The sequence below is a fragment of the Misgurnus anguillicaudatus genome, chromosome 19 (genome assembly GCF_027580225.2).
Source record: "Misgurnus anguillicaudatus chromosome 19, ASM2758022v2, whole genome shotgun sequence".
NCBI classification, from domain to species: Eukaryota; Metazoa; Chordata; class Actinopteri; order Cypriniformes; family Cobitidae; genus Misgurnus; species Misgurnus anguillicaudatus.
In genome coordinates, this window is record NC_073355.2 from 41,088,091 (window position 1) to 41,160,179 (window position 72,089).

General features: G+C 37.4%; 2 protein-coding genes across 2 annotated transcripts; both read left to right on the plus strand.

Moving 5' to 3' along the window:
• The first annotated feature begins 1,964 nt into the window (after positions 1-1,964).
• On the plus strand, positions 1,965-27,542 carry LOC141351151 (choline transporter-like protein 2). The gene is made up of 22 exons (XM_073857653.1): positions 1,965-2,119; positions 11,495-11,543; positions 11,962-12,035; positions 12,345-12,423; positions 12,537-12,619; positions 14,246-14,358; positions 14,463-14,531; positions 14,639-14,754; positions 14,993-15,076; positions 15,190-15,302; positions 15,415-15,546; positions 18,308-18,407; positions 18,566-18,658; positions 19,382-19,466; positions 21,224-21,486; positions 21,588-21,682; positions 21,790-21,893; positions 23,260-23,333; positions 24,700-24,762; positions 24,923-25,019; positions 25,887-25,971; positions 26,517-27,542. Exons 1-22 carry the CDS (start codon positions 2,086-2,088, stop codon positions 26,699-26,701), a joined length of 2,190 nt encoding a protein of 729 aa, XP_073713754.1. The 5' UTR covers positions 1,965-2,085; the 3' UTR covers positions 26,702-27,542.
• Positions 27,543-39,858: 12,316 nt separating this feature from the next.
• Positions 39,859-52,888, plus strand: LOC141351152 (ral guanine nucleotide dissociation stimulator-like 1). The gene is made up of 15 exons (XM_073857654.1): positions 39,859-40,684; positions 41,876-41,920; positions 42,140-42,309; positions 43,188-43,555; positions 44,609-44,712; positions 45,785-45,869; positions 46,316-46,384; positions 46,490-46,576; positions 46,798-46,830; positions 47,046-47,167; positions 48,528-48,623; positions 48,727-48,850; positions 50,345-50,608; positions 50,786-50,900; positions 51,668-52,888. Exons 1-15 carry the CDS (start codon positions 40,407-40,409, stop codon positions 51,817-51,819), a joined length of 2,112 nt encoding a protein of 703 aa, XP_073713755.1. The 5' UTR covers positions 39,859-40,406; the 3' UTR covers positions 51,820-52,888.
• Positions 52,889-72,089: the final 19,201 nt, after the last annotated feature.

Here is a 72,089-nt window from a genome sequence, read left to right on the forward strand (position 1 = left end):
GAGGGTGAAAAAGTAAAAATATTTTATTGGATGTGCCTTTCGTTTACACAGCGACAGCGTTTTGGGGGCTTAAAAACGCAAAAAAGTGAAACCACCCTGCAGAGTGGAAATCTTAAAAACGATCTACCGTCACGTTCTCGTCTAAAGAGTAAAAACGCAAAAGTCTGCTCACGGTGGCTCTCGTCGCGTACACGTATGCGCCAGTTCAGGAAATAATAAAAATGTTGGATTATTTCCATACGTCTGACCTTCAAGTTGCCATAGCAGCTCTGATAAATATACAAGAGTCTTTCCAGCAGTTGTACGAAATATTCACATCTAGTATTACTGATCAGAGAAAGCGTATTAATTACCTCACACTAACTGTTGAAGCGCCAATTCGTCGGAGGCAAACCAGACGGCTTAAGACGAGACCTGGGAGAACCAGGAAGAAGGTTGTATGCAGGTACACGGACTTGGTCTTGTTGTGTGTCAGTGCTTCACATTGCCACCTAGCCGCCTGGAGTGCATACTACATCGAATATCAAACACTTTTGCATCACCATATGCACGCAGATTCCCCCTTAAAACGCTTGTATAAACGCAGAATACAAAGTGATAACGCAACACCACTTTTGCATTTTCTTTTCAGATTGTTTCCATGTAGACATAGCCTGACAGGTCACACTTACAGAAAAAAAACGGAAATTAATCGGTCAAGAAAATTGCAATCGGTGCATCTCTACACAACGTGTTTTTTGTTGTTGTTTTTTTTCATCCTAAAATAGAAATCAGGTCTGGGCCAAACTTGTGTTCCTGTAGCTCACGTGGGAAAAAACTAGGGCTGCACGATTTGGGTAATTTTTCCTATTGCTGTTATTGATGCTAATATTGCGGTGTGCGGTTGCGATTATAATAAATGATATCATGAGTCAACTTGATGGGTTTTAAGGAAAATCCACACACAGTTTAGTGATAATGCTAAAATGTGTATTTGTAAAACTAGAAATGTTTTCGTATTGCCACGTGATGTAGCAACTGCTCAGTGTCAGTAATCCTAAATCCAAAATACCGCCATACAACAGGCGTAGAGTTTTTTTTCAGCTACCAGATCACTGTCAATCTCCTCTGCATCCATCTTTGCTCTGGTATTTCCGCGCTGCACACACACAAGTGACGACACACACGTGCATGCCACACGTGCACTTTTTTGTTAGTTTTTCTTTCTTTTTTAAACAGCAAGGACAATCATCAAACTGTTGTCAGAAAGTTTGTGTTAACAAGTCCACACGTTTATTTATTTAATATAATTGCAACATTTTGCTGTCATATAATCGCACAGGCTGACATCGCGATTGCGATGCGATTAATTTAGAGAAACTTCCCTAATATAAGTGCACACAGTTTCTAATATAAGTGCACACTAATGGTACATTCACACGGGGCGTCAGCGTTAACGCTATTCGTTTACTTTAAATGGGTGACGTAATGCGTCGGCAAACTAAATTGTTGAGCCGTCGGCGTCATGTCACTGGCATTGCTCGCGGCAGAAGTTGAAAGTTTCTCAACTTTCAAGCGCCAATGCAGGCGTCAACAATCAGACCGCCTCATGCAAATAACCTAGTGCAGAGCCAGCCTATTATGTCGATGCAAGACCTGAGAACAGAGGAGCATGTGTGATTGGCTGTGGGCCACGCTTCAGACACGTTCTCCGTCAAACGTTAATGCTTACGCCCCATGTGAATGTACCATAAGTGTCGTCACGCCCATCTTTTAGCCCCCTGTAAAGACACACAACCAACACCCCATATCATCACACATAGACAGCAGTACAAGAATACACAAAAGTACAACTCAAAGTTTAGAGTGCTCAGAAAATAAAGCTGCGTCTTTGTTTGAAACGGGGCAGAACTGATTATTTAGTGATTTGCATGCATTCATCTAACCTGCAAACTGAAGACCTGTTTGATACTGGTTTGACCAGTTTTCTACAGCAGCCAGTTTTATTCCTGGGACCAGGAAGTGATAGTTAGTGAGCTGTGCGATTCACTTTCACACAGAAGGAACATCAGATTATCAGATAAACGCAATATAACTGAAATCAGGATGCCTGAGGAGGAAGATGCTTACAAAAAGACCGGTAATGTTGACTTGATTGTGTGCACGCCTGTTTGTTTGTTTTCATTCTTTTTGGTAGTGTGGGAAACTCCTTACCAAGCCTTTAACAAAACTGAAGCTGCTTATAAAGACTAGTTACATGTACATTTGATTTATTTATTACTTTTACATGGGTAATAGGATTGATTTAGTGATTAGTGCCATATTTTTGATTTGCATTCAGCCTTATTTAATGAAATGACATGGGTTTATGTTAGAAATTACGTGTGAGTGTGATTTTTACTATACATATACCAACTTTGGGTACATTTAAAACTAATGCTTGTGCTTTGCTTTCGTCTCATGAAACTGATCTTTAAACTGGCTTTTTGTATGCATGACAATACACTGTGGTGCCTGTGAACTAGAGCACTCAGTCTTTGAAAGACTCCCTTTAGTGGGTGTGGATGTTTACAACAAACTGAGATGGCACACAGCAGAAAATCCTGTGTCATTAAGTTCCCATGAAGCAGTTGAGGTTGCATATGTTTTAGAGATCAACTGCAACTTTCTATGAGGAAAGAAATTAATGTAAAAGTGAAGGCAAGCAAAATTTTGATGGCAAGACGAATAATATTGTCACACCTTGCTGTTTTTATATGAATGAGACGAGAGTATGTATTATTATGTTGATCACCTCAAATTAAATAAAATTTTAAAATACACATTAAAATGCATTAGCTTTGATTTTCATGATTGTTTTCACACCTAAGCAGAGCAAATTTTCAATATGTTGTAATTGTCTGGTTACTGTAAGTTAACCACACAAATGTGGTTAAAAATAACTCTGGGGAGGCAACATCTCCCAATTTTCCAACAACAGGTTTCCAGTGGTTGAAAGTAAGAGATTTCCACATCTGGTTTCGGTTTAGATCTGTTAAGAAACTTTATGGAAGAATAGTTGCTCCATATTGTAGTAGGACGTGCACTTTAAGTTTGAGTTTCATTGCATTAGACAAGAAAATCAAATGACTTTAAATATATTTTCAAACTTCACTTCTCTGAGCATTGTGAGTCACTAGTGAATGTGTTAGTCATATCCCTCACTGTTTCCAGTAACCAAAGTACTGTTATGAAACCACTCGTATCCATTCCCTTCAAACTTAAGGTGCCCATATTATGAAAAATACACTTTTTCTGGGTTTTGGGGTGTTCTTTTGTGTCTCTGGTGCTTCACCACGCTTACAAACTTGAAAAAATCCATCCATGCTGTTTTGAGTGAGATAAAGGTTTCTGAGAGGCTGTTTACACTTGGCATTAACATGCGTTTTCATCGATCGGATCACAAGTGGACGACGTTAATGCCAGGTGAAAACGGTGTTCAAAACGTTTTGAGCTCGTCCCTTTTCGACCACTTTCAACCACCTGCAGAGGTAGTCGAAAACCCTTTCGATTGGATTGCTTTTGTAGGGTAAACGCTAGTGGCACGGTTCACAAAACCCTCGGTTCGGTTCGTATCACGGTTCTATGGTCACGGTTCTCGGTTCAGTACGGTTCTTGTTGTTATTTTTTTAACACTCAGAAATGTATTATCTTATTAATGTATTAATTATCCATAATTTAGGATACAGTATTAAAAAAAGATATATCATGAAATCATGCACAAACTGAATTTGACTTTAAGCACATTATTGGGAACATCCCTTAGGAAAGCCAGGCGAGATTTTGACACAGCGAGAGGGAAGACATTGATGATTTCAACATGCTTTTCATTTATTTGGCAAAAAAGAGAATGTGTATTGCCATCTACATGAACTTTGTGTGCATTTTTAGCACACAAAGATAAAAATGCCAACTTCAGTGTAGCTTTAAGATTTATCACTGAGAGGCTGCTTAAATACTGCAGAGAGAATATGTGAACGAGAGAGAAACATAACGTTTACACGTGTTATATTTAAATCCGTCTCTTGTCCACTTTTGACCATTTCTGTCTTGATTACTTTAAGGGGCAGTTTATGAAATAAGATCGCGCAACTTTCACACGCTAGCAAAATGAAACTACGTGGAAATCAGCCGCTTTCGTTTTATCAACGAAAGGCTAAAAATAGCGCTGAATACGAAAAGACGTAAAACAGTGTTCATTACCTCAGATTAGATAAATGGTCGGAGAGAAGGCTGTCGCGTGTGGCTGTATCTATTGTTTTATTTCCGCTTTCATCATAGGTAACATGAAATAAAAATGTTTCCACACACCAAACTTATACGACGCTGGCGCATCCTACAACTGCGGGAAGACTTCTTTTTCTCTCCCTCTTGCCATTTCTACACGTAACATGACCGGCAGCACTCACTCTCCACACCAGTCACCTCTTCTTTCGCGCTACTCGCGAAAGGGAAACACGCTATCTGAGGTCACATACAGGGCACGAGGCTACATACACTGCGCATGCCATGAACCGTTGAACCGTACGACACACACGCGCTCCGAACCGAGACAAGCGAACCGAACGGTTCTGATTTTTTTCATGAACCGTGCCACCCCTAGTAAACGCACATGTGGTTGAATGTGTTGGAACAGCCACACACCACTGCCTTCTCTCCACCTTTTTATCTAGTCTGAGATACTGAACACAATGTTTTACATCTTTTCTGACTTCTGGCGCGAACGCTGTACAGCGCTATTTTAAGCCTTTCATTGATAAAACTAAAGCAGCTGATCTCCACTTAGTTTCGTTTTATGAGCGTGTGAAAGTTGCGCGACTCTTTCATCAATTGCGCTGAAAATTCAGAGAATGCTCTAACATATACATGTACAAAACACTGTGCAGCATGTTTACTTGCTAAACAAGCAGCGAACTCCGACATAATATTAGTTTGCGTCCATATAAACTCATAATTACTCCCGCTCGGGTTTGAATGACAGCAGAGAGACTCGCCTACCGTCTCGAGAGACCACCACCTCACAGTATTCAGCACAGAAGCTGTAGAAAGTGAACAAAAGAGACGGATTTAAATACCAGGTGTAAACGTGATGTGTCTCTCTCGTCCACTTGTGATCCGATCGACGAAAACACTTCTTAATACCAAGTGTAAACAGTCCTCTGCCTTGAGTCTTGGATGTTTACATGCATACACATTCGTTGTTCTTATTATTTATCCTTATGTTAGCATATAAAATGCAGTTTCCACACTGGGAAATAAAACGTCACACAAAGATCGTTCTGTCTATAAATACTTTCCATGAAGTCATTGGAGGAACGAGCAAGTCAAATAACGTCACGTTTTTTGATAGCGCTGTTTTGAAATTATGTATTATACTCCCACCTACTTTTAAAACAAAGTTTTAACGCGTGTTAATGTGTTTAACAGAACCTAAACTGTAATCTCATGAACAGAGTTACGACGCAAATAGTCCTCAGATTGTATATTATATTACAAGACGTTCATGCGTAATCTGATGTAAACAACAGACTACATTTCTATATTTCATGGATTATACGCATTTGTGGACAAAAATGTTCATTGGATGTTAGGGGTGTCAACAATAATCGATCCGGCAATGCATCGCAATGTGCGCATGCACGATTCAGCATCGATGAGGCAAAGTGCCATAATCGATTATGTCACTGTTTATTTTCTGGCATCGAGAGGACATTAAAGTTGTGAAGTTTCAATTACTTCCGAGGGCATAACAACAACAATCAAGATGGCTAAGGCAGAGAGAGATGACCGCGATAGACGGGTAAATAAAAACACTTTTCCATGGAAAGTGGACATATGGGCACATTTCGGATTCTATGAAGTTAATGTGGAAACTAGACAAGACTTACGCTGTGTGTAAAATTCTCATCTCGGGTATATAATTGTCATTGTCTTAAAGCTGCTAAGCTTCCGTTTTTGTTGAGAATAGTTGCACTTGACTTTACTACTTGACTGATTAAAAATGTGCCTTGTTGTGTACAGTAGCATTCTGATGCATCGCAAAAGCATCGTAGAATCGAATTTAATTGAATGGTTACCTGGTGAATCGTAATTGAATTGAATTGTGAGGGCAGTGCCAATGCACACCCCTATTGGATGTATTCTATTAGACGCTTTTCATAGGTTATTCACACATCTGAAACAGACTTGATTCGAATCATTATATCAACACAAAGGTAAGAAGTCCCGTTTATATTCTACATGTTGTCATCTGGACTTCTATCACAAAATTCTACATTCAGGATGCTAGAGCATCTGTATCTAAAAACAGAGACCATATGCTAAACCCTTAGACCTTTTAACCTGATAAGGAACACTGTGCCGTACATGGTACACCCCCTCTCGTGCACTTGAGGCTGCATTACGCCATTGTAACTTTGAAGCATTAAATCTTCAAAATATACGGTCATGCGGCACATCGTTTTAAAGCTTAGACTTTCGGATTTCCATTAAGCGCGCACACAAAGCATAATATGATTTTTAGCAGTCATAAAACTGTAATCTAGTTGTTAGTTACCTGAACCGGGTGGCGCCGATTTAGGATATTTACTTACCTTCAAAATCTTCCCTTTATCCGCTTGGGTGAAATTGTCCAAAACAAATTGTTCATAAATCCCCAAAAGTCCAAGGAAATGGAATATCCAAGCCTTTTAATCCAAAACGATTTGTTCATCTCACAATCTTGACGTTTCTGACCGAATTACGATATAAATAGTGTATACAATTAGTTCACTAACGGACATTCGTTCGATTCTCACTTTTCATTCACGATTTATAATTAATATATTTGGATGTCACGTTTATTGTGCAACATCTGAGGAACAAATACGCCCCCTTGTGGATACAAGTTCCATAAGGGGCTACACCATGTATAGTAATGTTAATATTAGTAATGTTTGTAGACAGTAGGCTATATAGATATTGTTAGCAGCGTTAAAAAACTGACATCATCCCAACCATGAATTGGTGCGCGTCGAGGGGGGGAACTTGTGTGTGTGTGTGTGTGTGTGCGCGCGTGTGTTTTAGCAGTCATTTGCCATTGAGAACGAGGTGGCTAACTGCTATGCTAGTTAGTTTGCAGCGTGGTTTCTCCTGCAAAGCCAGTAACCAGCCACGGTACTTCTCGAAAGTTATAAGAAATATATGAACTGCTTTATTTTACAATTCTACATGAACTAACTAACTATATAAGTAATAGTGTTTTGCCAAACTAAAATTGTTTTGCCAAACTAACCAAGACCAGCCCTTACCGACCCGTCTTTTCCGACGAGCCTACCCAGGTCTCTATCAATTTCCCAAGATACGGCGGACCTCCCGCTAACTTCTAGCAATTAGCATGCTGTCCACAAGCAGTATACATCCCCCGCCGGGTCTAAATTTCTGTAATTTGCGAAAATAATGCGTTTGAATATGTTTTATAAACAGGAATATGTTAGCCTTGCCTAGGGCAAAATGAGTGTATTATTGAGAGTGCTACATCACATCACAATTTGCACTCGAAGCCAATCATTATGTGTAATGAGTTTCTTCTCCTGGAGTGCACTTATACTTTTTTGCTTGATTTGTCTGTTGGCATAATAATACATAAACCATTAATAATTATATATAATAATATACAGTATATTGTCTGTACTGCTCGTACAATACCATTGGGAGTGCACACATGAATTTAGTAGTGGGTGTGGCCAAAGGAGCAGCAGCTCATAAATATGTAATGACCACATCAAAAAGGCACAATCTGAAATGCACTGAAACAGAGGCTTCTAGAGATGGGTAAGAATCTTTTCGAGGGTAACAAGCTATTTTGAATAACAACTTCTGAAACATATTTTATTGAACTCATGCACCTATTTAACTTGTGGATAAGCAGGCATAATATGGACACTAAGCATATATTGTTTTTGGGCAAATGTATTTTTGTAAAATGTTTGGCTTGAAAAGTATTCCATTGACCTTTTGTATTGTAATGTAATACAATCTTTTGTTATGAAATTGATATATTTTGATATATTGGGTGAATTTTTCTCCCAAAAATTCTGTCATAATTTACTCACAAACCTTTCATGAACCCCTTTCACTTCCACAGTATTCTTTTTTTCGTACTGTGGAAGTTAATGGGGTCCACGAATGTTTTTTTTTACAAACATTTCTCAAAATATCTTCCTAAGTGTTCATCAGAACAACAAAATTTATACAGGTAACAACATGAGAGTGAGTAAATGTTGACAGAATTTTCATTTTTGGGTGAACTATGTCTTAAGTGTGGCTTAAGTGAATAAATACCTTTGGTGCCACTGTTTATTTAACTTGATCTGGTTGACTCATGCTATTTGATATGTTAATAATATGTAAGACTTGTCACCCTTCAGGTTAGGTTTGTTAAAATCTAAATTAGATACGATGCGTAACACGATACAGTGGATGGGATGCGAATAGAATAACATATAATTTTGAGAAAGCTGTCATCAAGAACACCATCATTTGCAAACTTTAGCAAGTACTTCCTGTCACTCTTGAAGTTTAGAGATAAGAAGCTATCTAGTGGTCAGGATGTAAACTGAAAATGAAACGACTACCACAAAAAAAAAAAAACATCAATACTGCCTTTTTGAGAATTGATACAGAATCATCAAACAGAAATATCCCAATATGCACGTGTATTTAAATTTTCTTGCACTTGTTATCTTAATATGAAGAGTTTCGTTGCAAAACAAGATAACCACCTTTTTTTATATTGTTCAGAAATCTCGTTTTTTGGTTGTGCATTCCAATTAATTTCAATGCAACTGCAGTTGGTTTGTTTTGATTTAAACCTTCATAACTTAAAAAATTCAGCTAAGTAGCACCATAAAACAAAACAATAACATGATAACATAATAATAAACATGTTTTGACAAAAATGTAAAAAAATTGATTTATCTCGTTTTGCAACGAAACTCTTCATATGAGCATTATATTGAAAGTGATGTTTGTTGTGTAAAGCACAGCTACGCTAACATGAGCTCCTCGTAACACGGATGTTTTCTTTAATGATTAAACATGCTATGAGTCAAAGAAAACCCAATTTGTGCCAGGTTTGTGTTCATGCCCGCCCCAAGTTTAATTATTTTCTAATTTGTTGTGGATATGGCAGTATGATCTGGTCACATAGTTTGTGTTGCTAGATGGTTTGGTTTGTAAAGTATGTGAGATGAATTATTAGCAGGGTTTGTATGCAGATGCTTCTGTCAATCACTGGACTGGAATGTCAGTTTCCATAAAAGCCTTGGAGTAGATGAATGATTCACAGATAAACACTGCGTAGATTACAGTATAGTTCAGCTACAATCGTGTTTGATAAAAGCCTAAACAGAATATTCATAAAATGTAACATGTTTTTATAATAAAATATGTGATCCTGCCTATGAAAACCCTGCTGAAGTCATTTTTTGGGATTTGCTGTGTATACTACATAAAATCATCTTACATGCCAAAAAGAACATTATATGAAAATATAACCTTTATGTCTTTAATATGGGAGTACTTCGATTTGGCACAGTAACACCATCCCTCTCCCATTATGAGAGTGAGAAGGGGAGCGGACTTTTCAGGGGAGTCGAAGTGCTCCCAGAGGTGCTGTTGCGCCATAAAATGTGGTTCCTCTTTTGAATCCGCTTGGAAGAGCGCTACGTTTTGTTTTGTACCACCAAACTTGCTCGTATAACTGCTCGTCTTGAATAGGAAAAACGTTGATGTGTTTGGTCATTTCTAACTTTATCTCTAAATGGTACCATTGAATGAATGGGGCTAAGCTAAATGCTATCGAAGCGTCGCAGTGCGCTCCAGCGCTTACGTGCACGCACACAGATGATAGAGGGATGTATCAACAATTCTTAGTTAAGGTAATAACATATTTTAATATTGAAAATGAGTAGACTATTCATTTAACAAAGATTACAATCAATGAATGAAATCAAACTTTAAAGGGACAATCCATTTTTTTTAAAAATGGGCTCATTTTCAAGCTCCTCTAGAGTTAAACATTAGATTTTTACCGTTTTGGAATCCAATCAGCCGATCTCCGGGTCTGGTGGTACCACTTTTAGCATAGCTTAGCATAATCCATTGAATCTGATTAGACCATTAGCATCTCACTCAAAAATGACTGGGCACTGCGTTATACCATTGTTTTACGCATATTATGCACAGTGCCTTTTGGAAAGTAACCAAGGGGACTATTTTCGGACACGGCGTAATATCATTGCGCCTGCTGCAGCCATGGTACGGCAGCAAAGTCCTTGATTATTACGCCATAATGAGAGTATAGTTCCTAGCCATGTTTGCCTAGAAAATCGCAACTTTTACTTTTCAGTCGGTTTTAGTACACGATGTAACTACAGAATTGTCAAGTTTTAAATAGGAAAAATATCGAAACTCTTTGGTTATTTTTGAGCGTGATGCTAATTGTCTAATCAGATTCAATGGATTATGCTAAGCTATGCTAAAAGTGGTACCACCAGACCCGGAGATCGGGTTAAAGGATTCCAAAACGGTAAAAATCAAATGTTTCACTCTAGGGGAGCTGGAAAATGAGCATTTTTCAAAAAAAGTGGAGTGTCCCTTTAAAGGAATAGTCTACTCATTTTCAGCATCAAAATATGTTGTTGCCTTGACTGGGAGTTGTTGATGCATCCCTCTGTCATCTGTGTGCGTGCACGTAAGTGCTGGAGCGCGCTGCGACGCTTCGATAGCATTTAGCTTAGCCCCATTCATTCAATGGTACCATTTAGAGATAAAGTTAGAAGTGACCAAACACATCAACGTTTTTCCTATTTAAGACGAGTAGCTATACGAGCAAGCTTGGTGGTACAAAACAAAACGTAGCGCCCTTCCAAGCGGATTCAAAAGAGGAACTACACCCTATGGCGCAACAGCACTCCTGGGAGCACTTCGACTCGCCTGAAAAGTCCGCTCCCCTTCTCCCTCTCATAATGGGAGAGGGAGGGTGTTACTGCGCCGAGTCCAAGTACTCCCAAAAGTGCTATTACACCATAAAATATAGTTCCTCTTTTAAATCCGCTTAGAAAAGCGCTATGTTTTATTTTGTACCACCAAACTTGCTCGTATAACTACTCGTCTTAAATAGGAAAAACGTTGATATGTTTGATCACTTCTAACTTTATCTCTGATTGGTACCATTGAATGAATGGGGCTAAGCTAAATGCTATCGAAGTGTCGCAGCGCGCTCCAGCGCTTACGTGCACGCACACAGATGATAGAGGGATGTATCAACAATTCTTAGTTAAGGTAATAAGATAGTTTAATATTGAAAATGAGTAGACTATTCCTTTAATTCCACAGACAGGATCACATATTTGCAGGTATTTGGGCTGCTATCTTTGGTGTATTGAATGCTTTTATGGATTATATTCAGTTTGGCTTTATCTTGTTCTTGCAGGTGAGGCCAAAAAATACGACCCCACCTTCAAAGGGCCTATCCATAACAGGTAGGAAAAAACTTTTGAAAAACAAACATCCAACCCTAAGTATTAAATTCGATAAATGCACAAATGTCTTAAAATAACCACCAGAGCAATGTTTGAGCAATGTCTGTGGAATAATTGTTTGAATTATTTCCGCTTTGCGTCGTGCTGCATTACTACCTTGGGTGGCCCATCGTCAATTATTTCTTACGTAACATGTAACTACTTTTCAAGACTGCTTGTGTCAGACATTGTTTAAATAATAGAGATGCCTCGAAAAAAACATTTAGAGAAATACAGTTTCATTTCAGTAGTCAGTAGACACCCACAGTCTGACTTTCAGTGGTTGTCTAACATATGTGTTAAAACTATTGTGGTGCTGCTGTGGTTGTTTTCTGCATCACATGTTTGATCTTTGTTACAATGTGTTTCTGCACCACAGAGGATGTACAGACATCATTTGCTGCATCTTGTTCTTGGTGGCCATAGGGGGTTACCTTGCAGTGGGAATTGTGGGTAAGTCAGTCTGTTTGTCTACTGTGAAAAATGCAACGTTTGATAACGGATGTGGGACTGCATGAAACGTGAAAGACTTTTACATATTTGGCTGGCATACATTCTGAGGAACAAAAATTTAGCAAGATCAGACAAAATGCACTCTTAATGCAAAAATGTGCCTTTTTGATGTTTTGATTAAATTAAAGCAGTTTGTAACTAAATGGGCATTACATCATTGAATTGTACATTAGCTTAAAGAAGACTTATGCGCATATTTCTGGTATAAACTTGCCACTACTCACAATTCATATTCTTCTTCTTCTTCAGCCTGGTCTCACGGTGATCCACGGAAAGTGATCTACCCTACAGACAGCGCGGGACAGTTCTGTGGACAGGGAAACCTGGAGTAAGCTATGCCAAGATCGAGACTATCATTGTTTTGCCATCTTCATACGTGCATTTATTTATCCTCTCAGTGAATTACATTTGACAGTGTTCGTTCTGTGATGTGTAATGCAGGAAGAAGCCGCTGTTGTTTTACTTTAACATCATGAAGTGTGCCAGCCCCATGGTCCTGCTGGAGTTTCAGTGTCCCACCCCTCAGCTGTGTGTCCTTCCTACCCTAGCTCACTCTTGTTTTTGTTTTGCTTGGATTGGCACACTAGTATTTTTACGTGTTTTGCTCACTATGCGTGAAATACTTTGGTAATCTACTGGCCGCCAATTAAACTTATTTTTATAGACTGTATCAGCAGTAACAACATAAACAAGCGGCTTTCGTGGTCATCACGTAACTTCTGGCAAACTTCACTAAGTATAAAATAACATCAAAGTCCTTTTAAAGTAGTTTATTTATATAACAAGCAAAATAAACAACACATAGATTACCTAGGAGACCAAAACATTTGTTATTTTCGACGAGTTATTTGTTTAAGAGTTCAGTTTAGCAACTAGTCAGACCATTAAAAAAAACTGAAACCGGAAGTAAAGTTCTGACCAGACGCGCAATCGCGTGACCGCATGTGCGTCCGATGAAACCGTCTATAGTTTTAAAAATTAATTTGCCATAATATCAGCCAAACTTTTAATAATTTATCTTATATTAAAAAGTTTATGCATTTTTCCACAACTTCGTTTCTTTTCACTTGAAGGCGGGACTTTGGTCATTAGAGCGGCCATTAGGGCTGCACAATTAATTGAAAAACTAATCAGGATTATGGGTGAAATAATCACATAATTGCCAAAAGCCTGAATTACAGCTATCCATTTGTGCTCATTTCTGTGCGTTTTGGCACCAAATACAGTTGTGAATCAGAGATTTTAAAATGGCTAAGTTGATGTGTCCTTTAGCTATTCGTTTTGGATTCTTTACTAACAACATAACTCCCATAATTATTTGTTATTTACATTACATTATTTAGGTGGTTAAAATTTACCATCCAGCTGCTTTACAGAAAGTTATAAAACAATTCAAAACAATTTAAAGTCTATTAATTAATAATCATTAATCGCAATTACAATATTAATGTTAATAATCGACAATTATGATTTTAGCTATATTCGGCACTCATCTTTATCTGGCCTGCCGGTCATCTTTGTTTCATTTAAAATCAGCATGGTTACTTTAAAGCCGCCTTTCCACTGGACACGACAAATGACGACAAAAGTAAATATGAGTTTTCAGTTCAATTGAAAAACGAAATACTGGATACAATGTGTGCATCTTTTTTGTTTTTTTAACATATGACTCTGTAACAAAATATTAACAAAAACAACACAAGTTAGCCTATAGTATATAATAATATAATAATATAATAATAATTATATATTTATTAATATTTAAAAATAAATATATTGAAAGTAAAAAAGTATAAGAGGTAAAAATAGGCTTTAAAGTTGGAGCCGATGGTGTAGTGGGCAGCGCTCCAACATTTGGTGCTTTCACACTTTCGGCGACCTGAGTTCGATTCCTGGCTTGCGGCTTGTGATTTGCCGCTTCCATACCCCACTCTCCTCTCTGTACTTTCCTGCCCTCTATCACTGTTTAAATACAAAGGCAAAATGGCCAAAAAATTTAAAATAGGGGTAAAAGTTTGGCCCGCATCCTATTTACATTTTTAAAATCCTGCCCTCGAAGAAGAGTAGTTGAAGACCCCTGCTTTAGGCAATACCTTTATACATTGACACACATTTATTTTGTATTTCATGTTTGATTTCTGTCTGTGTTTAGCTGTGTGTAGAGAAATGTCCTGATCGTACTACGACTCTGGTTAACGCCTACCCAAATCCACTGGAATGGCCGTATTACAAAAGTTTTTGCAGAGAAGATCCTGGGAGTAAAGTGAGTGAGTTTGAATCAAAACTATTATTTTTGCTGTTTTTACTTTACGTTTTAAAATTCCTGTAAATACCTATTGACTGATCAGTTTTTTTTTGTCTTTACAGACTGTGCCAGAAATTTTGCAACAAAAACTGTGCCCGGCAATTCTAGTTTCCAGCAAACCATGTACGTTTGTTGTTGTTATTTATTGTTGCTTGAATATTTATTAGGATTATTGGAAAGTAAGTTTCTGTTTTATATCGCTGTAACACAAGCATATTCATCTGTCTCATTTTTGCAGCGCTGTTTTCCATCTATGGGCAAAAAGGGCGGAACTATCACAGTGGGCGATAGCGAGACGTTTGTAGATGCAGATGGAAACAAGAGAAATGCCAAAGACCTGGTGGACGGGATGACGTGAGAAATGCATATATTTATAAGTCTCATGTGTTAAACCAAGTGAAACATACAGAGCGCTCTTCACACTCTCTGATGTGCAAAGTGAACATGTTTGACCTTACAAACATCCCTACATTTTTTTATTTATATTTATCTTGTACATCTCTTTTTATAACAAAGGGTAAACCTCAAATAAAGAGTTTTGTTTTGCGTACAACCAGCAAAGACTTACACATTTGCTTTATTATGATAACAGGAACGCCACAGTAGTCATAGAGGGTCGACAAGTTGCAATGAAGATCTTTGAAGATTACACAAAGTCTTGGTACTGGATCTTAATGTAAGATGTTTGTTTTTATAACAGTCATTATTTCTCCTGCAGTTTTGACATGAAACTACTCATGGGCGTTAAACTTGATGTGATTGAGCGTTCATTTGTTTCTTTGTGTTCAGTTGTTTGTTGATAGCTCTGGTGGTGAGTCTGATCTTCATCGTTCTTCTGCGTTTTCTGGCTGGATGCATGGTTTGGGTCATGATCCTCATGGTCGTTATTGTCATCGGATGTGGTACTGTCTTTATTCTCCACTGTACTCATTCATTTTAGTACTGTGTAAAACATTTATCGGGCTAGAAAGATGATGGCGTTTCACTGTAATCTCTCATTTGTCATGTTCACAGGTATCGGTTTCAGCACTTATAAGTATGTCAATCTGAAGGAGACACCTGGTGCTAATGTCACTCTACAGCAGTTGGGCTTTCAACCCGACTTCAGTGTTTACCTGCACATCAGACAGACCTGGCTGGCCTTCAGTGAGTAACTTTTCTTAACTAGAGGTCTTCTTGGGTCCAAAGAAATGTACACGATCCAAAATTAAACGAATCACCTTTTTACCCGAACTTGACATGCATAAATAATTAAAAAATATATATAATAATAATAAAAAGAATAATTTTTTAAAAAGAAACCTGACCTGAATGTAAATGCCATAAATCATAATGTTGCATTTACACCAGCCGCGGTAGAGGCGTCAAGCGCGAGTGATTTCAATTACGGCGCATTCACACGGGGCGTCAGCATTGACGCTTCCTATTCACTTTTTTAATGGGTGACGTCATGCGTTGCTGAACTGAATTGTGGATCCGTCGGCGCCGCGTCACTGCCGTTGCTCACGGCAGAAGTTGAACATTTCTCAACTTTTTAAGCGGCAACGTGTGCGTCACCCAATCAGATCGCCTTATGCAAATTACCTAGACAGAGCCAGCCAATTACGTTTATGGAAGAACGGAGCATGTGTAGCGGCCACTGTGATTGGCTGTTGGCCACGCTTCAGACAAGCCTTCCGTTAAGCGTTAACGCTTACGCCCCATGTGAATGCGCAGTTAGGGCTGTCGCGCTAAAGGAATTTCCCTTGCGGTGATTTTGCGTGGCTCACCAGCGCGGTATGCGGTTTTACCGCCTTCATTTTTCTAAAATAAAATTATTTTTTAAATCCAGAACAATGAGGTCAACTAATGTAGAAGAAGGGTAGGCTACATGTATTTCCCCTTATGAAAAAAAAGATGAACACAAGCTATACTACAGCTAAATATATTTTTGAGAAAACAAAAATAAATTGAAGAACATCATTTAGGCTTGTTAAGCGCAAATTAACAGAGCATCGGTCAAAACAGAACACAGCAGTGTCTTAAAGAAATAAAATGAGCCAGTATTTATGCACCTGTAAATGTACAAAACAAATGCAATACAAAAGGCAATGCATAATAATTTAGGGCATTTTAATAATATATTAGTGGATAAATTAACGTTTATATATAAAGTATGAAAACGAATGTATCATTATTTTGGCTAAATTAAGCTGGAGAGGTAATTTTTAGTCACACAGATTTGTCATCATTTCAGAACAAGCTTAAATGCTATCTATAATAACTTACATTATATCCTGTGTCTTCCTTTGTTGAAAAAAGTAGAAATATATGCAAGTAAAAAATAAAAAGCGGAAACGTTTAGCTCACGCGGAGCGAAGGAAAAGCCGTTTATAAAGCAGACTCTCCGTGTATAGAGGATGTGATGAAACAGTCGAGTCGGCAGATGATCATTGTTCAAAATGTTTCATGCAGATACTGTTGATGAAAAACTTGTTTATCTAAATGTCTAGGTGAAAGTCAAGTGTGCAGTCAATTCACAAAAGCAACCGCAGCGTTATATTGGCTGCATCCACGGAGCGGACGCTGCAGATGAACAAAGAAAAAACCTATAAAGGTCTTTTTTATGAAGTTTTAATGCTGGTAAACAACCAGTTATATTTTGGCGTTATTTGGGTTGATCAGTGATATTAAAGTACTTTTAATCTTTAAAACTGCATCTAGAGGCAGACAACGCCACAGTTATTCTGTCATCTCAGTTTTACTTTTTCACACATTCACTGTATGATGTAACGAAATATGAAGTATTACATTTTTTTTTTAAATGTAAGAAAAATACTGGCCTACTCTCTTAACTCTTGAGAATCTATTTGGCCTTTATTATACATGTACTGTATGACGTGAAAAACAAGGCGGCATAGCGTTTCATGAATTTAACGTGAAAGGCGCGGTTGTTGCGGTTGCTTTTTTTCTATACGGTTGGGCTTGTCAGTAGCGCGGTCATGCGGTAATGCGGTTACCGCGACAGCCCTAATTTCAATGTTAAGTCAATGTGAAGATGCGTTAATGCGTGTCTGGAGGTCTTGCGGTGCGCATGAGGCGTTAAGCACGGTGCGGTAGACGTGATTCCACCTCATTCATGTTTCCACGACAAACGTGCGAATTAAAAAAATTGAACTTTGCCGGAAAAACGCGCCGCGTTAACCAATCAGGAGCTTGCTTTAGTAGTGACGTGATTGCAGAAAGCGAGCGGAGTCGCAGAAGCCCTTCCCATCACGCAAATTTTCACGTGAATGTCTCGATTACTAGAATTTCATGCGCGAATGAAGCAAGTACACTCAAACTGTTCAAGCGGCAAACTAAACGCGGTAGACACGATTTGACCCCTCAAACACGCCTGGTGTAAACGCAACATAAGACTTTGCCGCATGTGTTTGACACATGAAAACGTCTAGGGTAACATATGTTACTGTTGTTCCCTGAGAAGGGAATGAGACGCTGCGTCTCCCTTGCCATACTTCCTTCGTCCCTGTAACGCCGTCTTCGGCAATATTTCAGATAGCGATATACTTCCTGGCTCCCGCATCACCCTGTCTTTGTCGTTAAGCCTCACTATTGGTTGAATTTGATATACACATTCAGACGCACTTACCCCTGGAGGCGTCCCCAATGTGTCACCGCAGTGACGCAGCGCGAGTTCCCTCGAAAGGAACTGTAACAATGTGTCTTTAAAGGTAACGCGATGTAACCTTGCTCTCACTTGAAATGTGTCCCCAAATTTAGTTCTTGAATTTGAGGGTGTTGGACCTGGAAAGTCCTTGAAAGGTCCTTGAATTTGAAGTTAACTAAGGTGTGGGAACCCTGAATATAGTGTTTTGCTTGTAAGTAGATGTATAAGCACTAAAATATGTCCTGTTTCTTTCTGCAGTAATTATTCTGGCTATCCTGGAGCTCATCATCATCGTGGTCCTCATCTTCCTCAGGAATAGAATCCGAATTGCAGTTGAGCTTATGAAGGAGGCCAGCAGGTCTGTTGCTCTCTGCACAATATAAGTGCTGATCTTTCAGATGTTATGGTAGATGTTTACTGTCGTAACACCTAGTGTTGATATATAAGTTAGTATATAAGAAGGATGTATTTTTTAGTACACGGTCTTGTTTACTCAATTTTTTTGATTTCTTTCAGAGCCATCGGTTATGTGATGTCATCACTGTTCTACCCTATTTTTACCTTCTTCCTCCTGACTATAGTCATCGCGTACTGGGCCGTCACTGCGGTGTATCCTTTTTGAGAACATTATCCGGATTAATATTCATTAACACAATGACTTTAGACACCAGCTGATATCTTGTGGTCTCTTTATATTAGAAGGGGTCAAGGCCATCTGTGGGACTACTCGAAAAATAGGCCAATGTTTATATTCATATCTTTTAGCATATTTCAGCATTTATTATAGCATGTCCAAAATGCCCCTGTTTTCATGTGTGTACCTTTAAATGCAAATGAACTCACTCCATTACCAACAGACATTGAGTGCTTTTGGTTAAAAATAAATCTGATTCTTGTGAATACAGTATGAGACGATGGTATATTTAGTGCTTTATTGTGGTAACAAACACATTTAGAAAAGCTTTTGGGTAAATTAACCAGTTAGGCAGTGGCCGTGGGCGGGGCTTTGTGACGTCATATTAACAAGAATATTAAAACAGCACATCTAATGAGATTTGGTTTTTTTGATTTGTAGGGTGGTTGTGTTCACAGCCAGCACACATTTATGTCCAAATACCTTGTAAAAGTTAAATTTGCATAATAGGTGTCTTTTCTGATATTTTATATAACAATTATAATTTAGCACATTATGAAATGCGTTCCAAACTCATCCCTAATGTAAATCCCCGTGTATTCTCTCAAGCAAATATGTGTAGTGTACGTTGTAAAATGATATGTTTAAGATAATCATCATCAAAAATCATGCTGTTAACCCTTAATTGTCCTAATCAGCTTTCTCTCTACATCCAGTCAAGCGGTTTATAAAGTTTTCAATGAAACGGAATGTTCTCATTCCAGAGAAACCTGCAACCCTGAGGTATATGCTCAACAATACATATTCATATGCAGTCTTATGCTGCGTTCACACCAGCCGCGATAGAGGCGTCAAGTGTGGGTGATTTCAATGTTAAGTCAATGTAAAGATGCGCTTATGGGCATCTGGAGGTCTCGTGGCGCAAATGAGGTGTTTAGCACGGCGCAGTAGACACGATTCCGCCTCATCTGCACGTCTAGCGCAAATTGAGCGTCGGCGCAGGAAATGCGCGAGTTGAAAAATCAGGAGCTTGCTCTAGTAGTGACGTGATTACAGGAAGCGAAGGGAGTCGCAAAAGTCCCTCCCTTGATGCGAATTTCCATGTAAATGTCTCGATGGCTAGAATTTCACGCGTGGCTTTCACTTGGGAATGAAGCAAGAACACTCAAAATGTTCAAGTGTCCAACTACACGCAGTAAACTCAAATTTCACACCTCAAACGGATCTGGTGTGAACCCACAGTTACAGTGTGTTCACACCAGATGCGAATGAAGTGAATAAATTGCGCTATTCACGTGTAGTGTAATTGGATGCTTGAACATTTTTTAGTCTAGCTTGTAGTCTAAATACAGTATGTATATATTTTGCTCAAATTAAGCAAAGAGCAATTTTTACAACTTACCAGATTGTCCCACCTCCTCAATCACTTTCTTCCAAGCAAGATCCCTTTTATTCCCGTTTTTATAAAAGTATGAAGATGTGTCGTCCAGATGTGTGTCCACATACAGCGACGATGTGTTTGTCCTCTGTCTCCCCTTGCTAAGTCATAATCACGTCAATACTAGAGCAAGCTCCTGATTGGTTAACGCGTCGTGAATAGTTCCTATTTTTCAACTCGTGTGATTTGCACAATCACATGTTACGTTTGTCAAACGCACCGAACTTTCAATATGTGTCGCATAATTTGCTCAAATCTTTGCATTGACTTAAGATGTAAATCACTTTCGCTTAACCCTTCATTCGCATCTGGTGTGAACGCACCATGAGGCCCTGTGTGCCTATCATATTATTACTGAAATTGTATAGTAGCCTACTTTATTTGATACAAACGCTGTTGTGTAAAGAAAGTTGGTGCAAGTACACACATGATTCAGATTCATTCAAAGCATCAGCATTGTTTATTTTAAACCCATGCTAACTTATCACTTAAATAAATTGTAAAAAAAAAAGTGTAAAAGGGGGATCTTTGTAATGTTGGGATCACTGTAGCATAATATAGATCTGATTACAGAAAAAGTTATATATAAATAACAGGGCTCCAGACTAACTTTTTTCACTAGTAGCACAGTGGCCCCAGCCTGAAAATTTTAGTGGTGCAACCAGAAAATGTAGGGGCACACACTGTAAATCAACATGCTAAACAAATAATCATATTTCTACTAATTTCCACTGTATTACTAATAAATACTTTGATGATAGATGCTGAAAGTACAATGTGCTGTTTCAAATTCAGTGTCACATCACAAAAAAAGGTCAAATATACTGGTCGGACATGTGCGACTGGATGTAAAATTCAGTGGCGCACACTCAAATTTTGGTGGCAAAATGCCACCATTTGGTGGCAGTCTGGAGCCCTGAATAACCTAGCAAATGGAAAATGCATATGAATAAATATACAAACATTTATTATTATTTTTATCACATTTGTGAGACCTAAAAAATGAAATGTGGAACAGGTGCTTAAATAAGTAATATTACAATGTAATATAACCTCATAGAAGATGAATGATCTGTATTGCTCATTTCCCCTGTCTTTGCAGAACTTCACCCTGTCTGACATAAAGAAAGACTGTCCACGCTCCGATTGTCTGTTTGCTTTTTATGGTGGGGAAACGGCGTACCACAAGTATCTGATCCTCTTTCAGTTCTACAACGTCTTCCTGTTCTTCTGGTGTGCCAACTTCGTCACTGCTCTGGGTCAGATGACTCTTGCAGGGGCTTTTGCATCCTACTACTGGGCTTTAAATAAATCCAAAGACATGCCCACCTTTCCTCTCTGTGCCGCTCTGGGCAGATCCCTCAGGTGATGCTAAATTTGTGGTTTTTAGTTAATTTCTGTTCGTTTTGAGGCACTAATGTACTTTTAGCAGATGTTTTAGTGTCATTCATTTCGTTCATATGCAGGTATCACACAGGATCCATGGCGTTTGGCTCTCTCATCCTCGCCATTATTCAGGTTATCAGGGTTTTGCTGGAGTATCTTGACCACAAACTCAAGGGTGCAGAAAATGTAATTTTGAATAAACTTCTCTGTGTGCCGTGATGTCTTTCTCTTTACTTGTTGTATGCTGGCTTAACAATCTTGTTCTTTGTTTTCCATCCACAGGTGCAGAAAATAAATTTGCCAAATTTTTGTTGTGTTGTCTGAAATGCTGCTTCTGGTGCCTGGAGAAGTTTGTCAAGTTTTTGAACAGGAATGCCTACATTATGGTGTGTGTTTTAACAATTTATTATGGTCGTTGTTACTGTATTATTATTATTATTATTATTATTATTATTATTATTATTATTAATATATAATAATAATAATAATAATAATAATAATAATAAATTTAGCTGCAAGCAGCAATACCGGGGTCAAGCCAAAACCAGTATATGGCGCAATGACAAAATTGTGCATGCAGCATTAGGTCATGATTGTGTTACATCTAGCTAGTTTTATGACTATACACTTTAATTTAGTGATGAAACAGTTGTATGGCCATAGGGCTGGCTTGATATCAAAGGTTTTGTTCAATTATAAGGCAATCTAGTGGTGCAAGCATACAATTTTTTTGTGTGGCCTCAGAATGTGCTCATACATCAGTGTATCAAATCTGGTGTAAAAATCTCATTTTGTTGCGGAGTTATAACCATTTATGTGTAAAAAACACCAAATTTAAAGGTAATTTTTAGTTTTTTTGCAATTTTCGGCCATTTCTGATGGAAATTTTAATATAATGCTAATAGAACTTTTTGTTCAGAAGGTAAGGTAAGTTTCTTCCTATGGTGTTTTCAAGTCGATCGGAAAAACGTTCGCGGAGATATTCACGTGTGTTTTTTAAGCGCTATTTTGCTGCGCAGGGTTAACCGTAAGGCGAATTCTGGCATGTTTGGTATCGTTGGACTTGGCAACTATTCAGAACTCCAAAGAAACAAGTCCCGTGAAAATACGTCAATTGGAGCCAAAGTTATAGGCGTGTAAAGCATAAGTCTGACCAGTAGGTGGCGCTGTGATGAAACTCTGCATGCACCCTTAGTTCCTGACTGGCATCACAAGTACCAAGTATCGTGTCAATAGGCTTAAGTTTGCCAAAGATACAGCCTCAAATCCGTTTTTTTGCGCTCTACGTAAAATTCGTTGACGTGGTTTACGGAAACGGATTGATGAATTGACATGAATTCCATAATTTTTTGCCGTGAGGGTCTGTAGATGCTACATAGGGCAAAAGCTCTAGGACGAGTTCGCAAAAGTAGGTTTTACGAATAATTCAAAATTGCGGAAAAATTTTCATGACGGAAAATGACGGGTCGTCTTGAGCCAGGGAATCAGAGGAAACAAGAATTTTGTTTCTAGGACTTACGGATCAGAAGTTGTAAGCAAAAACGTAAGTGCAACTTTGGACTTTTGGTGGCGCTAAAGGGTTGGAGATAGAGACTCCAAATTTGCTGTGGGGACACATTACAGTGTGCCCTTCGGGGCTTGACCCCTAATAATACCATCTGAAGTAACTAAAAAAGAATCCACAATACAGACAATGTAGATGATGTTAATATATCAGCAGATTAAAAAGAAAGTAATTTTTTTCTGCCACAGGTGGCCATACATGGGAAAAACTTCTGCAGGTCGGCACGGGACGCCTTCTTCCTCTTGATGAGAAATGTCATCAGGTGGGTGACAACAAAGTCCCTTTAGGGAATGTTTGCAATGCCTCCATGCAGTTATTTTAGGCATGCAAGACTAAAGTCCTATCTGCACTTTCTGTTGAACACAACAGAAGATATTTTGATAAATGATGGTAATAACACATAGTAGGAAAACAAATCCTATGGAATTCGATGGGTATCGTCAACTGTGTACTTGCCGTCACTTATCAAAATATCATCATTTTTTCACAATACTTTCATAATATTTGTTTTCCTACTATGAAAGTCAATCAGCTGTGTGCTAACCATCATTTATCAAAATATCTTTTTTTTGTGTTCATCAGAAAATAAATAGATTTAGAACAATGTGAGGGTGAGAAAATGATTCATTTCAAAATTTTAATTTAAACAGGGAAGAAAGAAAGATATCTCTAAAATCGCATGCTAAAATCACAATTAAAGGTAAAATTTGTAAGATATTTGCAGTAAAATATCCAAAAATCACTAGTGTAGTTATCACTAACAATATATTTAATGTTTTCAACTACTTATGAGAAAATTGCCATTCTAAACAATGACACGGGGCAGTGCATTTCCCTGTCAATGACGTTAATATCCATGTTAACCCTTTTTAACGCCTTTACTAACATAGAACCACATGACAACAGTGTCGTGGACAAATGCGGAAGTATGCATTAGTATATAGGGCCTGTCGGGTTACTTGCTTGTTTATGGTAAATTTGTTAATCTGAACACTTAATTCTGTGATGTGTTAACACACCATTGATTTGGACTAACATTGTAACGTCTATGACTAACAATTGAACATTACATTGAACCTTACATAATAGAAATAAAACAATGTCATCAAACACAACATTTATAAAACTTGATTACCTCATCCGTTAACATGATTTCTTATTCCCGTCTGATTGATGGCCATCAGCGGTTGAGTTAAAGACTACAAATCCCATCATTCCACCATGCATTAGAGCGTCACTAATCTACGTCATTGTTATTGTTTTGATTGTGCGCCCTTTAGAGGCACGGATTATACAAATTGCATCTTTGTTTTAAAACAACAATTAAACCTATAGGTTTTGTGTCTTTTAAGGGATAGTTCACCCAATAATGAAAATTCTGTCATCATTTACTTACCCTCATGTTGTTACAAACCTGTATACATTTCTGCTGAACACAAAGATATTTGTAATGAAGCAGGAAACAGAAGCACCATTTACTTCCATAGCAGAAAAAAATAGTACTATGGAAGTCAATAGTTTTTGAAAACAGTTTGGTTTTAAACATTGCTGCAGCAGGCAACAAGGCAGCTCACTAGGGAGCGTCATTAAATTACAGCATGTTTTACAATTGTTTAATAATCTTACAGGGTGGTAGTCGTGGATAAGGTGACAGATTTCATCTTATTCCTTGGAAAACTCCTCATTGTGGGTCTTGTGGGTAAGTGTGCATTTCGGCTTTAGATATCTAACTAAAATAAAGATTACATTTAAAGAGAATGCTTTTACCTAGTTGAGCAATATAAACGGGATCATCTGCTTATGTGCTAATATTCTATGCACTGATATGGAGGCATTTCTGATCCCTCTTTATCTTGTGGGAATCTTCGCGTTTTTCTTTTTCTCCGGACAAACGGATGCATTTAAGGGTGCCGCACCCAGTCTCCATTACTACTGGGTTCCCATTTTGGTATGTGAGCACGTGTGAAATATTGGGTTAAATGGGAGAAATGGTTGTGTAATGTACAAGGTTCCCACGGGTCCATGAAATCCTTGAAGTTTGTGAATCTGGGGAAAAAAATTCAAGGTCTGGGAAGTTTTTGAAAATATACATAGATACAGGTCATTGAAAGTGCTTAAATCTATTTTATGCAAGAAGTTTTCTGGGAAAAAAATCCATATTATTCCCTGTGTAGTGTAGGATATTATCATAAAAATTCTAGACTTTTTAAGCACATGTGATAAAGTGTTTGCTTTAAATGCTTATATCTTCTGTATGCGAATGTTGATTCATACCAAAATGCTTTTTTGCATAGTTGTGTTTGACACATGAAAACGTCTCGGGTTACGTACGTAACTGTTGTTCCCTGAGAAGGGAACGAGACGCTGCGTCTCCTTGCCATACTTCCTGTGTGCCTGTAACGCCATCTTTGGCAATATTTCAGGTAGCGATATACTTCCTGGCTTCCGCGTCACCCTGTTTTTGTCGTTTAGCCTCACCATTGGTTGAATTTGATATACACATTCAGACACACTTACACCTGGAGGCGTCCCCAATGTGTCACCGCAGTGACGCAGCACGAGTTCCCTCGAAAGGGAACTGTAACAATGTATCTTAAAATGTAACACGATATAACCTTGATCTCACTTGAAATGTGTCCCCATATTTAGTCCTTGAATTTGAGGGTATTGGACCTGGAAAGTCCTTGAAAGGTCCTTGAATTTGAAGTTAACTAAGTTGTGGGAACCCTGAATGCAAATTAATATAGAAACATGTATCGTAACAATACATTTCAAACAAACTGTCTGAATATATGTGTTTCTGTTGTTTGATCAGACGGTGTTGGTGGGCTCCTATCTCATTGCTCACGGGTTCTTCAGCGTTTATGCTATGTGTGTGGACACACTCTTCCTCTGCTTCTGTAAGTACTCACCATTGTGTTTTTACATTATATAGTAAGTATAATATTGGTATCGATACCAAGTACTATTGTGCAACTTGTTAGAGGATTAAAAATCAAATAAAAGATTAGGCAAAAAATAGAGATACCCTTGATATCTTAAGACATACCAGAGGGAGGATGTTTGGTCTTTTTTATTGTTACTGATAGGCCCGATTCTTTATTCGGCATGGCAGCGCATGCAAATCCTCTAAATATATCTTGAACCTTTCTAAACGGAGACTTGTTTTCTGGTGTGAGGTGTTTCTAATCTGTCAATGGTACTTGTCTGTTTGTTTCAGTTGAGCTAAAAAGCGTTTCTACCTTCCTGTAATAACCTGAATCTTTCTCTTTCTCTCTTCCTCTGTGCTCATTCTTTTCTTTTCATTGTTCCTTTTAATTTTTTATCCACCCCTATCCCAAAATCTGTTGCTCACAATCCATATAAACGGACACATTTATTATGAATTACACTCTTTATACACTGATAACCCCGACCCACTTTAACCCATTAACACGACACAAAGGTGAAGACCTTGAGCGTAACGACGGCTCTGCTGAACGACCGTATTACATGACCGCGACTCTTCACGAGATTCTGCTGAAGGACCCGGAAGACCCCGCTACCCGAACCCCTGTCTCGCGCGACGAGACCATGCAGCTGACAGCTCCAGACAAAACCAAACAAAGCAGTGATGCTTACAACCAGTAATCCTGATGAACATTCTCATCTGCCTTTAAGTACTGGAACGATATCTCATAACTATCTAGTTTATTATATCGAAGAATGAATGCTTACAAATTGATTTAGCCATTGTCATTTAGCAGTCGTTTACAAAAGTTAACGTTTGTAATGATTTAATAATGTGTTCTGTTGACTGGATATTATGGATAATAGTGAAGGAATCCTGTCATTGTTTACTTGGCCCTCATGTTGAGCCAAAAAAAATAGCTTGCTTGTTTCACAGAGAGAAGTGCTTCCACAAAAGTGAAAAAAATGCGAGTGTTTGCAAAGGATAATGCTGTCAGCTATACGATGCAATTTTTGTCTTAGTGTTAGTCTTTTTTTAATGTTTGGACATCATTTTTTTTCTGTCATGGACATCAACAATGTGTCTTAAGACTAATGATGCTAAATATTGCTGCACTTTCTTCAGACTGTAAGCCATATATTTTTAAAGCCACAATATGTAGGATTTTCACCACTAGAGGTCACTATTACACAGTAGCACAATAACAAAGGCGACGTTTCATGACGTTATGGAGAGTGTAACAATGTTGTTTTTACCATCCATAGACGTATGAAATTTGTTATGAATGATGTAATGAATTCATGTTTTTTACCTGTACGCATTATTTTATTCCAATCGTAATGAATTAGCAGCAAAGCCCAACAGCTGTGTGTTAGATGCTGTATAACCAACCGGTGATTTATTTTTTTCGAGGGCGCACATTGCGAAGTTCGTCACAATATGTACGTAGCCCATCATGTGTGTGGTTCGTGATTTTAAAATGTGTGTTCTGCGCGTCGAGTGGATCTATGTGCATCGCGTGTTTTGTCAAAATAGGTGCCTGCTGCAGACACGTCTAAAGGGTTTATGATAAAACAGACGCTCGCGTTTGCCAGATACTCGCATAATCTCATGCGTAATCAGAGTTTACTGTTAAGGGAGTGTCTTGCGTGTATTTTGTGAACGTGAGCGTCTCTTTTGTCATAAACGATTTTGAGCGGGCACTTGTTTTGACAAAACACGTGATGCACATGGTTCACATGACGCAACAAACACATATTTTGAAAACACGAGCAACATGCATGACACTCCGAAAACATATTTTGAAATGGCGCCCCTCGGACGAGCCGCCACTGTCCGTCACGTCTGCGTTTGTCCACTTGTGCTGCCATAGTTTCTACAACCAGGAAACTGAGGATACCGTGAATATTCAGCCCAGTCTCACCAAATTTCGTTATATAGTCACGTATTTTTTTTTTTTTTTCGTGGTATTGTCACGGATTTCCGCGTTTTTTCGTGATCGTATGGCGAATTCCTGTTTTTGCGTGGTTGTCACGTATTGGTTGCTCAACTCTTTTGTCCTATTTTCTTGCTATTGTCGCTTCGGTTTAGGGTTAGATTTACATAAAATGACAGCCCTACCCAAACCCAACTCTAACCCTAACGCCAGACGACATATAAAAAAGAAATCAGAAAAAATAGTATAAACCAATACATAAAGTGACATTCTAATGCAAGCACCAAATCTAACCCTAAACCGAGGCGACAATGGTTTGAGGATGGGAAGGAGCAGTTGAGTGACCAATATGTGATGGTAGCACAGGAATAGGAATTCGTTGTACGATCACGAAAAAACGCGGAAATTCGTGGTAGTATCGCGACAAAAGAATAAAAAGATTATGTGACTATGTTACGAAACCCTGTGAGACTGGGTTGGAATATTAAGTCACCTTAAAGGGTGACAATGGGCTTTGTGCCCAGCTGCACTGCTTCTTGGGCTTCGGTCAGCTCTTTGTTTCCTGTCTGCCATTGTTGGACGGACTGATTAATCCAGTTGTGTCTGATTATTGTTGTTGTGACTACTGAGGTCAGACACACCTGGATTAATCAGTTTGTTTGTGACTACTGAGGTCAGGCACACCTGGATTGGTCAGTTTGTCCGGTGGTGGCGGACGGGGGGCGGGGAGCTGGCTGGGGTTCGGGAGGTGGTGCAGCTGAGCATAAAGCCTATTACAAGGGAGACAAGAGACAAGCCATGGGCACTGGAATAGCTGCCCACTGCTCTGGGTGCGCGTGCGTGTGTGTGTGTGTTCACTACTCACCGGGATGTGTTAAATGCAGAGGTCACATATCGAGTATGCTTTGCATACTTGACAAGCATGTCACTTTCACTAAAACAGGAATTTCTCTGGAACTTTTGGGATAATGCAAGCACTGCATTACATATCTGACACTGTGCCAGCGGTTTTTGGATATTTTATAACATTTACAAAAACATATTGTGGCTTTAATGCACTTTAAAGAGTTTCGTGTCAATCTATGAAGCGATGCACAGAAGCAAAACTAAAACACCTTATTGCCTTGTGTACTAATCTTTGTCTTGGACAAATTTCCTGTAACTTTCTTCTATAAATTATTTCTCTATTTTTACTTGACTTTTGGATTGTGCTCTATTTAATCTATTGTTTCGTAATCTTTAATAACTGCTGTAATAAGTCTGATAATCTGTGCAATAAACAATGTGCAAGACGTTTAGGTCAATCTGCATTATTTGTTGAATTCAATCAAGTTTTTTTGCTTTTTCATGATATGTTAACACATTATTGTTCCTCAACGCTTTTCACATTTCCTTTAACACAGTGGAGGACCTGGAGAGGAATGACGGCAGCGCAGAACGGCCTTATTTTATGTCTGAGAAACTTCTCCTGGTCTTGAAGAAGAAGAACCAAGCCAAATAGTCTGTCAAGCTTCGAGACCGTGTCGTGTATGCATGTTTCTCATACCTCAGTGCCTTTGGGAAGTGCCTTAAACATGAGTCACATCTGTGGCCTGTTTTTTAGACGATCTTATCAACTGATGAGATTATACAACAATGGACCTCTGTATCTTAGCCAAAAATCTACTTTAAAAATACAGACACGCCAAATGACATTAGAATGAGGTAAAATCACACCTTTTGCTGTTTTGAGCTTTTAATTTTTTGTAACACCTGCAAAACATCTCAATGCCCAAAGTTTCGTTTAGGTTTTGACACTTTTTGAGATGTATTTCTTTATGTAAATTATGTTGCATTTGTTGCAGGTTTTATATAAAGGTGCAGTGAATCTTTTTCTCTGTGCTAGTTTTTTTTTTTTAGCATTTTCATATTGTGCCTGGTCATATCAGGTGATTATTCATACATATGACTTAGATAATAAAAGTATAATAATGGTTACATATTTCATATGCATGTTCACCGGTGAACCGGCAGCTCTGTATACATTATGATAATAAGAACTGACCTGTAAGACAATAAACTTAATGGTTTCTTGCTTGAACAATGTTTGAACATAGAAGAGTTAGGAGTTTTGTTACTGTTACTGCTTTTGCATGTAGATGCACTTCTTTATGTGGTAAATAAACAATTTTTTTTATAATAACCAAGTGAAATATGTTTGTTTGATACTCAATTTGTATGCTGTTTTTGCCACAGTAACCTGCAAGTGGTGTTGTGTCGTATATGTAAGGGATAATCCACGGCTAGCCATGCATAAAGGATTTTAATGCACGACGTAGAGGCGGAAAACCACCCGACATGAAGCGTTTTTTTTTAGAGTCAAACTAAAATAACAGCCTCATGCAAAGCATTCTGGAAACAAGAAGTTATCAACCACCTTTTTCTGTTTTTTGCTTCAGATTTTGTTTCCCAGAATGCTTTGCTTGATGCTGTTATTTTAGTTTTACTTTGTACAGACAAAGACTTGTAAATGTTTAATGTTAATTTAATTTTGAACAAAATGTTGCCAGTAAATAACATAAATTTAAATCTACGATAATTTACCAGCAACCAGCTGCAAGTAACACTTGTTTTTTTTACAGTGAGAATATTAACTGCTTTTTTAAGTGAATGAGATTTTCACACAACCCTTTGAAATATGTGCTAAACTTTAACATTTTTCCAGAGTTTCCACTAGATGGAGCTATTAACAAAGCACTTGATATTATTAAAGACACCATTGAGTGGCGCATGAGCTCTGAATATTTTTATAAACTAGTTGTGCTTATTTAAAGAAGAGTATTCAGTATAAACTAAAGCATGTTGTCATGAACACATGTATATAAAAAAGTATTTTGTAAAATATTAAAATTCTTCCACAGGTTCTCCGATTGCCTTGAATATAGAAAATGAGCTCTTATTTTGACACCCTATTGGCATCCCCTTCAAACAAGATCATACAATTTTACATGCAATGTTACATACAACAAATACACATCATGTAACAAATTGTCTATTAAAGTTTTATAAGGGAAAAATAATTTTGTGTGCTTTTTACTGAACCAATTTTTAATTGACCTTTGAACCCTTTGATCTAATGGTGCACTCTAAAAATACTGGTTTATTTTCAACCCAGTGTTGGGTCAAAAAGGGTCATCCTGGCACTTGGGTTGTAATTTAACCTATATGTTCTTTCAACCCAAACTGCTTGGTTTTATGCCATTGTTGGGTCAAACAGAACCATTTACTGGGTTAATTTAACCCAACGGCTGGGCTCATCCCTTTTTGACCCAATGCTGAGTTAATAATAACCCCACTATTTTTAGAGTGTGGTAATAAATGATCAGGCAGTAACTGATAGCACTTTGATCAAATGTCATATAGGCATCAGATTGACAGTACTCCAGCCTAATGATGCTAGTGGAACGTTGGGGGCAGCAATCACATTTTAGGGTGGCTGTGCCAAGGTTGTACTGCCCTATATTTTAGACTCAAGGGCCACATCAGGTTTTGAAATACAGTTGAAGGGCAGCATACTATGTGAACAGCAAATTTAGCTTAATTTATTCCAAATCAACACTCAATCATTAATGTAATATATTTATACACTAACCTAAAGGATTATTAGGAACACCATACTAATACTGTGTTTGACCCCCTTTCGCCTTCAGAACTGCCTTAATTCTATGTGGCATTGATTCAACAAGGTGCTGAAAGTATTCTTTAGAAATGTTGGCCCATATTGATAGGATAGCATCTTGCGGTTGATGGAGATTTGTGGGATGCACATCCAGGGCACCAAGCTCCCGTTCCACCACATCCCAAAGATGCTCTATTAGGTTGAGATCTGGTGACTGTGGGGGCCATTTTAGTACAGTGAACTCGTCATGTTCAAGAAACCAATTTGAAATGATTCAAGCTTTGTGACATGGTGCATTATCCTGCTGGAAGTAGCCATCAGAGGATGTGTACATAGTGATCATAAAGGGATGGACGTGGTCAGAAACAATGCTCAGGTAGGCCGTGGCATTTAAACAATGCCCAATTGGCACTAACGGGCCTAAAGTGTGCCAAGAAAACATCCTCCACACCATTACACCACCACCAGCAGCCTGCACAGTGGTAACAAAGCATGATGGATCCATGTTCTCATTCTGTTTACGCCAAATTTTGACTCTACCATCTGAATGTTTCAACAGTAATCGAGACTCATCAGACTAGGCAACATTTTTCCAGTCTTCAACTGTCAAATTTTGATGAGCTTGTGCAAATTGTAGCCTCTTTTTCCTATTTGTACTGGAGATGAGTGGTACCCGGTGGGGTCTTCTGCTGTTGTAGCCCATCCACCTCAAGGTTGTGCGTGTTGTGGCTTCACAAATGCTTTGCTGCATACCTCGGTTGAAACAAGTGGTTATTTCAGTCGAAGTTGCTCTTCTGTCAGCTTGAATCAGTCTGCCCATTCTCCTCTGACCTCTAGCATCAAAAAGGCATTTACGCCCACAGTACTGCGGCACACTGGATGTTTTTCCCTTTTCACACCATTCTTTGTAAACCCTAGAAATGGTTGTGCGTGAAAATCCCAGTAACGGTGCAGATTGTGAAATACTCAGACCGGCCCGTCTGGCACCAACAACCATGCCACCCTCAAAATTGCTTAAATCACCTTTTTTTTCCCATTCTGACATTCAGTTTGGAGTTCAGAAGATTTTCTTGTCCCGGACCACACCCCTAAATGCATTGAAGCAACTGCAATGTGATTGGTTGATTAGATAATTGCATTAATGAGAAATTGAACAGGAGTTCCTAATAATCCTTTAGGTGAGCGTACATGGACATTTATCTTTACCCTGCTTTTAGGAACATAATTTCATATTTTGGAAAAACATTACCTCTACTCTTGTGCATATCATTAATACAGTTCGTAACATACATTTTTTTCTTCCAATGCGATGTGAATATATTTCCTTGGATTGAAGTATAGGGTTAAATATATTTTTTATGCTTTAAAATGTATTTACTTTTAAAATATATTTCAAAATATGGCCAAAGATATATACGTGCTCTTTGGCGACCCCCACCAGGTGGTGGTGCCTTAGGCAACCGCCTAGTTTGCCTATGCCTAGAAACGGCCCTGCCTGTAACAGAGGACTCTGCTGCAAAAATAATTCCCAAACTATCATGTCTCACTCTTTGCCAAGAAATTATGTTATTTTTCCACTTTCCAGTGACTCCAGTCAAGATGAATGTTGTGAAAACCAGTTGTTAAAAACAAACATGAACATGTTAAATTAAGTTCTAACACCAATATATTACTGTAAAGGTACATGGCAGATCTACATGAAGAAACATGAACTGTCCTATAATTACCCTTGGGCGGTTGTGTTGTGCCACAAATACCCACAGTGTATAAAAATCCCAACTGAGCTCGCTTAACAACAATACAGAGACACAATTCCCATTATGATGTACAGTGATCTCTATGACACCCACATCTCCAGTGACTGATGTCTTTTTGTTATACTGAAACCTAATTTCTTATAACCCATACTCCTTTATAGTATATTAGAGCTTGGATTTCATGTTATTGTGCTAAATATGGGTGCTTTGTGTGTACAGTGACATTACAGTATGTGTGCATTTGTTGACCACATTTTATTTAATCTAATTTAATTAATTTACTAACTTCAGTACCTTGTTAGATATCAGTAAAAGATTGACCCTCATAATAATGAAGCCCACATGCTTTCACCAACGTGTGAAATGTTTTCAGCCAGATCAGATGATCCACAGTGACGCCAGTGTCCGCGTCACACAGATCCCATGGGACAGATACACACAACCCCGTTGGCCTTCGTTGTGCACCGACCAGAAAAACTCTACCCTCAGGCTGTTCATTCTGATCTTTGACTCAAGGAGGGTGGAAGAAATGTCCCTGTGGTTTGTGGCAGTGTTCCTCTGGTGAACAACAGGGGGAAAGCGATGCTAAATTCAAATAGTAAATACAACTTTTATTTTGTATGGCTGAAGTAGTGCAATGCACTTCATACACAATAAAAAATGTAATCAATATAATCAAAAGATTATTTGTTAAATTAATGTTACGATCTTACGATAAATATCCACAAAACGTAAGTAATATTGCCATTATTATTATTTGTCACATAACAGGAAAAGTTACAGCGTTTTGTTGATGCTGTAGCGCCGCTCCCCAAAACAAAGCTTTTGATTGGCCGAGCGGGACGTCAGAATTCCCTCCGCGAATCAGAAGGAAGCGTTAAGCACGTGCAGGTGGGAGCGGACTAGTTTTGTTTGACTCCATTTGTCGCTGCGCAGACATATCAGCATATGACATAGAAGTACCGCGAGAGCGATTCATAAGCACAGCTCTAAATACCTCTCTCGCGGTACTTCTACGTCATACAAATGCCTGCGCAGCTTCACTAATCTGCAAGCCCCTCCCACCTTTTTATCTCCTCAAGAGCGCAGGTAGAGCGAATCACTTTTCTGCCGGTCTGTCACGATTGAAGCAAATTCATTTTTACAAAATGATTAATTTTTACATTCTTGGATGTTATGCGGATTACAGCACTGGCTTTAACGTCGTTTTAGTGTAATGAATAACTGAAAACAAACTTTTATAACAGCTTTAAAGCGTTTAATGCAGTAACGGTTACGTGAAAAAGATGTTTTATTTCACAGCCAAGGCATCTATTTTATGCGTCTAGTTTCTATTTATTTATGTTTTGCACTTATGGTTAGTCATGGAAAGGATTATGTCATAACAGCATTCTCGTAAAAATGGGAAAATGGGAGTTGACAATGGTAAGATAATGCATGCTTTGTATTTATGATGTCTCATGCAAATCCAATGTTATTATATTATGAATTCAGACTTCTCCTGTCACAGTGTGTTTCGGTAGACACTGTAAATATAGTAACATATCATGTTAAGATGCTTGTCCCAGCACCTGACAGCTATAACTCAGTGCAGTGTCTGTATTATGATGACAGAGGAGCCCATTATAAAGTATATGGGTCAAAGAAAGGAGTACAATGCAATATTTTAACATGAATGCTTTCATGTATCGTAATTATTATTATGAAATGGCTTACATCCAAAACAACATGAAGTCTATTGCAATATATTATTAACAATTAATAAAGGGTAGGCCTAAACATTGGGTAGTGTTTGTAGCTTTTATGTTTTAAGTGCATCAGTATATTTCTATAGTGTTACTTGTAAAAACCTAGTTCAAAATCATGTTTTTTGTAGAAGCTGTTGACAAAACAAACATTGACATGCAATAAGACCAGAATCATGAGGGTTGATTTTTAGCAAAAGGTTCACCTATGTCCTAAGGGCACTCCCAGCAAACACATAACGCTACTCTAATGTTCGTTTTTTTGTTATCTTTGTTATTTTTTATGGGAACCAAATAATGACATTTATGGGAACGTTCTTTTTAGGTTTTTTTTGCAACCACAAAAAACGTTCCCCTAACGTTGCAGGGTGGTTATTTTAAATCTAAAATCAAGTTAATTCTAAATAACTTATACAGAACATTCTCTAATGGTTATTATATGGGAACGTTCTTTTTAGGAGTTATTATTTGCAACCACAAAATAACGTTCCCTTAACGTTGCAGGGTGGTTATTTTTAAATCTAAAAATAAGTTAATTCTAAAAATAACTCATACAGAACGTTCTCTAATGAATATTTTTTGGGAACCATAAAATAGCGTTCCCATAAGGTTGCAGGGTTAGGAGAACGTTATTCTAACGTTAAAACAACGTTAATCTAACTTAAAAAACATTATATTTTCGTAAAGAAAACTCCTGGCTAACCAAAAACAAACCTTGGAAAATAATGGTCTGGGAACATTTTGAGGGGAACGTTTTGGGAACCAACATTTGTTTGCCTGTTTTGTATTTTTAAAGAGAGACTATTCCCTCAAAATCATTGACAGGATCCCAACAACACGTTTTCATTGTGACAACTTGCCCCATATGGCAAAGCTATGCTTGTATTAATTAAACTATAACTTTTTTCCTGGGTAGCACTGGTGGAAGTGTTTGAAAGTTTATTGTGATCAAAATCTCAAAGTGTGTTTCTATACAGAAAATGACTTTTTCAAAAATAAACCTGCCCTGAAGAGTATGCCCTGATCTTTTCCAAAACAGTTGATTTCACAGTTTCCAGTCGTCACTGTTACATAACTGTGTAATGTTGTATAAGACACATGACTTCAACTTCACCTGCATTTTGCATGATAATGGTATGCAAAACCTGTTTTCCACCTTGATTAAATCGCATTGTCATTTTGCTATGTAGTTATTTCGTGCAGTCTGTTCTTTTGAATTAAAATTATCAACATCATCCTGCAGTCTTAAGGCTTGGGGCTGTGCGTCATGTGTCTCTGTTTTGGCCGCTATGATATTTGGGCTAGTGGATGTGGGCAGTTAAAGCTAAGCCAATGTAAATGACCTAGTGGGCAGCAGTATCAATGCAGCTTTTGTGGAATAACCTAATCCTTATTTTTGCAAATTTTTTTTTGTTCTTCTGTAATGCCAAACCCCAACATATCTGTACTGTAGGATAAACAAAATGTAAAATGTTCTCTTGCTAAGAATCTGCTACATGTAAATGAATAAACATGTCAATGTAATGTAATATGTGCGTCATATAAAATAATGGAGATGTACTGTACTGTATGTACAGAAGGTACCGTAGATGATGTTTCTCTTCTTTGGCCTTGCGTAACAGCCAGTTCCTCTCGTGCCTGCTCCTATCAGATGTCAAATGCCCATGACCTGGTGTGATCAAGTAAAAATGTTGTGAATGTTATGCATGCAGTTCAGATTGATAAATTTGGAGAGAAAAAAAGACAATGTTGAAGAGCTGGAGATGTTAAAGACCCAAGAAATATCAATTAGTCCATGTCTGTGGGATTTAAGGCTAAATATATGTTACTATAAGTTGACTAAATTCACATAGATGAGACACCTTTTAAAATTCATGCCTTATATCATATAATACAGCTTTAATTATACATTTTGTGTATATATAATGATATGTTTTGTGTCTCAGGCTTACAACAGTGTACCAGGTGCATGTCCTTTGAACTACAACACTTGAGCTGTGGATGGGTTTTCATTATCTGCCATCTTTGTTAAGTGGAATAAATCAAAGCCACTTTATATTGCTTATTCATCAGGAAAGGTTTATGTTAGGGATGAAACGATACAAAATTTCTGTGCCGATACCGATATACGATTACTACGAATGATATCTGCCCAATGTCGATACCGCGAGCTGCAACTCTGTATTGTCACCAAATTTAAAAGAATTACACCGCATGAGCTCTGATTCATTTTTCTGCCCCATTTCATTGCCAGGATATAATCTGCCCTGATCATCAGCCTTTTTTTAAACAATCAGCCAGTGTCTGAAACGTCCAGTAGTGGGAAAAATAGCTTTTTTCTGCCAATACCGATTATATGCCGATACATCGGTGCATCCCTATTGTATTACATACATAGATAGAGATTATAAATTACAAAAATTGTAGTTTTTAGCGTTGTTTACATTCCAAATTTGCGCAAAACTTTAGCATTATTTTCTAAATGTTGACAAAACACTATTATGAAATGACGGCGTTTCCATTAATCAATGATATGTGACTGAAACATAGTTTTTTCTCTCACGATAAGTCATTCCTTACATCACGTCGATTGATGTTGGTAGGTTTACTAATATCGCATCCACCGCACTAGGCAGTATTTTTAACTGAAGGAGATGTAAGAGTATTATCCCAATATTAATGCCAAAGCCCTCTATACTAAGAAGGGGCAATGTATAGTTGTTTCTTGGAGGTAATAGTACATTATTTTAAATTAAAAAATATGTAAGAGTGTTATCTAAACATTATTGGCAAGGAAATCCTCTTATGGTGCATTCCCACCAGCGCCGGTAAAGGCAGAAAAACGCGCTATTCGCACGTAGTTGGACGCTTGAACATTTGAGTTCACTCGCGTGAAAGCCCAGCGTGAAATTCTAGTCATTCGAGACATTCACGCGGAAATTCCCGTCATGGGAGGGGCTTCTGCGACTCCGCTGAGACTACGCCACCCCGCTCGCTTTCTGTAATCACGTCACTACTACAGAAAGGTCCTGATTGGTTTACGCAGTGCGGAAATCCGCCGAAGTTCAGATTTTTCAACTTGCGCGTTTTTCCGCGAAACGCTCAATTTGCTCGTTCCGCGCCATTCGCGCAGGATGCCTAATCATGTCTTTGCATTGACTTAACATATAAATCACTCACGCTTGCCGCGTCTACTCTGGTGTGAACCCTGCATTATACTTGGGAGCAGATATTGAGGTGTTTCTGGGAGTTTTTAGAACATACATAGTCATTTTTAAATAATAATTATGTGACCTACTTGCATCAGGTGACTTGAAAATGCAAATAAACTGTTTCCATTGCAGTTAAGCGAAATACACCTTTTCCAAATTGCCTGAAAAGCCACCTCATGCGAGCGTAAAAACTTTTTTGCTATATATGGGAGTTTTTTCTTTAGCTGTATTTTAAATTCGCAAATGTCAATTTGCGCAATTAAAAGGTAATAGAAACGCAGCTAGAGTTACTCTTGCAAATATAATCTATACATGTTACAAATATAAACTTGAAAGAGCACCTATTTCATTGCTAAAAAACAATGTATGTATTTGGTATATTACAATGTGTTCGCGTGGTTTATAGTAAAAACACATTATTTTCCACATACTGTACCGTACATTTTTGTAGCTCCAGATTTCACAAATTTTCTGAAACGTACAGATTTGAAAACCTCTGTCTCTGATTGGCCAGCTAATTTTTATGTTGTGATTGGCCTGAATACCTTTGATATCAGCAGGAAATGTGATGCTCCTTACCATGTTTGAAAAATTCGGTTGCTAACATGAGTTAACTTAGAGGCTGTAAGTCCAAAGCCAGAAGAATTATAATAATGTCGGTCTTGTCTACATCACCAATCCCAGAAAGTAAACTGTTACCTACAATCCGTGTGTTTGTTGTATTCCAAGAAAAAAGAGAAAAGAAATTTATGTTGGAGATGATAACTTGCGTCATCACTTTGGGGTTGTACATTTTGTATATCGTTAAAGCAACACTAAAGAGTTTTTACTCTTTGCTCCCCCCTACAGGTTAAAAGCGTAATTGTCCATTACCACTGTCATAAATACTGCAGCATAGCTGGCACTGATTAGATTGTAGGTCTGCCGTAAAGCAAGTTTTTGTAGTTTTCACTCGAACTACAGGACTGCGACCCGACAGTTGGAAACTTCTTTAGTGTGTTTTTGGCCAATAGAGGGCTGCAAAGCGAATGTGAAAGTGTCATTCACCCTGTTTTGAGTGGATGAACGACTGAAACTTTTTAGGAAACATAATTTTAAGGTAAAAAAACTCTTTGGTGTTGCTTGAACATGTACTAATACACACTTTTTACTAGTACAAATTTTAAAACGTGAATCGTACAAAAGGTGGTCTTTAAAACATGAGCCATATCACAGAGATCTGGGGTAGTCCCTTTTGACCTGGGAACCAACTTAACAACCACCCAGACTACCGTAGCAACCTTCTAGTGACCACCCTAGCAACCACATCCTAAAACATTAAAATCCAAACCCGATAGCATCACACTAGCAATCACACAGAATAGACTCATGGCGGCATTTTTTTAGTTTGCTTTGCTTTTCTGTACAGTCAGGTAGAATGATGCTCATGTAACTTAAGCTACTCATAGCAAGCATTTAAACATTAGTCTCTTGTTTTGCTTTTTCCCTCTTGTTTATCCTTTTTAGTCTGTCAATAATGGACCATAATTGATAGTCCTTTGTGTCACACCAGCTTATTATAGCATTTTACAGTCAGTACTTAACTCATACTCAGCGCTACAACTAATCCTGGCTCATTAATGCACGTGTGGACTTGCCTTAATGGTGAAGTGACATCACCTGCCAGTCAGTCTGTGTGTAGTGTGTAATAATAACTCTTTGTCCTCTCTATGCTTTTAAATCTTATGTCTATGTTTGTAAATCCAGGATGCTTTTAGCTGACTGGCCTGTCGTCAGTGTTTTAGAAAAAGTGTGTCATGGGTATGAGTGTTTTTTTTTCAACCATGCTCTCCTAGTTTGCATTGATTGGCTGGTGCAAAATACAAGGAATATGAGATTTTAAACATTAAGTTTTCAAGGTAAAATTTGCATGGATGTTCTGTATAACTAAAAAGGCATTTTATGTTGAAAAGACATCAGTCAAACTGCCATAAAAGGTTGATATCAAAAAGGTAAAACATTTTTGAAATTGAGCATCACACATGTAAATAAACGGTGTAACCCAACCTAAGCATACTTATCGTCTGTATATTTGACAATGGAGCCTGTTCAGGAGTGGGGTGAGGAGCATGAAGATGGGGCGGTGTTCGGGGTCACCCTGCGCAGGGAGCCCGTTCAACAGACGGATGAGCCCACAGAGGCGTTTGTACAGTACAGAACGTGTAAGGTGCGCAGGTTAAAAGCGGCTACGCTGGACCGGCTGGTCGCTCACCTACTGGAGCCCTGCTGTCAGGAACAAGACTACGGGAGGATACTGCTGTCCACGTATCGCACCTTTACCAGCTCCAGCAAACTTATTGAGACGCTTTTCCAAAGGTGTGTTTGTGTGTTTACAGGTTGGTGCATATGAAAATGTCTTGCGTTGGCTGACCACATGGGCAGTAATCGGTGGTTTCTGTGGTTTGTGTGTCTCACATCTGTAGGTTATTTGTTTGTCATTAGTTCATATGAAATAACATTACCTGCACACTTCCTTGAGCTCTAATTTCAGTAGGACCAAATGTTGCTTGTGTTAATAAATATTTAGCAAGTATCGAAAGTGTGCAGGATTGCATCTTTTTATATTTTTGATTTGACAGTACAACACCAGTAGAAAAAATGGTACTGGGATGGTAACCTAATATGTATCTTTGAAGTTTCAATATGTACCTTTGTGGTACTAATATGCACCCTTTAGGTACAAATTAAAACTGATATACTTTTTGAAAGAGTATCGCTCCAGTGACATCTTTTCGTACTTTTTTTCTGATTATGTAGGTCTGTGCTGTAATAGATTAACTTACTTTGTGGGTTTGTAGAGGTTGTGTATAAAATAAAGTTTTTATATCATAGTTCAGATTTGAAAGCCTCGTATCTGCCCCTTAAACCTCATTCCAAACAATTACAGAATATCACGTTACACTAAAAATAAACTTTTGCCTCGGGCTTTAATTGTACTGTATCGTACAAGAGGCATCACTTTCAAAGTTTAGTCTTTGAATGGCCGATGTGGAGTCCGCTACGTTGCATAAGTCGTGCTTAGTTTAAAATGAATTTGTGCACAAAAATGAACAAAATATGTAACCCATATGTACCCTTTCAAAAAGTACAGCTTTGTACGTAAAGAGAGCTTATTAGCATCTCGAAGGTACATATTTGTACCAAATGTATACATAAATGGTACATATTAGGACCTTTTTAAAGGGTAATGCCCTAATGACAGCTGGGATAAATATTTTGTTCATTTTTTTCTAACAGTGTGTCTTGTGTCATTGACACATTTGTTAGCGAATTGCGTTGGGGATGCAAAGGTGAAGGGTTTGATACCCAGGGAACATGCATACTAATAGAAATAATGTATAAACTGAAATGCATTATAAGTTGCTTTGGATAAAAGTTTCTGCCCAGTGGATAAATGTAAGAAATTACACTTAGACATTTAAAAAAAATTGAGTTGAACACTAAGATTTTGTCTAAGATTATGTACATAAAGAAATGTATAATTATTATTCTCATCTTTTCCAACAGGGACCAACTTGACTCTGTGCTCAATGGCATCAAGTACACCAAAAGGTAAAAATCTAGAAAGACTATGTTAGATATAATGCTGTGATGCTATATAATGCTGTAGTTTGTGTTGCTTTCTGGGTAATTCTGTTCGGGTGGGAATATTTTATAGTTTATTTTATTCTTGCTGGAAGTTTGCTGAAATATGCCAGGCAATATAATACAAGATTGGTGGAAACAAATAAATAAATAAATTATTGAAAATATATCCTGATTTTCTTACAGCTCTTTGTGGACTTTACTTCATATGTGGTTGGAGGAGTTCACCGAGGATTTCAGAGATCCTCCCATGCATTCATCTCTGCGTCTCATGAGCTTACAGCTCAGGAGATACACCGCTCTCTTCCCATTGGCTAAACGCTTTGAAGCGCTCCTTAAGAAATTTCAGGATGAAGGTTATTGTTGCTTTCATATCTATTTAAAGATGCTAAAAGTACAATGTACCACAAGAGAGATATCACTAAAGTGGATGTCTTAAAGGGGACATATCATGAACCTCTGACTTTATCCATGTTTAAGTGCTATAATTGGGTCCCCAGTGCTTTTATCAACCTGGAAAATGTGAAAAAGATCAACCCAGTAACTTAGTTTTGGTAAACCATTTTCTGGAAGCATTTGAAAAAAAGGTCATTAAAATTTGGCTCCCCCTGTGATGTCAGAAGGGGATAATACAGACCCATAAACTGCACTGTCCAACCACAACACTGCCATTTAATGCAGAGATCAGCTCATTTGTATTTTAAAGGACATACACCTACAAAGTGGCAATTTAACATGCTATAATAAATTATCTATATGTTTTTTAAGCTAGAACTTCACATACATACTCTAGAGACACCAAAGATTTATTTTATCTTAACCTTTTAAGCATCACCCCACCCTATTGAGTTAAATCTACACTCTTGGAGCTTTCGAACAATATACAGTCATGATTAGATAAGAATTCATATGCAAACATTGAAGTAAATGTAGTAAATGTTTTGAGGCACACTCTTTTCATAAATGAATCAATTACTCTCCCTACATAATTTATTTTATAAAACACTGTTGAAATGTCTATTCTGGAGTCTTAGACCTTTCCAACGATATATAGTTTGTAGCGATAGATTAAAATTTACATCAACAATATTAATGCAAACTTAGGTGTCCCGTATTTGGGACGGCGACGCATAACAGTTTAAATAAAAGATTTTTATCCTAAAAAAGTGTCCCCTTTAAGAAATTACAAATGTCACTGGAGTTACCAACACTTTGTCTTCTGCGTATAACTCAGATCTTTTGGCTTGTGGATCGGCTGATCATATAAAAGAACCAGATCTGGATTTGGATCATTCAGCCAGTCTGGCAGATTTTATGGACTTCTCCATCATGGATGTGGCTGAGCAGTTCACTCGTATGGATGCTGAGCTGTTTATAAAGGTGATTCCCTTCCAATGTCTGGGCTGTGTGTGGTCTCAACGAGACAAGAACGAGAATCTCTCCCCTACTATTTGGGCCACCATTGGCCAGTTCAATGCCATTACCAACCGGGTCATCACTTCTCTGCTTTGCCCCTTTTCCAACTTAGTACCGCCCCCCAGCCCCACCTCTGCAACCTTACAAAGAGCAAAAGTTATCGAAAAATGGGTTCGAGTAGCACAGGTAAGACTTGTTCGCGGAAGGATGAATGTTTAGATGTTAATCTTTGTTTAAAATCATTAAGGGGTGGTTTCCGGTGTGTTTCACGACTAGGCCTGAGTTTAATTACGACAAATAATTAGTTTTAACAAACATGCCTTACTAAAAACATTACTTGTGTGCATTTTGAGGCAAAACAAAGGGCACCTATGTATTTTCAGATATGTCAATTCAAGTTGTTTTCAGTTTGGACAGCTCTTACATTTATTTAATTTTTAGTCTACGACTAGTCTAATCCCTGTCCGGGAAACCGCCCATAAAACGATCTTAGGTCTTAGAGATACATATTACCAAATGGTGCATATTAGTACCTCAAATGTACAGCGGGGAAAATAAGTATTTGACACATCAGCATTTTTATCAGTAAGGGGATTTCTAAGTGGGCTATTGACACAAAATTTCCAACAGATGTAGCCATCAAGCCAAATATTGAATTCATACAAAGAAATCAGAACATTTACAGTATATACAAGGTATACAAGTTGAGTCATAATAAGTAAAGTGAAATGACACAGGGAATAAGTACTGTACACAGTTTAATACTTTATAGAAAAGCCTTTGTTGGTGTGTATTCAATACTTATTCCCTGTGTCATTTCACTTTATTTATTATGACTCAACTTGTATACATAAATGTTCTGATTTCTTTGTATGAATTCAGTTTTTGGCTTGATGGCTACATCTGATCAAAATTTTGTGTCAATAGTCCACTTAGAAATCCCCTTACTGATAAAAATGCTGATGTGTCAAATACTTATTTTCCCCACTGTATATATTGGTACCATTTGGAAACCTAAATGGTACATATGAGGACCTTTTTAAAAGATACTGCCCTAATGACAGCTTGGGACATTTTTTTTGACAGTGTAAAAGATACAAATGTCAATTAAATTAAAACATTAACTGAATAAATACAGAATAGTAAGTAGTTGTCTTTAAACTGGAAAACATGAAACTGCCTAACCATGACAGGTCTGTCTGAAAAACTAAAAAACATCATCCGTCTATTTACTACTAGGGGTGCAGAGACCTTAAGAACTTCTCTTCGCTCAAGGCCATTTTGTCGGCCCTTCAATCCAATCCCATCTACAGATTAAAGAAGACCTGGGCTGCTGTGAGCAGGTACAAATAAACAACACAAAGGCTGCATATACACTGCAGATCTTGATGTCCAATTCTGATTTGTTGCCTGTATCCGATTTTTTTTTATGACCCGTTTACATCATCTTTTAAAAGCGACTTGTATCCGCCATCAGCATTTACACTAAACACTTGGCAAAACAATTCAAGGTAGACAAACTGACCCAGAACAGCTTAAACTGTAGAGGAATTAAAATGTTGTGATATGCAATGGACACAGACAAAATGATTATACAAGATTATAGAGCTTTATTTTTGTAACAATACATAAAACTTCAACATTACTTCAATATGTGATAGCGGGTGGTGTCCACTTGAGTTTGTGTAATTTGCCAGCGTTGCAATTTCAATGACGCACAACACGTCTTGTAATGGGAATATCCAATCTGTTCGCTTACATTGCGGATGTGAATCCATGTTTTTGATTAATCTCCGATTTATTTCCAAATATGAATGAGGCCTGAAACCGATCTAAGAACATCGGGGATCTATGCACTTTTTTCCTGCTTACATGTCTGCGGGTCATATCCGATCTTGAGGGGGGAACATATCGGAATTGAGTCACTTCAAACATGCAGTGTAAAAGCGGCCAAATAGGCAGTGGCTCAGTGGGTAGCACTGTTGACTTACAGCAAGAAGGTCTCCAGTTCGAGCCCAAGTTAGGTCAGTTGGCCGTTCTGTGTGGAGTTTGGATGTTCTACCTGTTTCATTTTGGGTTTACTCCGAGTACTCCGATTTCCTCCCACAGGCCATGTTAGGTGAATTGGAAATGCCAAATTGCCTCAACGTGTGCATGGATTAACCGGTTCTTGCCATGAATATAGCCGGAGTTCCTGGAATTGAATAAGAATAAACAAACAAACATTTGCATGCATGCATCTTCCAGATCCAAAATGATATTTCTTTTATCAGTTTGTGTGTTCCCTGGGATCAACCCATGACCTTTAAGTTGTTGACACAATGATCTGTGCCACATAATAGTTAGGAGGTAATCTGATGAGAAGTGCTTGGATAAGCTAAATTTCTTTGTAAGTCTATGAATCTCTTTTTCCAGAGAAACAATGTCTGTCTTTGAGAACCTGTGTGAAACATTCCCGGATGAGAACTGTGTCCTGACCGGCAGAGAAATCTTTGAAGACGTAAGATATTAACACACACAGTTATATACTTGTTTATGTTTTTGCATAGACAGAACCTGAAAAGTTCATAATGTTGTGTGAATGTTATTGAATTGTTAGGATTTTATTAAAAATTGCAATATATATGCATCAAATAGTTGTTGCGTTGCCATTTGTAAATGTTTGGAGTCAGTAAGCCAGGTCAATGTGAATCGAATTACATGAATTTTTATATTATGAGGGGTTTTGTCAGTATGTCAAGAGGAACACATTTAATGTCATAGGTTCATCCACTTATAATACTGAATGAAAAACAGATGATGTCTAAAATGTATTTATGTATTCGATCAGAATGTGCTGGGATATAAGAACAATTTTTCTGTTTTAGCATTCATTATTTTTTAGTCCCTGTTTCTCCTTTTTTTCACGTTTTCTTTTAATGATAACTGATCTCTACCATATTACAGGAGGGCAGCCAACCTGATCTGGAAACTTCCACAAAAACATCTAAGCGATGCCACCTTACAAGACAGATGGTAAAGGCTAACTTTTTCAAACACGCATTTAATCTAGCAAACTGTTTTCCCGCTCTTGATCTGAAATGTTTAGCAATGATTTGATGGCAAAATAATTTGTTACAGAGTTTAGCTGGAGGGACGGTACCGTACCTGGGGACGTACCTCACAGCCCTGACCATGCTGGACACCGCCCTTCCAGACATTGTGGAGGTGAATGTGAGACCTTGTGTGGTTCTGACTTTGTAAACCTAAGAGCAATACACTAAAAAACACTTAGAAATATGCTAAAGGCTATAGAAACATCCTAGCAACCACGCTAGCAATAATTCAGATCATACAGTCACGAGACACTGCTGAGAATATTATGTGATACTGTTACTGTATTGTGGTCGTCCCGTATATCTTAATGCTGTATATTTTATTATTAACAGGGTGACCTCATTAATTTTGAAAAGAGGCGAAGGGTAAGTCTTTAGATTTCACAACTGCCCAATTACATACATTGTAATTTTTCTTACTCCAAACGTTACTGCTACACATTTGGTGCAACACTTTGAAGCTTTGATATGATAAAGACTGGTATTCATTTTATATGTGATTATTAGTGCATGGTTTGTTACATAACATGGTTCTTCTGTCTCTCCTCTGGATTTCTTGGAAATCGTTCTCTCATCTATAGGAGTATGAGATTTTAAAGCAGATCCGTCAGTTGCAGGCCTCGTGTTCTCAGTATGCTTTAGGCCATCATCCTCAGATTGCTGCCTGGATACAAAACCAGACGCTTCTCACGGATCAGGAGAGGTGAGGTTTCACCAGCTGCTTTATGAATCTGAGTCATCATGATAAAGCTAAAGGCGCTTTTGTGAAATATATTGTCCCTCGGGTCCTTTCCTTTGAATTATTTAAAGGTCCCCTGTGTAAATTTTAGCGGCATCTAGTAGTGAGACTGTGAATTGCAACCTACAGCTCACCCCTCCATTTCAAACGCATAGAGAAGCTACGGTAGCTGCCACAGAACAAACATGTCATTGTCTAATGTTGCGTTTACACCAGGCGTGGTAGAGGTGGCAAAAACGCGTTATTCGCACATATTTGGACACTTTGAAGTTTACTTGCTTTATTTGCGTGTGAAATTCAAGTTATTTGAGACATTCACGTGGAAATTCGCATCATGGGAGGGGCTTCTGGGACTCCACTCGCTTCCTGTAATCACGTCACTAATGGAGCAAGCTCCTGATTGGTTAATGCGGCGCGATTTTCCGCCAAAGTTCAGATTTTTCAACTTGCACATTTCACGCGACAACACTCAATTCGCATAATTTTTACGTCAATTCGCGTCATTCGTGCGAACTAGACACACGAATAAGGCGTATTTGCGTCACCGCGCCTTGCTAAACGCCTCATTCGCGCCGCGAGACCTCCAGACCCACATAAACACGTCTTTACATTAACTTAAAGGCACATTCAATTTTTTTGGAAAATATGCTCATTTGCCAGCTCCCCTAGAGTTAAAGATTTGATTTTTACTGTTTTGGAATTTATTGAGCTGACCTCTGGGTTTGGCGGTACCACTTTTAGCATAGCTTAGCATAATCCATTGAATCTGATTAGACCATTAGCATCTCACTAAAAAAATAGCATCTTTTAATTTTCCATCGGTCTTAGTACACGATGTAACTACAGAAGAGTCAAGTTTTAAATAGAAAAAATATCCAAACTCTTTGGTCATTTTTTTAGCGCAATGCTAATGGTCTAATAAGGTTCAATGGATTATGCTAAGCTATGCTAAAAGTGGTACCGTCAGACCCGGAGATTGGCTGAATGGATTCCAAAATTGTAAAAATGAAATGTTTAACTCTAGGGGAGCTGGAAAATGAGCCTATTTTAAATAAAAGTGGAATGTCCCTTTAACATTGAAATCACTCCCGCTTGACGCCTCTACCTCGGCTGGTGTGAACACAGCATAAGACAACGTAGTAACGAAATGCGCTCTATAGGGCAGTTTGTCGGTTTAGGGCTACTGTATAAATGCAATGCAAACTTGGATTATTTAGAGGCCTGACAAAAGAAATCAAAGGTGTTATACATAATTAAGGAGGTGTCTAATATTCTGATATGACATCACTTCTTTTTTTCATTTTCTCTATATCATCATCCTCAGCTATGAACTTTCCAGACAGCTGGAGACTCCTCACGACTCTTCTCCATCTACCAGCAATGTCTGGAGTCACCGAGCTCTCTCCAAGAAGCTCTCGTCGTGAGTGTTATTCAGTGTCCTCCAGTGTCCACCTTAAACTATAACAACCGTATGCTACTTTGAGAATCTTCATTTAATGTTTTATCGCAATTTGTGTTTGTAGGCTCTTGTCAGTGAATGATGGATCTAAAAAGAACGCAGACCAGATCAGTGTGTCTTCCTCTGGATCCAGCAGCTCTGAGCTAGAGGAGATATCTGCTTCTCAAGGCTTGGCGCTCATGACAGCGGTACAATCAGCTACAATTTTATACAAGCTAAATAGAATGACTATAGATTAACTCTTTCCCTGCCATTGACGAGTTAACTGGTCAATTAAAGGCGGGGTCTGTCATTTTCGAAAAACACTTGGGAAAAGAGAGTTGGGACGACTATCAAAACACACTTGTAGCCAATCAGTAGTAAGGGGCGTGTCTACTAACCAACATCGTTGCCTGGGTTGCGTATGTGTGGGGCGGGTCTTATCAAAAGAAGGTCCAGATTCTATTGGGGTAGGGGCGGGTTTGTTTAGGTGATTTTAAATGTAAACACTGTCTTTCAGAGATCATGCACCCCGCCTTTAAGAGAAAACGCTTCCCTGCGAATGACGATTTTTTTCTGGCAATCTGTATTTCTGCTGTTATCCACAAGATGGCGCTCTTACCGAACTTGTACAACCCGGAAGCAACCTCTCACGTCAAACAGTTTAAACTCTGTATATGTTTTGATAATCGTTCTGAATTGGATCTCTAACAAAAGTCATTCACAAAAACGCAATTATCTCAGCTCTTTGCTCAAAATTTTGTATTTTTTAATAAACTTACCCATAATCGAGATGTGATAAAAGAAAACAAATGAAGGTAGGATGAAATGGTTTATTTTGATTGAAAGTAGAGGGTCTGTTCTTTCATTTGATATATTGTATGTTTAGCATTACATTTTTGTTAAAATCATAAAAGATGCTGGCACCTTTTAAAAATGTTGGCGGGGAAAGAGTTAATGATAAACTAAAAACACATTTAGAATACTAGTCATCAATATATCCAGTCTGCGGGCTTTTGGGTGAGCCGGAGCCTTCTTATAGTTAGGAATCTAGTTATAGATACTAATTAAAGGTGCGGCGAGTACCAAACACACTTGTAGCCAATCAGCAGTAAGGGGCATGTCTACTAATGCCCGGGTTGTGTATGTGTGGGGCGGGTCTATCAAAAGAAGGTCCAGATTCTGTTGGGGTAGGGGCATGTTTGTTTAGGTGATTTCAAATGTCAACATTGGCTTTCAGAGATCGTGCACCCCGCCTTTAAGAAATTATTTTATTAGTTATTCTATGATGGCCTTTTCAGAAGTTTCTAGTGTGTGGACATTTTTTTCAAAACTTTGACACAGACCTACACCATGTCATTGTACCATGACGTGCCTAATTCTTGCCTGTGTGACCTTTGACTCACCAGAGAGTCAGCATTAGATAAAGTTTTAGATATTTCGAATATTTCCCAGATGACGACAGAAACTTCCATCCTTGACTAATTTCCTGAATATTTCATAGTTTGTTATAGTACATGTGGATGTTCGTTCTGTCGCACATACGTCAGCATTCGAATGCTTTGAATTCTTTTTCTTCTAATCAATTGCTGAAAAAATAAATGGATGACATTTTGATGTTTATCACAGACTTATTGTAAAGTTTTCTGGAATACTTGATTCTAATCACTGCATTCTGATCTTTTTTTATTTTTTGCCTCTAGTCTCTTTCCAGTTGTGGTCAGAACCGGACCGAGGCCTTTCCCTCCTTTTCTATATCTAGTTCTTCCTCCAGTTCACAACAGGATCTCAGCCTCAATTCATCCTCCTCATCCTCAGCATCACCTGAATCTCACCCGGGCTCCGGTCACAAGCGCTCAGTATCTATGAGCCATCTGGCTTTCTACAATAGGCAGGTGGATGACTCCTGCATCATACGGGTCAGCGTGGACTTCTGCGACAATGGAAACATGTACAAGAGCATCTTGGTGAGTTTTCCTCCGGGACAGCACAGTACAGTACCACAGACATCATATGTTAGGTTTGTAAAAAGACCATATGAAAATTTGCTCTAATAGATGATATTAATGAAGTTTAAAACTGCAATAATTGACTCTTCATGTGCTTAAAAAGGAGTTAGGGTTTTTTTATGATTTCTTGTATAGTTGACAAGTCAAGATAAAACAGCTCAGGTGATCCAGAGAGCTTTACAGAAACATAACCTGGAGGATATTATTGAGCAGGACTTCACCCTCGTACAGCTTTTGGCCCAAGGCAAAGGTAATTGAAAAGACAAAAATGAATCAAAGTATAAAAGGCATCTCCTTCTAAGATTTTTAGACGATTACCAATTAAAGTAAACATTTTTTAATTTGGATTCAAATATACCTTATACCAGGGGCCTCCAACCTTTTTTGAGCAAGGGTTACCACAATGGATAAAAACATAATCTGGAGGGCCCCTTTTTTTTGTTTTACTTGTTTATTTTATTTTAGTTGATGTGTTTTATCATTGTTTTAATATTAAAACTGAGGCCATTAATAAAATGTGCTTTGACGGGCAACCAGCGGGCACCATGTTGGAGACCACTGCCTTATACAATGTAAGAAAAAATGGTAAATAAAATGGTCCCTAGCTGTCAATGGGGCAGTATGCTTTCAAAAAATATACTTATATGCACCTAAAGAGTGCATATTAGTACCTAAAAAGTACACATTGGTACCAAATGTATACATATATGTACCTATTAGGCCCTTTTTAAAGGGTACTTCCCCAGTGACCATGTTATTCAACAGTGTTCTGTGTGGTCAACAGTCAGAGACTAAATTGGATATTTATATATTTTTTTAAATATTTTTTACTATTTAATAAAGTTTATTGCATCAAATATTTAAGATTCTGCACATTTATGACAAATTTCACTTAAATTGCTGTGACAAATTATTTTATTATGCTCGTATTCATTTTATAATGTTTATATGTTTACATTATATTTATAAAAGTATGAATCAAATTAATAATAAATTATTATCTGTATATATTTGTAGAGTTGCATATTCCAGAAAAGGCTAATGTATTTTATGCCATGTCAACATCGGCGAACTACGACTTTGTCCTGCGGCGATGCTTGAAAGGAGAGAGAAAACATCTGACCCGGTCTGTGTCACTGTCATCGGGACGAGCCGGAGCCATAAAATGACCAATGCTTGAGAACAGCTTTAAACTGTGTTGCATGAAAAACTTGTCAACCAAGACGTTTCTTGGACACAAACTTGGACAGATGCATTGAGTTATTTAAAGAAAAAGACTTTTTGTTTCATTGTATATGTTAAGTTCACCACGAAAAACCTTTGCAACCCATTGTGCTTATGATGTATTTCCGAAAAATCTGGATATTCAATAACACACACAAAAAGTAGGGCAGAACCTTATTTGACCTATTGGGAATTAATCTGATGGTAAAAGTAAGGTCCATATGACGGGTGTTTGGGGTGAGAGGGCGTGGTGACATCATCTGAAAAGTTTGAGGTATTCCAGGTTCATGTGCTTTTCATTAACATTCTAGAAATGATTTTAGGTGAAAAGCACACTGTAGACAATACAAGATCAACTCTCAGATATATGATAATCTACTTATTTTGTGTTGAAACACAATCAGACACCTAGAGGCCTGTGATGAAAGGTCAGTTATAACAAAGTTTGTGTGATGAAGAAAAATGGTGTAAAGATATATGATCAGTTTACAGTGTTCCTTTTAATTGTGTTATGATGAATGTGTGTGTTTGTGTATGTTTATGTGTGTCTGGATACTCCCATAGGGTAAAGTCACATTTCAAAGACACTGTTTCATGCTATTGCTTCATTGCTCTTTTACTGTCACATGTGACATCAATGGTTTTTTTAAAACCTGCATTTTGTTGGATTGTTATGTGAGGTGGTGTGATAATATTGCTGTACATATGATGGATATTTTCACAAAAACTCTTTATATCCTTATTTATCTGCCTGGAATTCAATAATCTCACTTTTCTTTTAGAGACTAAAATGTAAAAGATACATATTATTATTATTATGTAGATATGTAGATTTTAGTAATACAGATTTCATATTTTGTTATATTGTAAATGTCCGATAGAGCAGCAATATGATATAATTTGCATTTGAGTTATTTTTATGAGTTTTGTTGCACCCAGTGTACTCAAAACACTGCAGCATTTCATTGATGGCGATACATGGCACTTAAATGATTAAAATACACCTCTGCTCTATTCGTGTTACATTTTCTTTCACATTTCTGTCACAATTTAAAAAAAATCAGTTCTGATAGCTCAGAAAATGTTTACAATGAATATACTTGAAATACTTAAACTTTGTCTTGGCTGAGAAGATCATAAATGTCCAGAATTAAGTTTGAATCTTCTGATGGTTTCCCAGACAGGGATTATCTTAAACCAGGACTAGGCCTTAGTTTGTTTGGGAAATATGGCTAGTTGTAACGGACATGCCTTGCTAGAGACATTGCTTGTGTGCATTTTGAGGCAAAACAAAGGGCACTGATGTATTTTAAGATATGTCAGTGCAAGTTGTTTCCACTAAAATAAATGTGAGAGCTGTCCAAACTGAAAACAACTTGAATTGACATATCTTGGGATACATCAGTGCCCCTTGTTTTGCCTCAAAATGCCCATAGGTGGTCTTTTTAGTAAGGCATGTTTGTTAAGACTAGTTATATTTCCTAATTAATCTCTGGTCTAGTCTTGTTTCAAGCTAATCCCTGTTTAACAGACTTACCATCACTGTTTTTATTTGGCCCAGCAACTGATATTCTTCATATTGTTATCTTATTGTAAGTAATAACCCCTTATTTTTAACATAAGGAACTGTGTAGGAATTACGTAAGATAATAAAGTAAATACAAATAAAAGTTCCTGTTTTTATCCAAAGAAAATGTTATACTGTACAATACTTTGTTAACATTTAATAATGGCACGTTACAAATTACAACACGTTCTCCCTCCAGTGGAACAATTATGCACGTGCAGTATTACACACGTCACTCAGTGTGAGTGTTCTGATTGGTTAACAAGAACACTGATTGGTTCTTTCATCATACCGTATTGGATTCACTTTGATTAACTTCAACTAACGTTAAGCGATCATTGTAAAAAAGTTATTTCGTGTAGAGAATAATATTTGTCTTGTTAACGTCTTGCTATATTTGTACTTTAGAAGTGACCAATGGCAATCTGTCGTTGATCACAAAATAGGCGGTTTTAACAGATACTAGCCAATTAATGTTATTAAATACATTCGATGGTCTTATCCTGATAAAGATATCAAAGATTTCTGTAAGTAAAACTGTTGCTTAAACAGTAATTTTTGCTGCATAGTATGATCGTCTATTGACTATTTGTTGCTGTCAGGTAGACTCTGAGAAGATTCGAGGGTAAAAACAGGACCTGTCGCGTGGTGGTACAGTAAGTGACAATCATTTCTCACACCACATCTTAAAAATAATAAAGCAAAACGCACTAGGTCCCTATGTGAAGCTTTTACGTTATTTGTATGATGATCTTATACATTTAACTTATCTTATTTATGTTTTTATCACTATATTTTTATATTTTGTATGCTGCAATGATTGTCGTGTTAGCTGTGTGACTGCCAGTTAAATAATCGGGAAAAACATCCCATCATTGTGTTATTTGAAATGTTTTAAATAGCATCCCAGTGAGTCGCTTTGAATGACGTCACACAGGAAAGTCCCCTCTTCAATCACACAAGCGGCTTTGTTGAGTGGTTTTACTGTTTATTTTGACACAAACATGATTAAAAACACATCGAAGAACATCAGCATGTTATTTGTGCCAGCAATGACTAAATTTTCAAATTAGTTTTCTTGTGAAAAACGATAACTTGCTTTGAGCATTAAAGTAATAACATTCAGCGGCCACTAGATGGCGCAAAAGACAAAGCCTGATGGTAACATGTCAAAGGTTAATAATAACTTATAATATATCATTAGGCCTAATAATAACGTGCACTTGGTAAAAAGGTTTTGGTGGGCTACATTCTTAAAAATGAACGTCCAAAGGAATGGTTTTGCGCAGTGATGCCATACAATAACTATTTTTGGTTCCCCAAAAAAACCTTTCATTTAAAGGTTTCATAAAGATTCACACTTCACTTTTTTACAATTTATAGTCTTATTTTTTTACTACAAATAATGTTTTTGTTCAACATGAAGGTTTTGTGCATGTTAATAGATGTTAATAGTTCTTTATTTGTAAGATTTGACATTTTTGATCTTTTGTTGCACTTATGAAGCAACATCTTGTACTTAATACCTTGTGATCTCATTGGTTTTATATGGTGAAAAGCATTTGAACAGAAGTAACAGACTAAAAAATGTCAAGGCGACCGAGACAAAGACATACAGAAAAGTGCATCATTCCAACATGTTCAGTGTTTCTGGGTGGGGAGAGACTGACTCATTTTTTGGCAGGTCTTTGGGATTTTCACTGCAGGCCGTGTGCCAGATGAGAGCAGGACCTGAGTCAGAGCGGTGCGTCGGGCCCAGACAGGCCCTGAGTGGGCCGCAGCGTGGGAGCAGACAGGGAATATGAAGCACCCCGCCATTAATCACATCCAGAAGTCTGAGAATTAAGCTACGCGACTGAACTACAACGCTCCCGACAAGGTTGCATATTTGCAACGAATAAGTCTTTGATCGTAGGAGCGTTCTAGTTTTGTCATGTCGTAAATCGTTCAGTGTAGACGTGATGCCTGACATAATCGTCTGTTTAGACTCGAAGTGCTGGGATTGCAGATTAGTGACCTAATAGTCTCACCACATATATTAAATGTTCGGGGGGTATTGAATCATTTGAACCCACTTGGTGAACACTGCCTTAATCCCATGATAGCATTGATGGCTGCGCAGTAAACACATAAAAGCTGGAACGACGTGTACTTATCTGTGGGACAGCATCTGCGCTTTCTGTTAAGAGGGTTATTTAAGTGCTATTGAGATATGTTTGATGGATAATTATTATGTGGATTGTATTGCTTTATGGCTTTTGTAGGTAGTCGGTATATAGGATGTCATTATGAATCATGTAATTGCTCTCGCAATCAGTGTTGGTGTGTTGTTTATACCTCAGACATGCTTTCTATTTAAAAAGAGTCATTGCCTTTTATAGGGAAGTACACAAAACACATCCATATGAATGCATTTGGGTGTTTATAAAGGAAGTTTAAACACACACACACATATGCACACGTATGCACGTGCTGTTTTGTGTAAACACACCCAAAGCCATTTTCATATTATTAGCACACATTATCTAAGTGTAACTTACTTGGAGACATAATAGCATTGAGTTGACCTACATAACACTTTTGTTATCACGTGTGCTTTAGTTTACTACAATGAGCAGTTATAATGTAAAACTTCATGTAAAATTAAATGTAAATCATTTAAATGTAGAGATAATATCTCTATATATGTGCTGACCTCGTGTGTTAAAAAGGCGAGGTTGCGTATGGTGATAAGCTCTGAATAATCTTAAATTCAATCTGCTATTAAAAACCACCAATGTGATGAAAACCAAGTTTACAGCCGTGTCTTCAGTGCAGCAGGGATGTTGTCGTATCAGTTGGGACTTGAGCGGCTGTCATTACGGAGGGGAAGATGGATGATACAAATTACAGGCAAAGTAAAACCTGCAGCAAGGAAGTTGAAAATAGGAAGATTGCTCATTTTTCACCATGACTACACGCCGCTTAAAAGACTGTTTAGTGGCTGAGGGACAGAATGATAAATGTCTCTGAGATGCATCGTCAGGCCGAAATCTAAAATCTATGGGATGATGGAAAGCGGGTCAGACAGTAAACTACCATTGTGCTTATTTTGCTGAGCTGGAGCAATTCTCTTTGGGCAAACATTCGCTCATTTAGGTGTGCATAAGGAGGACAAGCCTTAGTTTTGTAAATTGGTTTGGTCCAATATATCAATGTATAGCTCGGTGGTAAAGCATTGCGTTAACACCACAAAGGTCATGGGTATGAACCCACACATACGGATAAAACAATGTATTGTAATGCAATGAAAAAAGCGTCTGCCAAATGCATAAATCTAAATGATCCTCATTAATAAAAATAAAAATTCATCATTCAGAAATTCAAGCTTTAAGATGTGCTATGTTCCTGACCTGTATAGTTCAGTTGTAGAGCATTGCGTTAGCAGCACAAAATGTCATGGGTTTGAACCCATTTATTCAAAGAAGCTTTCTGTTGCAAAAAATGCTGATGCAGAGTTAAAGGTCCCATTTTTGGTCTTTGTTTTTGAAGCTTTGATTGTGTTTATAGTGGGCAATATAACGTGTTCATGTTTCACATGTTAAAAAACACACAATTGACTTATCTGTATAGCGTTGTTTTCACTGTCCTAAAAACGAGCTGATGTCTTCCTTGTTTTATGAAGTCCTTCCTTCAGAAATGCGTATCTGTGATTGTGTAGCTTGTGTAGTTTGTTGTGATTCAATAGCAGCTTTGCTTGCCATTAGCTTAGCTAGCGACTGACGTGCTACTGTGGGCGGAGTTTAGTCAAAAAAAAATTCTAGTGAGGTCATTAAAGCAGGAAGTAGAGGGCTGTAGTCCAAACCTGGCAGTGAACTTGGAGCTTTATCATTTTACACGTATTATTTTTGCTCTAACAGCAACATTACACACTAGCTAAAGTTTGAAAAATGGGATTAAGAAGAACGTGACCTTTAATTTAGTTTTATTGTGGTTTAATGCATTTTTTTTAATCGCCATTTATTTTAAGTTAATTTTTAGATAAATTGTTAGATAAAGCTTTTTAGTTATTTGTTAAATTAAGTTTAACAATTTCAACCTTTTAAAAGTTACAAGTTATGCTAATTCAATACTTTCTAATTCAATATTTTTTTAGCAACCAGGGGTTGACCAAAGTGCTGAACATTTTGAGAAACAACAATTTATTAGAGATGCACCTTAAATTTTCCATCGATACCGATAGCCGGTTATTCAGACTGATATCTGCTGATTCCGATAGTTTGTTGTTTATATTAACTTTGATTTAAGCCTTCAAAAAACACAGCTAAGTAGCACAATAAAACACATGATAACATATAAACATGTTTTGACAAAAAATAAAACTGCGTTATTGCGTTCTGAAACCAAACTCTTAAAATTTTCTGAATGTTGTTCATTAATATAATGACAATTGATATCGAACATTAAACTAGTGATATTTCTTTAAATTTACTATACACAGAGCTCAATTTCATTACATTTTCCTGTTTTCTTTTAAATGACAAAATATATCACACACACATTTTTTTTTCATTGGATTAACTCAATAAAATTGTGGGCAGGATTTCCATCCAATATGAATGTGCACCCCTAACTCATAAAAAACTGCTTTACACAATAAAAATATATTGAGTCCGTCCAACTCAATTTAAAGTAAATGGCAATACTCATTTAGTTGCCTCAACTCAATTTAGTGTAGTCGGAATAACACGATTTAGTGTAGTTTGAATACCTCAATTCTGTTATTTTATATAAAACGTTTTTATATCATACTAATTAGCATAAGCACATGTTAGCATGCTAATAATAATAACATACTTTGGATGAGCATGTGAGAAGAGACTGATCTCCAAACAGGCATTAACACAGTTAGTGCTTATTGAGAGAAATACGTCACATCCAAAACTTAACCACAAGCGCCACTCTTCTGCACGGTGGTAAACAAACAATTTGAAAAAATATAACACAAACGCTTCTAAATCAATAAGATAAACGAACATTAAACACTATTAAGTCTTTCTCTTCACCTAAAATGCATAAAATAACACTTAATTAAAAAAATACTCTCCAAAAGCAGTTGCATGCAAAGCATGGTGGGAAACTCTTTTTCCAGAACCCAAACTAATTTTGTTAACACAATTAAAAAGAAATCAATAAATTATAGTACATATTCATTTTGTGTTAGACTAATTAAATATATATACTTATTGCTCTTAATGAGGTGTTTTAAATTTTTAAGAAGGGCTTGAATCATCATTTTTTTTGAGTGCAGCCATGACTATTAGCTGTTTTTGAACTATCTACCGATAGACGATAGTATGGATTTTTTTATATATGGAATATATAAAAATATATATATATTTTTTATATGTATGTGTGTATATATATATATATATATATATATATATATATATATATATATATATATATATATATATATATATATATATATATATATATATATATATATATATATATATATATATATATATATATATATATATATATATATATATATGTGTGTGTGTATTATGAGTTGTTGTAACTTTTAAAAATTAGTCAATGTTTGAAGTGGATCACAAAAGTTAATCAAAGTTGTCCTATGGCAAGAATGGATACACATTTTGGTTTTAGGACAATTTTTATGAAAAGTTTTGATCCACAAATGTTGACTAGTGTAGTATGACGAATTGACTTTCATAACTAAGTGAAGATAAGAAATAAAGATGAAAATGATAAGAAAGAAATGATAAATTTAAGAAACTTAAGGTTCTTTGGAGAACTAAAACTGGTTCTTCTATGGCATCGCTGTGACAAAACCCCTATAGCACCTTCATTTTGAAGTGTTTACTAAAAGTCAGTCCCTAAATCTGTAACAAAAAGAAAATATTTTGTGTTTTACTATCTAACTTTGTGTGCAAAGTAGAATCATTCAGCTCTATTAACACACATTTAATTCCATTCTCATAAATCGTCAGTAAATGCTCTCTCATTCGTCTGGGTCTGTTTATGAGACATCATGAGTGATAATCTCTGCATGCATCTCTCATTTACCCAACTGTTGCATCTCATGAACTTTCCCCTATATGCTCAGATAATAGTCAGATTAAAGCTGACTCTACACACACACATGCTTTTCCATCTCTCAGATAAAAGGATGGACAACAACAATGTTGTCTTTCCACTTCTCTTTTTGTCATTCTCTTATTTAGATGACGGCTTAATGTGTTTTCCATGCTTTGTTTTCACTGTGTGTGTGTGTGTGTGTGTGTGTGTGTGTGTGTGTGTGTGTGTGTGTGTGTGTGTGTGTGTGTGTGTGTGTGTGAGGATAACAAGATGACTCATTCACTAACACTGGCTGATCTCTCTTTCTCACATACACAGACGCTTGCTAGCAGCACATGGCCTGAAGACAGCACAGACTTTCACTGCACGTGGTGGCTCTTTTCTGCCTTTCCTCTCTCTCTCTCTTTCTCTCCATCAGGACATTTTCCCCTTCTGTTTACATTTCATTTCATTTCACTGACTCAGCCATCATAACCTACTTTCTCAGCAGGGTACGTGAGTTACCCACACGGATTATGTTGACCGACTTTGTATCAACAATTCAAATCCAGATATATCCAAACATTTATTTAATGTGTACATCAGAGGTCTTCAACCTTTTTCAGGCCAAGGACCCCTTAATGGGTAGAGAGGAGGAGCAGGGACCACTAGTATATGCATCAAATTAGGGCAATACATTATGATGCTTTATCAAGATATTAAACTAATCATTTTTGGAATATAGGGACATATCATGAAAATCTGACTTTTTCCATGTTTAAGTGCTATAATTTGGTCCCCAGTGCTTGTATCAACCTAGAAAATGTGACAAAGAACAACCCAGTAACTTAGTTTTGGTAAACCATTCTCTACAAGCATGTGAAAAAATAGGTCATTAAAATTTGGCTCCCCTTGTGATGTCAAAAGGGGATAATACCACCCTTACTGCACTATCCAACCACGGCACTGCCATTTAGTGCAGAGATCAGCTCACTAATAAAAGGACACATTTTTGCTCACGCCTACAAAGCGACAATTTTAACATGATCTATATGATATATTTGAGCTAAAATTTCACATATGTACTTATTGGACTTATTGGACATCTTATAAAAGTCTTATGAAATGCCCCCTTTAATTTTACTGAATAGATTTAAAAATGGGGACTCATTAGTAGCCTATTAATACTTTTTTGTTTGATGCCAATTTCACTTTTCAAACAAAAAAAGATTTTGAATTTAAACAATACCCCCAGTAATACCACCACAAACCCCAAAGGGGACCTGGACCCTATGTTGAAGACAAATGGTGTAGATAAACTTGAAACCTCTATATGTACTTTGTTTTATTTCTTATTTAATACCCTTTTCTTTCGTTACAAATTATGTTAGCATTAAGTCCCTCCAGAAAAACGCGATTGTGCGATATATTGCATAATCAGCCAAAGTCCGCGTATTTATGCGGGGCTGCATTTTTTCCAAATACGACACACTTTCGCCGCATTAATTACATTTTTCCGCGCACAAAATATGCGGGGCTTGCATGATTTCTTAATATCCGCATTTTCGTAGCAAAAGGTCACATATATATTAGCAGAAAGTTGAAAAATGTTGCATTTACTTCCCAAAAGCGCAGCCGTGTCCTCTATTGCCATGGAAACGTTATGAAGTGACGTGATTATGTGACGTGAACATCATTGCAGCTTTTGCAAGTTCCACAATTTTTCGCAAATTCACGCAATTCCATCGCATAAATTGCATAAATATCCTGAATATTCCATCGCATTTTTTAAGAAAACGTGCCGCAAAATCGAGGATTTTAGCCCGCAACAATCACAAAAAAACTCTGTGTTTTTCTGGAAGGACAATCTGGGTGGAAAGTGAATCATTTCTTAGTATAAGGTTACGTCCCTATTTGCTTTATTGACAGCATGCACTTGCTGGAAATAAAAAAAAAGGTCTTAGATTGTTTAGTGACCTAGAAACAGTGTGGAATTGTAAATATCACTTATTTATTTAACATGTTTCTTTGTTTTACATGTTTGAAAAGCTTGAAACTTTTCAGATCTACTTGAAAACATAGCTTTGTACACTACAGTTATTGTAAGCTCTTGATAAATGTTTATCACTTTTTATAAACCAAGAATTTAAAAGATCTGCACAAATCCAATGCCGACCACAAGGCTCATATAAATGTATTATGCAGGAGCCACACTATATAAAATGTGATTAATAAAATATTATTATGTATGAGGCTTTGCATAAAAAGCACCTGTAAACATAATCTACATTTATAAAAATAGATTTTATATCCCAGAAACGTTTGGTTGCTGTATTCAATGCTGTGTTATTTCATCACGCACTTTGAATAAATCAAGCTTGAATAAACGTCAAACATTTTATTTTTAGAAGATTTCTTTTTTGAAGGCGAGTGGTGCGTGGAATTGAATTATGTAGGTTATTGTCAAAATGTCATGTAGTTACTTGTCTTCCACATTCAAATGGTTTAATCTAACTAAACAGTCTTGTTTCTCTGTGAGCCACATTTGGTTCTGATGTAATATTGTTTCCACGTGCAGAATGAGAACAAATGAATCTCCTGTGTGAGATAATGCAGTCCCGAATTAGCCTTTTCTGAATGAATTACATCTCCTGAATGAATTAAATCTCCTGAATGGTGCTCTGTGCAGTTCTGGACTTAAAATGAATGCAGACATTACACCCCTATTTATTCTCCGCTTGATCTCACAGGAAATTGTATGTATTTTATGAGTTGGTGAATGAATTGTATGAATTCATATGAAGTGAATCGTATAGAAATGTACGATTATTATACAAAACAATAATGTAACCCCACCCCTAACGCCTATTATCATGGTACAATAGGAAATCGTACAAAAACATGCAGTCGTAAAATATGTTTGAATTTCCAAATTCGCCTCTCCTTCTTTCTCATAATCCTTAAAGGACAAGTTCGGTATTTTACATTTAAAGCCCAGTTTTCAGATGAAATTTGGACATATGATGCTGGCCCGAGAATTTTCGGGTGTTTCTTGTATCACCTCTACAATGGGTGTATAGGTGCACTGGAACAATTCTTCCTAAAATGCATTAAACTTTCATTTACAAAGACGTGAAACTCACCGAGTGGTCAGGGGTGTTCATTGATATGCTCACACAAAAATCTTTGCAAAAGATGCTTTCCAACAGGTGTTTTAGCATTCGTTGTAAACTTGTGGACCTATTTTTCCAAACGCCTTACACCCGTATATTCTTCCGCTGAGAGCTTGAATAATAGACACTCCAGCCCAGTTGGTGGCGCTAATCCACCTTTGCCAATTGCAAGAATAGAAACAAAGTTCCCGGCACGGAGTAATACCGTACCTCACAGCACATCTAATACAAGTCAATGGAGTTGGACAAAAATTAAACCTGTTGAAAAGCGTCTTTTGCAGCGATTTTTGTGTGAGCATATCAGTGAACACACCTGACCACTTGGTGAGTTTCACGTCTTTGTAAACGAAAGTTTAATGCATTTTAGGAAGGATTGTTCCTGTGCACTTATACAGCTATTATAGAGGTGGGAGGTGAAACAACAAACACCCGAAAATTCTCGGGCCAGCATCATATGTCCAAATTTCATTAAACCCGTTCTATTTCATCATAAACAATCTGAAAACAGGGCTTTAAGTGTAAAATACCGAACTTGTCCTTTAATATACTGTGTATATAAAATGCTGAGATGAATTTGATTTATTTGTTTGTTTGTTGATTTTATAGCCTTGTATACAAACAAAAACTACTTAATAATGAACTTCATACAGACCTAGCACATACCGTAAAGCATCTGTGATGTTGTCGGTTCAACTTGCAAAAGTAAATTACCTGGTTGCCTTAAAATTTTGAGTTCAAGAGCAACTATCGTCTGATTCACAATTTTGCGTTTCCTTTGGTGTGTAAGTGTTAGTACATGTTAACGATATGCAAAAGATTCAAACCCCTAAGTAAACGTTAACGCGAGTTATCGTCTCCAATGTAAATCTCTTTTCTTGGACTACAACAAACACACGGATTGTAGGCAACAGTTTATATCTGGGATTGGTGATGTAGACAAGCCCAACATTATCATAATTCCTTTCGCTTTGGACTCAGCCTGTAAGTTAACTCCTGTTAGCATTGCATTGTAAACTAATCTTTTAAATAGGGATGCTCCGATCAATGCCGATCTCCACTAATAATACGTGGCCGATCACTATTCTGAATCGGACAGCCGATCTTATTACAGGTATTTCATGTACTACGGCTTTTGATCAGTAAGTCCTTATCGATCAAAAATCACTGTTAGTTTGAGTCGTTTATAACATGCATTTGAAAAAGCAACACTCGTCAAACTTTTAATTATTAAGCATATTCTTCATTATCATGAAAATACCTGAAAAGGTTTGAAGAACAGCAATATAAATACATCCTTCAGCCATTTCATCAGCTGCGTGTGTATTGTTCTTCGTCTACAGCGCATTTTGAGTTTCTGCACGAGAGCGCCCCCTGGCTTTTGGATGTAGCGGCATTTCACCGTAATTCATTGAGAAACATAGCAAGCATTATCGGCCGCTCGATCGGAGCATCCCTACTTTAAAACATGGTAAGGAGCATTACATTTCCGGTTGACGTCAGAGGTATTCAGGCCAATCACAATGTACAGATTAGCTGGCCAATCAGGGACACAGCCAGTGGTGGTTCGTGACTGCTCTTCCGAGGGGCGCAAATTCAAAATATGTGTTTGGAGTGTCGTGTGTTGCTCGTGTTTTCAAAATATGTGTTGCGTCATGTGAACCATGTGCATCACGTGTTTTGTCAAAATAAGTGCCTGCTGCACATGCTTCAAAACGGTTTACGATAAAAGAGACGTTCACAAAATACACGCAAGACACTCCCTTAACACTAAACTCGGATTACACATGAGATTATGCGAGTATCTGGCAAACGCGAGCGACTCTTCTTATAAACGCTTTAGATGCATCTGCAGCAGACACTTATTTTGACAAGACACGTGATGCACATAGGTTCACTCGACGTGCAGAACACACATGATGGGTTACATACATGTTGTGACGAACTTCGCATCAAGCGCCATCGAAAAAAGAAGTCACCAGCCGCCACTTTTTAAACTTTTGACACATTTTTTACAGTGTGAAATATTGGCGGTCCTTTTACTCCTAGATTAACTTCACACAGTCACTTTGGGGCGGTTTCTCGGACAGGGATTAGACTAGTCCTAGACTAAAATAAATGTAAGAGCTGTCCAAACTGAAAACAACTTGCACTGATATATTTTAACCCGTTAATTGGCGCTGTCCCGTGAGCGGGACACCTAGGTTTATTTCAATATTTTCTATGTAAATGTTAAATTATCACGACAAGCTATATATTGTTGGAAAGGTCTAAGAATGTAATTTTCATATTTCAAAACCTTTTAGCAGTAATAATAATGCAGTAACTGTAATTTATTCATTTGTGACACAAGTATGCAGCAAACCTCAAAGCAAACCAGCACAAACCTCTTTTTTGTTTTTGACAATTTTATGTATTAAAAATTATACTATATTGCATTTTTATTTATTACAAATAAATGTAAACTGCTTTAAAAAAATAATATTTTCACCTCCAGACACTTCCCTAAAAAACGTTGAAGTGTCTTCTTTAATACCAAAAATTACCAAAATTAAAATCAAAATTAGGCTTCTAGACCAAAAAAATAAATAAAATGCCAGAGTTATATTAATTTAAAGGTGTATATCACCTTTTCACCAACCCCCCACTCAAAAAGGGCTGCGGCAGTTAAAGGGTTAAAATACATCAGTGCCCTTTATTTTGCCTCAAAATGCACACAAGTAATGTTTTTAGCAGGGCATGTTTGTTCAAAATAGTTATTTTTTTAATTAAACTTAGGCCTAGTCCTGGTTTAAACTAATCCCTGGGAAACCACCCCTTTGTGTATTATGTCAATGTCACACTGCTCAACTTTATTATCACAACAAACACTCTTTGAACATTTCCTAGAAAGACTCGCACGAGCAAATGTGAAGCAGAATAATAAAGGGATTTATTCTTGTTGTCGTGCATGGGCCAGTGAAAATACTGGAAGGGCAAGCCCAAATATAAACTACATGCTTGCTATCATAGAGTTTTGGTAGAGGAAATAATTTATTTATTTTCATTATAAACCCCTCAGAAACTTACTACTGTAACTAAACTCTTTTAAAAGTAAAAAAAAAACCTAGCCGAGTGTTGCATTTGTGACCCAGTTTAAAATCTCTCATTGCAACAGCTGATGCATTCCTGTTACCCAACTCCCCGTCTGACAAACCGCCCCGGGATAAAGGCCGTCAGGTCTTTACATAACCGATCTGGCCCGCGACAAGGTGTTACAATAACACGTTTCACTCTGGGCGCATGTGAACTCTCTGTCACATGCGCTCCGGCTCGAGCCGTCTCCCTCCCTCAGGTGTTTGTATTAAGGGAAGTTGTTTGGCCTGTAACCCGACTCCTTTCCCTCCGAGTCGGACGGAAGCCATTATACAATCTTTCGGCGGCCTTCAAGCTCAAGGTCTTTCTCTATCGCTCTCTTCTCTCCGGAGGGAAAAGAGTTTATGCTGGTTTATCGCAAGGTCGTTTGTCTTTGCAAGGTTTATGTTCTGGTAATGTGTAAGTGTTTTACAGCTGAATGTTTAACATGGGGCGGGTAATATGACTGTAATCACGTTAGTACATTTATATGAGTAACTGGACCAAAGGGTAATTTATTAGATGTGCACGTGCAAATACTTTAGGGTAATTTAGTGATTGAAACACTAAATGAAATGAATCAAGTAAATGATCTGTTCGAGATTAAATATTGCATGCTAAAAATAATTTAAAATATATTACGCATAATTGTAAATGGATCAATATTCATATTTTATATGTACTGTTTATATACTGAATTTACTGATGTTTAAAGGGGCCATAGCATGAAAATCTGAAAATCTTTTTTCCATGTTTAAGTGCTATAATTGGGTCCCCAGTGCTTATATCAACCTATAAAAACATTTTTTATGATGTCATAAGGGGATTTTATAATAATAATATCGCCCATTAATCTGCACTATCCAACCACGGCACTGCCATTTAGTGCAGAGCAAAAGAGAGAGATAAAAATAATTGACAGCAGCATTGAGTTTCAATTTCAACAAACCACCATCATTGTGATCAGTGTTTGCATTTCATCAGCTTATTTGCATTTTAAAGGACACACCCAAAACGGCACATTTTGGCTCGCAACTAGTGGCAATTTTAACATGCTGTAATAAATTATCTGTGTGTTATTTTGAGCTAAAATATCACAAGAGTTATTTTTACATCTTAAAAAAGTCTTGTGACACGTGCCTTTTAATGTTGAGAAATGGTGGAAATGTTTCAAAAACAAATTAAATGGAAAGACTATAACAGACTGATGTTTTATGTATACAGTTCACTTGTTTAATATATAACTCACAGATCTGTTGTCTATAGTTTGAAAATACTGTTGATAAAATATAACACTAAGCCAGCATATGAAGAGCTTGGATGCAAAAAAAACACTAAATGCCACCTTCGTCAAAAAATAGACAATGGTATTAACCGAATGCTATTTTGCTATTAACCATATTGTAAGTTCATCATTTCAAATCCACTTCAGATCCACTAAATCTCAGTCCCAGCCCATTCAGAAATACCCCTTTGTTGGCAGAATCGGTTAAACACAGCGATATTTAGCAAAATGCACAAAAGATGAATATGGGGAGGGCGGGGGACAACCTAATGTTTTTTGGTTTTGGCTCAATCATTCAAAAAATATTTGAGTTTGATTAATTATATTTTTACACAAGCAACACACACATCTCTGCTACAAATGAACATTTGAAGTTTCTAGTACTTAACATTCTTGGACAATTACACCAAACGTGACAGAAGTGCAAACGTTACAACTTACCCCACAGGCGGGGGTTATTGTAACACTTGCTAAAAATTAAGTTTGCAGGCAAATATTTCAATACTATTTTGTCTTTATACTTGAAGTGGATATTGTTTATATATTTGTCTATAATAGACGGGTATCTACACTATTCATCCCTCATTTAAACATAGTTTAATTATAAATGGATATAAATGTCTAAATATGTGAGAAAAACAGCACATTTATGAAAAAAAATGATACGTGACCCCGTCAGTAAATTCCACACTAAAGTCTCAAAATCAAATTCTGAGATAAAGAGGATCAAAGTCTGATTTTAGCCATTCATTTCATTATGATTTCAATCTTTGACGTGATCTTATTCGATCAATATTAAAGATATGAACAAAAATACATTTTGAGACAGAATTTTCAGGCAAATTTATTTTGTTGGCAGCCAGCAATCATTCGTGTGTAGCCTATTTAAAACAACGGCAAGAATTACGTTAACGTTAGCTGTTTTCATATCGTAAGTGCTGAGGGGTTAGTTGTAACACAGCGTTACAAAACAACTTGCTCAACCCTGTGCAACAATGTAAACGGTCCGTGTTACAATTAACCCCGCGTTAGTTTGTATCCCGCGAACCCAGACTGTAAAACAACCGTGAATCACATTCAAACATGCGTCCCTTTTGAGTACTTGGATCTGAATACAACCCCAATGGGGCAGCCACATGCATTACAGCACAACCTATGTGTGGTTTCGTTTCTTTATTTTTTGCATTTTGAACGCTTTCATCATTCGCAATGTTTTTTAGTTGAATCTTAAAGGGGACAGAGATTGAAAAACCATTTTTACCTTGTCTTTGTTGAATAATGGTAGTGTACCCACATTCACAAACATACAAAAAGTGCTAAACATGCTAAACATCTCAGTCTCATAGAAATTCCTCTTTTAGAAATGTCTGCCAGAAAACAGCCCAATCTAAAAAACTGATGCTTATGACATCACAGGCATCTAACTACCCTTCCACTTTAAAATAATTGGCTACATTTTTTTAAATGGGAGCAAAGTCAGCCAATCAGTAATGAGATTGCAAGTTAAGCCAGTTGGGGGAGCCAAATAGGTGCAAAACCACTTGTTTAAAATCCCCCACCCTAATAGAGCTATCTGAGAGAGGTTTTTAGGAAGCTTCTAAGGCATTACAGACCCAAACAAAAAAATTTTTGTCTACATGTCACATCACAGAACAAGGATAAATACCCAGTTCAATCATTCTATGTCACCTTTAAGTGATTTTACTATGCCTTGTGTGTCCAATAAAGTAGCCTGGGAAAACCCAGACAACTTCCGGCAAATTTAGATTTGCTCTGCAAGTAGTCTGGCAAAGAGGCCATTCAAGCCCATTTCGAATGCTGAGAAATAGTGGCACCAATCAGAAACGTTGGAGTGGGCTTTACACGATGACGACAGCACAGCGACGGTGAAGTGGATTTTGTGCATTTATAAAGATGGATGCCGCTGTGGAACATCACTCGTTCAAATCAGCTATCGCGTCTGTTTTAAGCGAATTAAACACTTGAACAGTTTCGTTGCAAAACTAGATAAATCCATTTTTTTACATTTTTGTCAAAACATGTTTATTATTATGTTATCATGTTATTATTTTGTTTTATGGTGCTACTTAGCTGTATTTTTTAAGTTATGAAGGTTTAAATCAAAACAAACCAACTGCAGTTGAATTGAAATTAATTGGAGTGCACAACCAAAAAACGAGATTTCTGAACAATTAAAAAACGGTGGTTATCTCGTTTTGCAACGAAACTCTTCACTTCCTTTTCGTTTAAACCTGAGCAAAGAACAACACTCGAAGCCTTCATATCTAAAAAAAGATGTTATCGCTGTCTTACCAAATGGATCCTGGAAAAGTCTGAGATAGCTCTGTATATGTCATCTCCTTCATCGCTGTGATTGGTTTTATGTCTATCCAGTTGGACATCCGTCCGTTGGTGACGCCCCTTTGGAAATGAATTGTCTATGAAGCTTTGCCAGACCATAACTCACTTACTACTGAGAATGGTCTGGTTTTAACCAGGCTACCAATAAAGGGGAATTTTTAGAAGTTTTAGATTTTGTCGCGTGCACTTAGAGGGTTTTGCAGTGAAATACAAGTCAAATTTGTTAAATGCCAATAAAAATGGCATTTTAATTACTGACCACCAAGCTTTTAATTAGCATTAAAGTTAAATTATTAAACCTAAACATAAGAGTCTGATAAAAATGCTAATTTACAAGAAAACATGTCATGCAGAGGCTTTTGCATCCAAACTCTTATGAGTTCGAACCCCAGAGGCCACACATACTAAGAAAATCTATAGGTGACTTTGGATAGGAGCGCCTGTCATGCATAAATGTAAAATGTGAATGAATAGGCCTGCAGAATGACTTTGTTTGCTTTTGCTTTGAAACAATGCAGTACACAAATAAATGTGACATGCTGTGAAGTCATTTTTATTTGTATAGTGTTTTCACATTGCACACATCACACAAGGCAGCTCCACAGCTTAGCCATTCAACCCAAAAATGTGTATCTTTTTGTATTTATAACATAGTAAATATGTTAATCAATAACTAGCAGAATAATCCTAAGCCCTGCGTTAAGGTTTACTTAGGTTAACGTGTTATCCATTGTAGTGTAGTTTTATCATACAGTTCAGTGTTTTAGTAATTTTACTTAGACCTCAGCATGTTAGTGTATTAAGTAAATTAACCTTTTGTTCTCATTTAGAGCTTCGAGGTTCACGTGTCCGTGAGTAGTACGTGATCTTCATGTGTGATGATCTAGACGGCAGGCTGAGGCAGATACATGACGATCAGACAGGTCATTGTTTATGATCACAGATCTGTGCTGGTAAACAAGGAGATTAAGTGTGTTTTCCCCCCTATCCATCAATGACTTTCTGTTTCAAAGTCACGTGTGCTCTACAAACATAATGCTACACTTAGTGTGTTTCCTCATAACTTAACCTGATAGCGTTTATTGTTTGCAAAAACTATTTGACCTATCTCTCTCTCTCTCTCTCTCCAAACGCTGCTATTGTGAAATGTAGATAAGACCGGGGTTGAATCATTAACAATCAGAGTCTGGGTGCGGTCAGAAATGTTGAACCAGGTCAGCGGGTACACGTGAGAGAAAAGCTATTCCACCTGTAAACATTCCTTACTAAGCCGTTGTGCAGAAAGCTTCCGGTTAAAGCATAAAGAGGAGACGCGTGAAAAACAAACAACATCTCTGGACAAATTATTTCACGGGCAAATACAAATGTTTTCTGCATTAGCGTTTCCTTGTTGTGCGACACCCTGGATTGCACATGTTTCTTATGAAGAAATTACTCATTTTATGAAATAATTCCTGTAAAACATTACAACATACTGGCATGTTTTTCTGCTGAGTGTGAACATCAGACATTTCTGAAAGACACATGCAAGTTTACAGAAAACTAAACTCTTATGGTAATGGCAAAGTGGGAACAGCATTTACAATAAATGCTCAGTTAACAAACTTAGCCAATGGCTTAACTGGTCTTAAACTGGGGGCGTGGCCCCTTCGGGGTGCACAAGGGGCCCAATTTTATACTTTAACTTTTCACAAATTCTGTGTACACTGAAAAAAACCCTATTAATTCAATTTACTCAAATTTTTAAAGTAAGTGGTTGCAATCAATTTATTTAAGCTACATTTAAACAATGTTTTTTATTTTATTTTACTAATTGTTTTTGTTTAAATGTAGCTTAAATAAATTGATTGCTACCAAGCCCCTAAGGTGACACTGGAGTAAAAAAATCTAAAGTTTAGTTTCATGTGCTCACGTGAAATTTTCATGTGCGCATGCAAAACCATTATGTGGAGAATTTTTTTTAAAAAGTAAAAAAAATCTAGTGCTATCGAAACTATCGCGTGCGCATGCGAAACTATCGCTATTGCGTGTGCACACTAAACTTTCGCTATCGCGTGAGCATGTGAAACTTTTGCTGTTGCATGCAAAAGTTTTGTTTACTTTTTGGTTTCAGTGCGCACGCGATAGTTTCACGTGCGCGCGCTAAACTAAACGTTATTAAATTTTTTCTCCATGTCCCCTTAGAGGCTCCATAGATAGCAACCATTAACCTTAAAAGATTGAGTAAATTGAATGAATAATTTTTTTCAGTGTAATTAAACCTAAAAAATATAGCTACACTTTCATGTGCGCATGCAAAACCTTTATGTGGAGAATTTTTTTTAAAAAGTAAAAAAGATCTATCACTATCGAAACCACCGCGTGCGCATGCGAAACTATCGCTATCGCGTGTGCACACTAAACTTTCGCTATCGCGTGAGCACGCGAAACTTTTGCTATTGCATGCAAAAGTTTTGCTAACTTTTTGGTTTCAGTGCGCACGCGATAGTTTCATGTGCGCACGCGAAAGTTTCACGTGCGCACGCGAAAGTTTCACGTGCGCACGCGATAGTTTCACGTGCGCACGCGATAGTTTCACGTGCGCACGCGATAGTCTCACGTGCGCACGCGATAGTTTCACGTGCGCACGCGATAGTTTCACGTGCGCACGCGATA

What these genes read in the sequence shown, in the direction of transcription:
- LOC141351152 (XM_073857654.1), top strand. Translation starts at nt 40,407, where the DNA reads ATGGAGCCTGTTCAGGAGTGGGGTGAGGAGCATGAAGATGGGGCGGTG. An exon ending in ACATGTACAAGAGCATCTTG is followed by an intron (nt 50,609 to 50,785) that starts GTGAGTTTTCCT and finishes TTTCTTGTATAG; the next exon opens with TTGACAAGTCAAGATAAAAC. An exon ending in GCTTTTGGCCCAAGGCAAAG is followed by an intron (nt 50,901 to 51,667) that starts GTAATTGAAAAG and finishes ATATATTTGTAG; the next exon opens with AGTTGCATATTCCAGAAAAG.
- LOC141351151 (XM_073857653.1), top strand. Translation starts at nt 2,086, where the DNA reads ATGCCTGAGGAGGAAGATGCTTACAAAAAGACCG. An exon ending in CGTTATTGTCATCGGATGTG is followed by an intron (nt 15,303 to 15,414) that starts GTACTGTCTTTA and finishes TCATGTTCACAG; the next exon opens with GTATCGGTTTCAGCACTTAT. An exon ending in CTTATGAAGGAGGCCAGCAG is followed by an intron (nt 18,408 to 18,565) that starts GTCTGTTGCTCT and finishes GATTTCTTTCAG; the next exon opens with AGCCATCGGTTATGTGATGT.